Source organism: Rutidosis leptorrhynchoides, unplaced genomic scaffold, assembly GCF_046630445.1.
Source record: "Rutidosis leptorrhynchoides isolate AG116_Rl617_1_P2 unplaced genomic scaffold, CSIRO_AGI_Rlap_v1 contig178, whole genome shotgun sequence".
NCBI lineage: Eukaryota > Viridiplantae > Streptophyta > Magnoliopsida > Asterales > Asteraceae > Rutidosis > Rutidosis leptorrhynchoides.
The window spans coordinates 610-72,385 of record NW_027266427.1 but is presented as its reverse complement, the minus strand read 5'-3'; the positions used below and the strand labels follow the sequence as shown (position 1 = coordinate 72,385).

At 36.3% G+C, this 71,776-nt stretch overlaps 6 protein-coding genes across 6 annotated transcripts; 1 reads left to right on the top strand and 5 right to left on the bottom strand.

The window, feature by feature from the left end:
• Window positions 1-10,316: 10,316 nt before the first annotated feature.
• On the bottom strand, window positions 10,317-10,598 carry LOC139881629 (uncharacterized). Its single transcript, XM_071866074.1, has one exon. The coding sequence runs from the start codon at window positions 10,596-10,598 to the stop codon at window positions 10,317-10,319; it is 282 nt and encodes a 93-aa protein (XP_071722175.1).
• A 3,647-nt stretch (window positions 10,599-14,245) lies between these two features.
• Window positions 14,246-17,203, bottom strand: LOC139881624 (importin subunit alpha-4-like). Its single transcript, XM_071866070.1, has 9 exons — window positions 16,982-17,203; window positions 16,592-16,688; window positions 16,407-16,498; window positions 15,988-16,305; window positions 15,733-15,896; window positions 15,492-15,570; window positions 15,060-15,188; window positions 14,833-14,960; window positions 14,246-14,615 (listed from the first exon to the last, which is right to left on the bottom strand). The coding sequence occupies exons 1-9, from the start codon at window positions 17,201-17,203 to the stop codon at window positions 14,246-14,248; spliced, it is 1,599 nt and encodes a 532-aa protein (XP_071722171.1).
• A 13,688-nt stretch (window positions 17,204-30,891) lies between these two features.
• Window positions 30,892-34,850, top strand: LOC139881628 (protein REDUCED WALL ACETYLATION 2-like). The gene is made up of 17 exons (XM_071866073.1): window positions 30,892-30,924; window positions 31,013-31,090; window positions 31,420-31,433; window positions 31,511-31,651; window positions 31,742-31,798; window positions 31,887-31,959; window positions 32,342-32,500; window positions 32,654-32,803; window positions 32,891-33,146; window positions 33,252-33,367; window positions 33,479-33,565; window positions 33,670-33,758; window positions 33,848-33,910; window positions 33,988-34,044; window positions 34,140-34,236; window positions 34,316-34,474; window positions 34,761-34,850. The coding sequence occupies exons 1-17, from the start codon at window positions 30,892-30,894 to the stop codon at window positions 34,848-34,850; spliced, it is 1,719 nt and encodes a 572-aa protein (XP_071722174.1).
• A 1,772-nt stretch (window positions 34,851-36,622) lies between these two features.
• On the bottom strand, window positions 36,623-37,359 carry LOC139881623 (uncharacterized). Its single transcript, XM_071866069.1, has 4 exons — window positions 37,247-37,359; window positions 36,905-37,100; window positions 36,755-36,774; window positions 36,623-36,653 (listed from the first exon to the last, which is right to left on the bottom strand). The coding sequence occupies exons 1-4, from the start codon at window positions 37,357-37,359 to the stop codon at window positions 36,623-36,625; spliced, it is 360 nt and encodes a 119-aa protein (XP_071722170.1).
• A 1,167-nt stretch (window positions 37,360-38,526) lies between these two features.
• Window positions 38,527-39,797, bottom strand: LOC139881627 (desiccation-related protein PCC13-62-like). The gene is made up of 3 exons (XM_071866072.1): window positions 39,466-39,797; window positions 38,995-39,220; window positions 38,527-38,916 (listed from the first exon to the last, which is right to left on the bottom strand). The coding sequence occupies exons 1-3, from the start codon at window positions 39,795-39,797 to the stop codon at window positions 38,527-38,529; spliced, it is 948 nt and encodes a 315-aa protein (XP_071722173.1).
• A 1,321-nt stretch (window positions 39,798-41,118) lies between these two features.
• Window positions 41,119-44,114, bottom strand: LOC139881625 (uncharacterized). The gene is made up of 9 exons (XM_071866071.1): window positions 43,317-44,114; window positions 43,074-43,203; window positions 42,547-42,989; window positions 42,297-42,377; window positions 42,105-42,203; window positions 41,862-42,020; window positions 41,683-41,769; window positions 41,526-41,597; window positions 41,119-41,448 (listed from the first exon to the last, which is right to left on the bottom strand). The coding sequence occupies exons 1-9, from the start codon at window positions 44,112-44,114 to the stop codon at window positions 41,119-41,121; spliced, it is 2,199 nt and encodes a 732-aa protein (XP_071722172.1).
• Between the last annotated feature and the right edge of the window lie 27,662 nt (window positions 44,115-71,776).

Here is a 71,776-nt window from a genome sequence, read left to right as displayed (position 1 = left end):
ATCCATCTAATCGCGTTTCACAAGTCTGAGCAAATCTGTATTTATTTCGGGATTGTTAACGCATCTGCCAAATCGTAACAACGGGTCGATTTTCTACTCGTTGAGGTGTTCCATCTATTGATAAATCAAACCTGCACGCTTTACTTAATATCGATAGTTTGATTTCGTTATAAGTCTCTAAACCTCGTCACTAGTCTTCAAGAGACTTATTGTTTTATACGTCAGCCAATCAAATCAGTTTAACTCTAATAGTTAGAACTGATTCACTCATAAAGTCTCTAAGCACAAACATGTTAGAGAGATCTTTATCACAAACAGTTTATAGCACAACTGGCCCATTAGATCTTTAGGTCACCAAATCTATAGATCCACATATTGACAACTGTTGCCGACGTGTCTGATTCAGTGATCATTCAACTAGGTCAGATCATAAGGTTCTGGTTCAATATCAACTCAATTGAATCAGATCAAGCGGGCACTAACTCAGTATTCAATTGATTGAGTTGGTTCGACACTTGTAGGGCACTAACTCGGAATCAGTGTGATAGAGTTGGTTTGACACTCAGGAGCGTTGAGTCACGATAATCATCATCATCCAAAGGAAGGACTTAGACGTCATCAGCTTACTCAACTAAGGTGCATCAGATGGAGCTTAGGAGTCCACTGCAAGTTCTAGTTCAGTTCCTACTACTATACACTGTTTACTGCATTTAGTTTATCTATAGGATATAAGCTGATTGTAAGTACTGGTCCAGTAGTTACTGACCCAGTACTAGTTTATCTTTCACAGTTTATTATACTCTGAAGTATCTTTTGATTATTAGTTATAAATCGTGTTAGGATTTGTAGTACTATTGTTTTTACAGTTATAATACTTGGATTGTTTCTTTAGCAGTTTAACTGTTTTGATAGTACTGATTGTTTATCCACTGATGTTTAGTATTAGCTTAAGAATTATTTTATCTTTATTGTATTACGATTAATCTTAAGTAGATCATTTTTACATCTGATTAATCACTTTGCTAAAACTGAGATATAAACAAGTGATTGACATATTAGGTTTGAGTTGTAACTGGTTAAGTTGCCTCGTAGGTGACTTAGTCGAAAAGAGTTAGGGCTATCAAATTTAAAATACTCCTTTGTTCGAGAGAGAATCATTTCGCTTGGAAAAGGTTTAGGAATGCCCCCGACAAAGGGGACCTTTATAAAATCCCCTTCACTTGGGAAGAGTTTAGTGATACCTTTCGCGTGATAAAGGTTTAGGAATGCCCCTGGTAAAAGGGATCTTTATGAAATCCCCTTCACTTGGGAAGGGTTCGATAATGCCTTTTGTTTGGAAAATATTTAGGAATGCCCTGACAAAAAGGTCTTTATAAAATCCCCTTTACTTGGGAAGGGTTTAGTAGTACCTTTCTCTTAGAAAAGGTTTAGGAATTCTCCCGGCAAGGGGTCCTTAGAAAATCCCTTTTACTTGGGAAGGGTTTAGGATATCCTCTGGTCAGGAGGCTTCTCTAATTTTCCTTTACATGGAAAGGTCCTTAGTTTGCGCATCTACCTCGATAGGGGCCGTCCGAAAGAAACTTTGTCCTTCCGGCCGGCTTACCCATTCTAGAAACTTAAGTGCGTCTTTGAGTCTGCGCTTCTGTCTTCTCCTGTAGAGGCCGCTCTTCTGAACGCTTTCCTAGTCCGAAGAGGTCTTATGTAGGAGTTTAGGGTTTGCGCATATGTCCTTTCCGATAGAGGATATTCCCAGTCCGAAGAGGCCTTATCTATGTCTTAAGGGTTTGCGCATCTGTCCTTTCCGGTAGGGGATATCCCCAGTCTGAAGAGGCCTTATGTGCATCTTAAAAAATGAATTGGACCAACCAAGAGGTATGATTGGACCCAGAGGCATTCGTCAATGCTCCCTCGCCTGACTCCTCTTGGTCCGCATCAAAAAATATTTTATATGCATTTTTAAAAAGTATGAGTAAAACACTTTTGAAAAAATACTTTGACGTCAAATTTGGAAAACAACTTTATTTTAATGCATATATGCAAATGATGACAAAAAAAATAATGCTCAACCCAGTCCTCTAGATACTCCGAGGAGGTTGATCTTCTAATGGTAGTGAATTCTCAGGCTGGAGATGTGCCAGCTTCGCGATATAGGTGTTCCATCTAGTGCTTCTAGTCGATAGGATCCTGGCCGGCTAACCCTGACCACTCGATGGGGTCCCTCCCAGTTGAGGCTTAGCTTTCCGACAACCTCCAGAGGCTTTGATGCTTCGATCTTCCTGAGCACAAGGTCTCCGACCTATAGTGCTCTTCCTTTCACCCGACGGTTGTAGAACCTCGTCGTTGCTTGCTTTTGTAGTGTAGGCCAGTAAAAGCTCTCCCAGATTAGTTTGTACCCCAGTGACCGTCCTCATATATGTTGTCCATATATCCCTTCATGGACCTCTCGCAGAGCCCATGTTGCTTCTTCAGGCGTCAGGCACCTGATATAGGTGACAGAAAAGGATCTTTTGTAGAGCTTTCCATATATTTTTGTGAACAGGGCAGCCTAGAGTATTAATGTTTGGGCTTTCGTAGGGTCCTCTGGTATAGTATTGTCTACGAGGTAAGTCTTGATAGGGGTCATTCAGCTGTCTGAGCTCTCTATGGCTACCACAATCCTCTAGGCTATACAAGGGGCTGATAACCACTTAGTGTAGACTGTTCCGGAAAGCTCTTCCAACTCGTCGAAGCTAGTTTAGACGGGATGTCTGCATGCGCGTTCTCCTCTCTTGGGACATGATTCATCTCGTACTCCTTAAAGAGTCCCAGCATATTATGTACCTCTTATAGGTAAGCAATCATTTGCTTTGCTTTAGCAGTGCATTCTCCAATAACCTGTTTGGTGACTAGCTGGGAGTCGCTGAAGATACATATGTTGTCTGCTCGGAGTGCTCGAGCCAGCTGCAGTCCGGCTAACATGGCCTCATATTCGGCTTCATTTTTTGTTGTTAGAAAATCCAAAACGAGCACGTACTCGATGGTGAAGCCATCATGGCTAGTCAAGATGACACATGTGCCACTTCTTTCTGAGCTTGATGCCCCATCGAAGGAAAGGTCCTGCAATTCTGTCGTGGGGGCTTATGTCATTCCTTCCTCGTCTGTCGAGGGTTCATTTGAGCGGATTGGGATGGTGCACTCCACTATTACGTCTGTCGAAGCCTACCCCTTGATGGTCGGCCATGGCTGGTTGTAGATGTCAAACTCTCCAAGCTCAACGACCCAATTGGTCATCCTGCCACTAGACTTATAATCATGCAAGATTTTTCGTAGAGGTTGATCAGTGAGTATCTGGATAGGGTGAGCCTGGAAGTAGGATCGTAGCTTTCGGACAACGATCCTATTAAGTCTATCGAAGCCTGCCCCTTGATGGTCGGCCATGGCTGGTTGTAGATGTCAAACTCTCTAAGCTCAACGGCCCAATTGGTCATCCTGCCACTAGACTTATAATCATGCAAGATTTTTCGTAAAGGTTGATCAGTGAGCATCTAGATAGGGTGAGCCTGGAAGTAGGATCGTAGCTTTCGGGCAGCTACGATTAAAGCCACCGCGAACTTCTCCACGCTGGTGTGCGTGATTTCGGCATTATGGAGAAGCTTGCTGACGTAGTAGACTGGTTGTTGGAGACGACTTTCCTCTAAGATTAGCACAGTGCATACAGCCACGTCGGACACAGCTAGGTAAACAACTTAGCATCCAAGTTTGCTCGATTCTGCCTACGAAATCGTCTAGAAATTGTCCACAAAGTCACGGATTGTTTCTGCTCGAAAGCAAGCTTCCGCATATCTACGTCGCTTCCATCGTCGACGAGGACCCGCTTTACCATGGTGTCGGCTATCTGTGTGGTAATAACCAATGGGTCGTTGTATGGCTTAACAACACTCACGGGGTCCTCGTTCAAAAATCTTATGGAGGATCCCAGACGGGACCTCTTCCTAGATCCCCTTAGTTTGGTTGGTCGGGATAGAACTTTTAGACAAGGTATAAACGACTCGGTGGGGGGATGACAACCGGGCTATCCAAAGGACTTTTGGAAGGTAGCGCTCGAGTGGGTTTGAGTAATTCGCCTCTATGGGCTTGGGGAGTCATCCGAACAGATCTGGATGCCTCCCAACCTGTCTTTTGACAATTCACGCTCATCGCAAGTGTATCCCGACTGTATCGATAGAATAGGGAGTAGAGGGAGCGATTTTCTAGGCGTTCCCACGGTCGGTGCCAATGTTGTGATAAAAAAGATCACAATGACGGAAGGGTCACTATAGAATGTCGGCACAATCGTAACATGCAAAATAAGATAGGAAAATAGGAGGTGCAGCTACGAATAAGCGTCTACAGTATAAATGGGACCAACAAGGCTCACTACAAGGCCTTGGGCGAGTGGTGCGTAGCTGCTGAATAGTTTTGTAGAACTTCTCTCGTACGAGAAACTCTTGTGATCACTTGTTAACTGTGGTCACTTGTGAGTTGTGTATCTCGATGAATGTATGAGTGTCTATCTTTAGGGTTACCTTTAGAGAGATTATATAAGAGAGTGTTTCATTGATTGAGGACTTCATTCTGCATACGTAATCTTCTATTTAAGATAGAACTCTTAATAGAGTATATATCTATGTCCTAAAAATCAACCGAAGTAGTCGTTTTGTTTCGGGATTCTTTATGTAGTCAGCCGAACTTGGCCGGCTGACTGTATGGATCGAGCGTATGATTCGGCTAAGTTACTCGTCATGTCAGACTTAGGTCGGCCGAAGGCTTTTCCACTACAGTTTTTAATTTAATTTGATTACGTGCGACGTTTTATTTCGATCGATCGATTCAATTGTCTAACCATTCTATTTCGTTTCAATTCGTTTAGAGCGTACAATTCAATTTCTATCTCTTACATAATTACGTTCGCTTCTAATTTGTTAATTTATTTGTCAAAGTAAGCCATTTTTTGGCCATCTTTCTCGTTTATTGTTTTCCTATATATATTGATGCAAACGTTAAATATTGTAAATTTTAAAGGGAATGAAATCCTCATGAATCCGATTATGTTTCTACAAGTCTACAACTTGTAATGACTTCGCCTTTTATGGGAAATATTAGGAGATTAAGTCCATAAATTTAGGGAATAACATGTTTAACGGGAAAAAATCTAGCACTTCATCCATTCGAACTAAAAAATGAATAGTAACGATTTGATTTCTTACAAAAGAAATATTACAGCAATTGTAAGGAAAGACATGCATGTGTGATCCTATGCGTGAAATACACACTTAAACTTTTGATCTTGTATGTTGAGGGAGATCATGTTAGAATAAGGGAATATAAATTCACAATGTTGTGAATTGAATTGAAATCAAAAATCGTGTGAGCGCCCCACTTCCGAAAGAGATAAGAGATATTCATAAAACGACAGCTTTCGTCTAAGTTGGCTGCAAACTGACATTGATCGACAAATCGACGATGGCAACAGAAGAGGCTACTCTCGCTTTTCCCATACCAATATCAAAATCGATTCCAATAGAATTGTAATTCGATATAATGAAAAAACTGACGATCAAACTACTTATGAGATTCAAGTGCCTCTCCAAGTGCTACAATAACATGATTGTGAGCTCATCATTCGCAGCCGCACACGAGCCTTCTCATCCTGATAAAAAAAGACTTTTGATCTCTTTTCCGACAAAGCTTCTTTCTGGTCAACAATTCTTCACAACATGCTAGGAAGGTGGATCGTCATCTCATCTCATGACCATGATGTCATCTAATTCTAGGTATGTTGCACCATCAGTTAATGGATTTGTTTGCTTCGATTATGGTATTCGTGCCACCATTTGCAATCCAACCCTAAATAAATCTATCGAGCTCCCATTCATTGCATTACTTTCTACAGTTTCCTTAACTTTTTTGTGTTAACTCTCTTGGATAAGATTCATACACAAATCAGTACAAGATCTTAAATGCTTGGACTTATCCAACTCCCGATGGGGCTGGTCAGATAATGGAATATAGGGTTTGAACATTAGGGGAGACAAACCCTAAATGCAGATTGCTCAAGGGAGACCCAATTCGTTATCCCCAACGCGAAAGCGTAAGTACCTAAAAATCTATGAAGGGCATTCGTGAATTAATTTTAATAGAGTTTCAAATTGAAACTGAGACATTGACTGAAATTGAAGTCCTCGATTGGTCCTCCCCAAAGTATGGTGCATTCTAATTTAATAAACTTCAAAGGAAATCTCGCTATAGCTAATGATGTCTTTAACTATGAGAAGAGTATGACTATTTGGATTTTGTCAGATGCAATTTTAGAGGAGGATGAGAATGATATCTATCCAGCTGATGACTATGAGTGGATTGAAATTCGTAACGATACGCTTCCGGAAGATTGGTTACAAGTAAAAGGAAATGAAACTTATTACATTGTAGGTATTTTTGGGGAGCGTATGTTACTTGCGCCTCACACCTTTTCCAAACCCTTGCATGTTATTTACTTCAACATGGGTGACAACATGAGTACGAAAAAGGTCTCAATCACAGGGCTACCGGATCATTTCTTAACTGATCCGTCTTGTGATGATGTTTGTGTGAGCATGTTCACCCCGAACATTTTTCCTCTAATCAAATGAGTTCTGCCAATAGTACTTGTTGAACGTTACATATTCAAGAAGGTAGTTTTAAGTTGAACATTAATTCTTAGTATATTTTTAAACTTTTCATTCAGTTCAGATGTAATGTGCTTAGTTGTTTAAGGATTGTCATTTGTGATAGTATCAACTATTTGGATAGTTAAAGTTTGCAACAAATTTATGGATGTTGAGTATAACCATGGTTTGTTGTCCTCGGAAGAGAACGAGAGGGTTTTAGTCGATGATTTTTGTATATTTTTCATAATTTTTTCGACTACAGTTAGGATCCCCGGAAGTTCATGTACGATTGTCAAATCTTTCGACCAAATGTTGTTTTCTCCTTTTTTATTATTGAACTAAAACTACTTCCATAAAAAAATGATTTATAGCATTCCTTCTTTCATTTTCTGGGATTGTATAATTGGTTTTATTTTTTTCCAATTAATATGATTTTGATTGTCATGCTGCCAAACGATTATTCTGAACACGTCGCTCATGAGTCACGACCGTCACTCCATGATCTTGTGAAAAAACATATATAGACGATGCCACAATCCAAGGGATTTTACATACTAGAGATATAATGAGCAGGTCTCGCATTCTACCGTTGTTTTTCTTTCTATGAATGTTTTATTTGCAAACTAGTGTGCATTGTAACTTTATATTTTAGTCATTGATTGAAAATGAATCTAACTGTTGTCAAAGATAAAATAGTAAATATGAAATATTATCCGGTAACATCTAGGAGATTTTTGCTTCGAACTCCCTGATTTAGAGGATTAAGTATTAATACAGGACACGATTTCACTCGGCCATATTTAAGTTAATATTAATAAAATTCATCTATTATTATAAAGAAATAAAATTATATCAAGCATTAACCGTTAGTACTTACTTTGGCCTCCCAACCAAGCTCTCTTCTACGTCAATTGGGTCTGATGATGTCAACTACACTGTACAATCAGAATATTATGTGCCAAAAGATTTCCTTACGAGTCATAAATATTGGTCGCTGTGATCAGCTCCATTTTTCATTGGAATAAGCAATGACGTGCTTTAATTAAACCTTTCTCTTAAAATTCGTGGTTTTTTATTGGCGCCTTTGAAAAGGTTTAGCTACCATAGATAACCTAAAATGGACGTGGTTAGAATTTTCCTACACAGTGCCAAGTTTGTACAACAGAAGGGGAAACTATGCTGCATCATTTTCGTATATAGTTGTGGGTCGAAAACAATTTGGTCCTTTCTCAACCTTGATGTTGTGGTTAATGATCTGTCTGGCAATTTATTTGATTAGCTTAATAATATAATTGTAACTTTTTTTGGTGATATGCTCAATTTTTGTTGGCTGCATCGTGGATTTGCTCAAACTGTAATCGGGTTGTTTCTTATCGTGTTTCTGTGCGTCCTTGTGTGCATGTTTTGCAATTAAACAATGGCTTTCTACTTTGAGATCTTTGGAACCAGCTAACAACTCCAGCTTCGGTTACCAGTAATGCCATTGGGGTTGTTTCACGATGGATGCCAGGTGAAGGGGATGTAGTGAAGATTATTTAATTTTGACGTGTCTTTCATCTTTAGCTCGAATAGGAATAATTATGGATTGGTGGCGCCCAACTCTCTTGGTCAGGTGATGTTAGCTGAAATGGGATGACTTGGAGAGGTCGAGGATGCTTACCATGCTGAAATGTGCGGTGCAAGCAAAGCTTTGAACTTGGCGAGAAGGCTGACTAACCACAAGTTTGTAATTGAAGGAGATTGTCAACTCCTTGTACGTGAATTGCAGAAACATGGTCTGAGTACGTAATACTAGGTGCGGTTTGCTCATCAACTACACTAAGGCCACGACCCGCTATTTCTCTTTTATGCTTTTTAATTTTGTTAAACGTAGGAAATAAAGTCGTCAATTGTTCGACGCCTTCGTTTTTAAATGTTGATTCTATTGCCTACTCTTAACTCTCTTCAAGAAAAATTCAGCTTTTGGTTCACGAGGACCTCTCTTCATAATGAAATTGGTTTATTTAGCATAAAAAAGAAAATAAAACATCCATCCAATTCCTACTCTTTCAAATTTCATTTCCAACAGCTAAAAAAGAACACCAGGAAACATGTATTAATAAATGATTAATGGCATGAAGAACAGGTCCAGGAAAAATGATTCATCTAGTAGCTTTAAATAAATAAAACAATATGATGAACATAATTCTTTTTTCAGGTTTCCCTATTCAAGTTAATTTATAATTCTTTTTTCTTCAACTTGTAATGATGAACATATCTTATACATAGAATAGAGAGAATTTTCCAATTTTAAATCATTCGATTGCAAATTTTATTGTCAAATCAACATCCGATACATAGCGTTTTATTAACGAATAGTAATTTGACATATATATTTTAGAATTTTGAGTTTAATTAGGTTTCAAGTTATAATTTTAAGTCAATGATATTATTTTTTTTCCTAATCTAATTAGGAAATCAAAATAGAAAAATAACATAATGATTCCTAATAAAATTCTACTGATTACTTTTTCCTAATATAATAATTTTATTCCTAATCAATTTTCTATCTATTATTTAAAAAATTATCCCTAATAAAATTCATATATTCGTTTCTCATATTTCTAATTAAAACGGACACATCTTTTTTTTCCTATTCAAACCGGCATATTATTTTAAAAATTATTCCTAAATCAGATTACAGTATATATTAATTTTTTCAAATTTTTTTATTAAACTATTATTCGTAATAAAAATCCGTTGTATTTTTTTTCCTATTCCTAACTAAAATGGGGATATCTTATTTTTCAAACAATAGGAATAATTAAATTGATTAGATGCAAATATAAATTTTATTATGAAACAAAATCTTGGTATGTGACTTTTACTTTTTGCTATGTTTATTATTTTTGAATTTTTTTTTTAATTCTAATAGGATTGTAGATTTGGAAATAAAATTAAAATAATTATAATTGATATAAAATTAAAATATTTTTTTTTATGATATTTGACATATATTTAATAATGTTTAATACAAATAATTATTATATAATTTTTTATGATATATTTAAATTATTAATTTTTAATAATATGGATTTTCCGTCCAACGAACGGGACCACTGACTTATATATATATTGCAATTCTAAATTCTGATTCCCGCACACTTTGACATAAAATAGCTTAAGTCCTAATCTTAACATCAAAATAATAACTGGAATTCACCCAAATAGTTGTCAGATTAACAATTACGGTAAAAATGATTTCTTCCGTCTCTCAATACATCCTCGACTATCTTCTCCCAACAAGATGAAAAAAAAATTAACAATTTTAATTTAAATTAAATATGAAAATCTCTTGAGACAAAATGAATAGTCTTATTAAGACAGAGAGAGTAGTACATTAGTATTTCACTATTTTCACTTAAATACACAAAACGGTATTGAATTAATTGAAATTAACACAATTGAGCTCATCTAGATAAATCAATACAAAATTACTTGAAATCAAATCATAGCAGAAAGAAATTTTCCCGGTTCGTTTCTATTTCTATACAATCAATCAAAAGCTCAATATCAGATAAAAAAACAATATATTTGCAGCATGAGATCAAATAATTAATTAACAGCTAACCTAATTAATTTAGTTTTTATGATTACGGCGATTAATTAGGATTAGATGGTACAACCACATGAAACGAAGAAACAACAAAGCATGGTAGCTAGAGCTAAAGACTCCAAAACAGTCACGACAGTCCATAGAGCATCGTCAACTACAGAGAAATCCAAAGACCTCAAGCTCTCCTGAAGATTCCATCCCGATCTCAGATAAGACAAGTCCACTTCAGGCCACCACCACCGGAAACTGATCGCCGGGATCGTAAACACCTCCGTCGTCCACCGGTTGAAACCTGACATGGACCACGTACTCCACCCATCCTGCTCCTGGCGGCTCATAATATAAAAAATAAAAACAGGGGAGTCTTTTTGCTTGTGTTATTTTTCTTTTCTTTTTCTTGGCTGTTTTATCTATAAAATTATTTGCTGTCTCTCTCTCTCTCTTTCTTTCTTATTCTGAAAATATAATTTCTGGAAAGATTGTTTGGTCATTTTGTTGTAGGACCATTTTTAATAAATTAAAATAGGGAGGAAAAATGGAAATTCATTATTAATATTGTTTAAATATTCAATAAACAAAATAAAGGCATCCACATGCTTCAACTTACAGCCCGAAACTAGAGTTGTTAATTAAATTATAGTAGTTGGCTACCTAGCTTGCATTCAAATATGTTTTATTATAGGGATTGACTTGTGTGACAAGTCTCTATGAATAAAATTTAGGACTTGACCTACATTTTTTGTAATAAACCAAGTAAATTTAAAATAAAAATAAAAATGGAAGGAAATAAGGTGCATGATATATACGCAATAAAATTTGGAATTTTATAATTCTATTCTAGGCTACCAGTAACATTAATGAATGTCATTTTCATTAATTTATCTAGATAAGCTACTTTTTGTCTTGGTGTAGATAAATTAATTAAGACAACGGAAGATGCATAACGAATTTCAAGCATACAAGGTTTGATTTTGAAACGTTGAATGTTTGGAAAACGTTAACATCCAATTCAGACTTGGCGATAAATAGAGAATCTTTCATTTTGCCCAATCCGATAAAACAAACGCATGCCTCTATCTTCTCACGTCTTCTATACCCAAATTAAATACAAGTATAAATACAATTTTTTATTTTAAATTAGATATTTTTTCCGTCTTTAAATAATTATCTTTAAATAATTATCTTTAAATAGTTAGCAGGAGGTCACACAACCATCACCCAATGAATAAACAACATATGATATTTATTAAAATCGAAACTTTTATGTCTAAAAACGTGTTTGGTTTGCGATTTTTTTAAAAAATATTTGTCCTCTAAAAATTCACTAATCCATCTTAAAGTATAAAATAATAAAGAAATATAATATAATATATTTTATTATCTTATAATAATATTTTTTTAAATTACTATTAAACATGTAATAAAATGAGAAATCAAATACGCCTTTTAACATAAAAATTGCAGATTTTAATAAATATCACATGTCTATTATTTATTGGATAATGATTGTGTGGCCTATTGCTAATGCACGAGACAAATTTTTTCCTTAATATATTTTTTTTATAATACACATAATTATTTTAAGATTACGTATTTCTTCCTGGAAAAAAAAAAGGAGGAAATATATGGGCAGCATTCAGTTGGCAAGAAAAGATGAAAACATTAGGAACCGATTGGACTTATTATTCCGGTCCAATAAATGAAACATTGGGCCGGCGTGAACCGATGAGCCCATTTTCGTAACTAAGTGAGAAAAGAGAGCCCTAACTAACTAGAATCTCACGTGAGTATAGAGGTCTCGGAAGTAGGGCGCGCCGCAATGAACTCACAAAATTAAAAACAAGGAAATACAAATTCTCTTATGATGACCGTCCGATTGACTGCCACGTCGTCTATTCGCGTGAACCCTCGTTTCAACGGTTAAGATCACAGTTGCAGAAGTAACCTGCTAGAGCGAGCGAACGGAGCAGCTAGGCTCTTCTCTGCTTCGTTTCTCTCTCCCAATCTCTTTTCTCTGCTTCAAAGCTTGTGATTAGTTTACTTGTTTTGTTCACGAGAAAGCATGACAATCATGGAGGAAGAAAGTGAATTCTTAGAGGAGAAGAAGGAAGTTCCTTTTGTTTTTGATGACAAGAGTGAGGTAGATGAAGAAGAAGACAACGACGAGGAAGACGACGGTGAAGACGACGACGAGGATGATGATGAAGAAGATGAGGACGACGAAGAGGCTCAGGTTGTACAGTCCGGCAGTGGTGGACCAGCTGTTCAGTCTGTGGACGACGACGACGAGGAAGACGAAGACGGCGGCGAAGAGGACGGAGAAGGGGGAGACGACGACGACGACGATGACGACGATGACGACGACGAAGAGGACGCTGAAGAGGAGGTAACGAATTTAACTAACTTCGATTTTATGCTTATTTCAGCTTAAAATTGTTTGGATCTGCTAATTTCATAGCTTAAGATTGCTTAATTAATTGTTCTTCATCGACTCCAAAGCTGTCTCATAGTCATACTGATTTGATTAATTGGCATAGATCTGTACATTAATGTCCAAGCAGATCCGAAAGAAGATTTTGAATTCGAATTCTACAATTTGATTTGGTCTGATTCCATATTATATTGTAAGAGATAGTGTAATGTAGTGTAATGTCTTATTGATTTAAGTTACTCCAAGTGTCTATATAAACTGACTGTTAGCCAAATGTGGAATTTTGACCGATTCCTTGTAATACTTCTTTTGACTTCACCAGGATCTTGTCATGAGTATGGAAATTGGAAAAGAAAAAAAGTTAGTTATGGTCGTTATCTGATCTGGCAATCTTTGTTTCCATGTGCAGGAGGATATGGGTACAGAGTACCTAGTCCACCCATTACCTCAGGCTGAGGATGAGGAGGATGCTAGTGATTTCGAGCCGGATGAGAACGGAGAAGACGAAGATGATGACGTGGAAGATGAGGATGATGATAAAGTTGAAGCCCCCTCTAAGAGGAAGAGATCCGACAAAGACGACTCTTCTGATGACGGCGATGATGATGACGGTGGAGAGGATGATGTTAGACCATCTAAACGATGATTCAAGGGTGAATTGAAGATTGCACTGTTCAATCTCTCTTCTTCCCTCTTTATCTTTGTAGCAAAAATGGGATTTATGGAATCGGGTGTTTAGTTTAGTTGGAGATGTATTACTCATTAGAAGGCAACTTGTTTTTATTTTTAAAGAGATGACTCCTTTTAGATTAATGTGTAGACATGATTAACATTTGATAATCTAAGTTTGAATATGCATTTCTTGTTTTATGTTGTGGGGTTCGATGTTTTATGTTTTAGTGTCTGTGTGAAGAATAAAGTTGAGTTGAGTGACCGACTCCACAATTTCAAGACATGGTTACCTTGAAAGAGTTTGGATCAAAATGAAGTTCGACAAAACATACTGTCCCTAATTGCATTATCGGAAATCGTTAAAGGACTTCTGTAGTATGTATAAACATTAAGAAAAATTAGTTGGTGTATATCAACATCTAATCTTATGACATACAAACAGAACAGATGCGCCAAACATGAAAAAAGAAAGAAAACAGATACGCCAAACTCATCTACCGAAGACACGTGGCGCCCATACAGATGCATGTTTAGCATTCGGCAGTGACTAGAAGCTGTCCGACCAGTCACACTACGATGAGTACAACCGCTCCAATGGCTTCTCTATCGTCAAAGGAATCTTGTCTAGAGGATAATTCTTGTGACGATATGTTTTAAATATAGTTTTCTCATTATAGCAAAGAAAAATTCCTCAGATGACAAAGCAAAATTTGTCACCTTGTTTCAGGAATGTAGTATCCGTTCCAAGCACAAAACTAGTCGATCAAACAATAAAAATTATATTCGTCTGCCCAAGTAAAAGAGAAAAACGATAACAACAACAAGAAGAAAAATAAAATTCTTGGGAAACAAACAACTCCCTCTCTCTCAACAAATAAGTCTTCAACCGAAACTGAATCCTCCTTGTGGAGGCTTAGACTGATCACTCCCAAAATTGAAATCTCCATTATTCCCGTCTTGAATATCGTGCTCTTCATCCTCTTCTTCAACCCAATACCTCTCCAGAATCTTAACCGCCTTTTCATAGATATCATTATTGTCATGACTCTGCAAGTTCTCAATTTTGTCCAATCCATCGCACTCGTCGATCATTTCCGTGAATACATTAGCAACCGTATTGCCTGCCTCCTTCTCGGCTTCACCAATCTTGAGTATATTCTCTAGACCTTCTAGGCACACCGTTACTATTCTTGGATCAGCACAGACTAGAAGATCACAAAGTGGCTTGATACATCCTTGGCTCACCATGAATCTGTACAAACCAAACCGAATCAAATATCTAACCTACTGAACTAAGCGGACCAATCGAATGGGTGCAATTATTAAAATGACTATATAGTACATAAACGAACCAACGGACAATCCTAATCATGGATTGTGAATGATTATAGTTCGGTAAGAGCGTTGAGATCAAACCAAAAACACCCTAGCTAGCATAGAGAAAAGAGATAAAATTAAATCCTACTTACTGAATCTGTTCTTTTGAGCCTCCAGATGTGGCATTGGAAAGTGCCCAAGCAGCTTCCTTCTTGATTTCGAATTCAGCATTTTGAAGCAGGCTTACAAGAGGTGCAATCAAATTCGCTTCAATAACAGCCTGTTGCAGAAAATAAATGAATAATGCTCGTTAGAAAAGCTCATTTGATGATATTCAAATGCATAGCGGAATCGTTTAAGTCGGAGTATGTCACCTCACCTGTATCTGACCTTTATTGCCAGCAGTGACATTCGAAATTGTCCAGCATGCTTCTTTCTTGATGCTATTTTTGTAGTTTTGTGTCAGGAGTTGAAACAGACAAGGGAGAGCTCGGCTCTCGATCACACACTGAAAACAAAGATTTGTGAATTAGCCTTAATCACAATAATAGTGAAAAGAACCCGCCACAGTTATCATTTAAACTGTGAAATGAGCTTACAAAAGCTAAAAAAAGAAGGATTATCTTCAAGCAAAAGCCTGACAAATTTGAAAGCCAAGTAAAAGGATCAAGAAGGTATTTTGCTAAGCAAGAAGACAAGGATAATATGCGAAGATAAATTTTGCATCAGGAGCAGTTTTAGAATTTGTAAATTTTCTTCTCTCTTAAACTCTAAAGATTAAGCCATTGTTGCAGTCAACAGTGACAAATACCTGGGTCTGAGCATCATCGCCTGTCACAATATTCCCAATGCTACGAAGGGCGGGTACAAGAACAGTTGGTGATGGATGACTGCGATAGTAGAGCTCAAATTAGTAATGATGACTAGAAAAAATGTCACTATTTCTAAGTATAGAAGAAAACTATGATTTCCCGCTGAATTGTTTCTGTTTTTAAAGGTGGGAAAGAAGGGGAATAGGAAGACATGAAAAAAGAATTGTGTTACAATCTTACAGGAGAAGCTCGATGAGACGAGGACAAACACCAGCTTCAATGACAGCCTGGATTTTGTCATTGGTGCCATCAGATAAATATGAGAGGGCCCAACAAGCATCAGTTAAAACTTCTTCATCAGCTGAATAAATGAGACGCTGGAGAGCTGGCAATGCTGGCTTCACCTGAAAAATAGAAAAGAAAAAAAAAATGATTGCACTCTTATTTCTAAATACATATATGCATATATACAAAAAAATAAAAAAAGAATGTTACCTGCTCAAAGGGCGCTGGAGGTTTTCCTCTACAAAAGTTCGATAAAGTCCAAGTAGCATTTCTTATCATGGAAAGTTTCGAGTGTTCATTCAACTGAGCGAGCAATGGCATAAGGGCACCATTACTAAGAACAAGATCCCGACAATTCGGAGAATCGCCAGCAACATTTCCCAGAGCCCATACAGCCTGTTCTCGAACATCCTCGCTGGCAGACCCGAGAAGCTGCACAAACTTAGGCACAGCCCCATGCTCGATAACAACTCGTGTATGCTCAGATGTCCCAGATGCAATATTAGTCAATGCCCATGCAGCCTCAAACTGGAGAAGAAAAGCGTAAAAAGGTCAAACCTTCATGTGTAACTATGGGACATAAATAAACAAACAGAATAACAGATAGCTCCAAAAGAACCAATGCGTACTTGCAATTGAGGCAGATCGTGCCTATCGAGAAACTCTACGAATCGAGGGACCACGCCGGCTTTGATCACCTCCTCGATTGGAGGAGACCTCTCTACTCAAATACACACCAATCCAAAACATAACTAACAAATTTGAGATGAACAAATTAAGATTTTATATCATGATTTATGATTCATCCACATACCTATAGATAGCAGTTTTCGAAATTGAGTGGTTGCTTCCAATTGCAATGTGGGATCTTCAGATTGCACTCCTTGTACCATCACAGGCAAACTTTCCAACTACCGTCAATAAATCACAAAGTTAAATTTCTCCTCGATCTACTACACAAATGCAAAAATTACTAATTCATTGATTACGGAAATCGGAATTTGCAAAAAGTAAATAGAATTTCGATTTAAATTTATTCAGTATACCACATGATCTAATTCTAAATTGAAGCGACCCAGATCAGCAGCAGCCAAATGCTATTACTTGAACGAACTTTCCCAGATCAATGATACAGTTAATCCAGGTCAAGACCCGAATTAACAGAAAATTAAAGAACCCATTTAGCTTAAACGAGAGAGCAGACCTTCTTTTCGATCAAGGCATTGGTAGATGAAGCATCATTTAAAGGCTGCGACTGAAGAAGTTGCAGACCTTCTCTTCTCTTCTTCAAAAGGCTGTCTTCTCTCTTGTTCTTCCTGATCTCCACCAAATTGTCCTCCCTCCGCCGCCGTGCCTCCTCCGCGTCCACCCCCGTCTTGTACCCTTTTTTCCTCACATCCGTTCGTGAACTGGGTCTCAGAGACATCTCTCTTTTTTCGTTTCTTTCTCGTTTGTTCAGTAAGTGTTCGACCAAAATCCTCAGTGTGTATTATATTATCACCACCATCACCAAAGAACAGTCACTTGCTTGCTTCTCTACTTTATGTGGGCGTGTTTTTCGGTTTTTTTTCAAGGAAAAGTGAGTTTGGTTTTGCTTGCGTCAAATGTGATGGAACAAAAAAGTTGCCCCTTCAACTCTTTGTATTTAGGCTAGTTGGTCCCTTACATCTAATCTAGATCAATTGAGTACCTGATTCGACAGCACTAGTCATGTCAACCTTTTTCCATTTACATGACTCATATTCCCCCCAAAGAAACACTAATTTTGGGGGTGTACTATCTACAGTTTAGGAACAGTGTTCCGTTCTGAGCCGTCCGATCTCTTCAACATGTAATTTGGACCATCAAATCGTTAGATGAACAGTCTAAAAACAGTGTATTAATCTCACCCGTCCGATCTGTTTCTTTGACTCATCTGGACCGTCCGTTTATGGATCTATCTGTCTTATTGTGTACTCATCCGCACACGATAAATTCTACGTACAGATAGAAATCGAGACTCTTCATTTTTCCTTCCGAATGCACTCCTCCCTTCAATTTCCGGACTCTTCAAACCGCAACAACGCCGATCCCGCCGATCTCTACAACACCGGCAACGTTTGGTCGTCCTTCTACGAGCCGTCGACCTCCACAACGTTGGCGACGCTTTCTCCATCTTTGTTGTGAGCCGTCGACCTCTACAGCGCCGGCCACGATATCCTCTATTCTCTTTCGGTCCGCCGACCTTTAGGTGCATAATAATTATATATATGATAGTGCAAAAGTGGAGATTCAGAGGAAAAAAGCATGTCTCTTCATATCGACCCTGATGGATATGTTTTCTTTTGTCTCTGTACACCCCCCAAAGAAACACTAATTTTGGGGGTGTACTATCTACAGTTTAGGAACAGTGTTCCGTTCTGAGCCGTCCGATCTCTTCAACATGTAATTTGGACCATCAGATCGTTAGATGAACAGTCTAAAAACAGTGTATTAATCTCACCCGTCCGATCTGTTTCTTTGACTCATATGGACCGTCCGTTTATGGATCTATCTGTCTTATTGTGTACTCATCCGCACACGATAAATTCTACGTACAGATAGAAATCGAGACTCTTCATTTTCGAGACTCTTCATTTTTCCTTCCGAATGCACTCCTCCTTCAATTTCCGGACTCTTCAAACCGCAACAACGCCGATCCCGCCGATCTCTACAACACCGGCAACGTTTGGTCGTCCTTCTACGAGCCGTCGACCTCCACAACGTTGGCGACGCTTTCTCCATCTTTGTTGTGAGCCGTCGACCTCTACAGCGCCGGCCACGATATCCTCTATTCTCTTTCGGTCCGCCGACCTTTAGGTGCATAATAATTATATATATGATAGTGGCAAAAGTGGAGATTCAGAGGAAAAAAACCTGTCTCTTCATATCGACCCTGATGGATATGTTTTCTTTCGTCTCTGTAGTTTCTCTTTTCCTTCTCAGCAGCATTTTAGAGATATTCACTTTTGGGGCTTGCAGGAGTTCAGCTCAATGGCTGTGTCATCGTGCAAAATGTGGATGGAGTGGTGTCAGAAGAGTAAGATTATCCTCTTCCATAGTGTGCAAATATGTTTTTTTTTCCTAATCTTAACTCAAATCCCACCCATTTTCTTCTAGGCTGGGGCGATTCAGAGGAAAAGTGTTACCGTCTCAGAACGCAAGACCAAGAGAGAAATTACAATTGAAAGCCTGGAATTAGAGCCACTTTGTGACGAGGTTTGTGCTTCATGTTTATTTTTCGCGTGCTTCTCATCTTTTCGTTGTGTTTTTTAATTTCATTTCTTTGTGCTTATTAATGGAATAGAACATTATCGGTTTAAAAAGCCCAATTTACCTTCTCTTACTGTCCATGTCAAAATTTTGTTTTGAACAAGTTAGCTATACATAATTCTGCACTCAAGCATATTTCATTCATGAAAATGTAGCGAGGCCAACTTCTGGCACTCCCTGATATTTGTTATGTCATTCCTTTACTATAGCTAACACAGTCACTTCCCTTCTTTCAGATTTTGGTTTATTTCAGAGAGAGGATGATATCAGCACAAACATTGAGGAGAAATGGTTATCAGGTGCATAACTGTCTATAGATTATCAAGATTTTTTTTCCCTTTGGCCTATGTGATCGCAAATGTGTTATTTAATTTGTATGTTACTCATGCTGAATTTGATCTTTATTGAAACGTTTGTGGGAAAATGCCATAAAATTGAACCATTGATATAGAAGAAATGAATGCAATGAGTTTTATCTGCAACCAAATTTTTGAAAATGTCTGACTTTGATCTGTGCTGTTACCCAAATAGGACTTCATGGAAAATGGGGCAGTTAGAATATTTAATGTTCTCATATTGCACTTCCATTTAGATATTATAAACTTTGCCAGCATTGCCAAGGCTGCAAATTCCTGTTACTTCTTTATCTGAGATAGTATTACGCAATCCGGAACCGTTGGCAGTGGCCAAAATCGAAAGCTCCGGTGACAAGTTCAGAGAGGAAGTCGTCACATGAATGAACCGAACCCATCTCAACTATAACACACCCCGTGGCTTCAGCCACGGGCCTCCATCTAGTTGTTATTATTCGGGGGGTGGAGATCCGCTTGAACCAAACTTTAAGAAAATACTATTTGAGCTTAATTAATTAGTAGTGGTTGGATTTTGAACTACTCTAAATCAAAGAGGAAAGCCTTGATCGATCAAAGATGATAACCTAAAGACTAAATGAAGATTTACACCTTTTCCTATTTGTAAGTAGTATGGTTTGTTTAGTTAAGTTTTGGGTAAAATCGTAAATACATGAGAAAGAAAAAGGGCAATCAAAAGCATGCGTTGTTGGTTGAGTGGAGAAGAAGATGATTGTGAAGACAGACGAACAAAGAGCATTTAGTATTTCTTTCTTTCTTGGTTGTCTATTTTCCAGCTCTTGTTTTCAAACCAAATCATAAAGAGTTCAAAACATCTTTTAAGATTTAATTTTTGCTTTTATCCTTAAAAAAGTAGTATATATATTTTTCTTTTGTTGGTAGACGGCCACTTCCAGATTTATTTATACTTGTATATATTTTTTTAGTTTCTAAATTTCATTTTAACTTAATTAGCAGCTCAGAAACATCCAAAGTATTTACGACGTGATCTCTTTTAGATACGAAATAACAAATACATACATCATTTTCTAGAAATATAATTAATCCCCAATGAACTCATCATTCAAGAATAAACTAGGTTGATAAAACTTGGTGAGGAATCGTATATACTATTGCATGGGACAATGGAAAGAAAACAAACTCGTTTCCTATTGTTCAGTTCTATCTAAACCCTTGTAAAGGCAGCCAAGTGGCCAACCCTGCAACCGACAGAACCATTCAAGGAATACAATTTCCTATTCCATTTGGGGACATGTCTTGTAAAAAAATGGATATTACTCGTTCCGTCTCAAATTAAATGTTAATTTAAGAGATTTCGTATAAATAAAAAAAAGTATATTTATAAGCTCCTTTTACCATATATTGTAATTATGATTGTATAGATTAAAAATCTCTCATGGATGTGATGAAAGGGGTGAAGTTGGTGAGAGTATAATGAAAAAACATAATTAATATTCCTTAAATTTGTCAAAAAAATTACATTTAATTTGAGACAAAAAATTATGTTTATATTAGCATCTAATTTAAGACGAAAGGAGTATTTTATTTTATACACGGAGAGCTAAATTATCAAAAATAAAATATAATGGGCCATTATTTATTATTATAGAGAACTTCTACATGATTACACTAATAAATTAACATGAAGTATGGAGTTGAGAAAAAGTAAGGAAGGTGATGTGATGCCATAGAGTTTATTTAATTATCAGTGTCAAACTACACAACCGTGGATATATGAGTAAATTTTACAAAGATATATAATTTTAAGTAATATTTAAGTTTCAGATTCCTGTATTGGTAAAAATAGGTCTGTAAGTTTCTGTGTCCGAAAAAAAGGATTGAGGTCTCCGTGTTAAAAAAAGTTGAATCAGAGATTTCTATGTTATTTTAAAGTTAATTTTTGTTGAGTTGTCATTCATGTGGCTGACACGTGTCATCATGACCTATAAAACGATGACACATGTCGTCTTATGTGTAAAAAATGCCACATGGATAATTTGATTTTAACTTTTTATAAATATTTTTTTAAATATTTTCCAAAAAAAATTATTATTTATTTAAAGTAAATTTTGTATTAACTAAATTTTAAAATTAAATTATTATTAATAATAATTTTTTTAAGAAATGCAACCTATTTTTTTATTTTTTTATTTTTGAAGAAAGAAATACAACCTATATATTTGAATAGTTGTCACTTTCGAATTTTTCATACCAATATCATTAACTTCAATATATAAATTATCCTTATTTGATAATTTTATCATTTTTATTTCAAATAAATTATTAATTGTACGTGGGTTTAAAGTTAGTGAGGGTAAAAATAGAAAAATACATTTTTTTTTTAAAACGATAACTATTTAGAGCCAAAAAATACTCATAAAAAAATGTCATCTATTTATATACAGAAGGAGTAGTTTTTATATAAAATAATTTTATTTATGAATTTATCATTTCAATATTTTTATAAATTTTCTTTAATTATGGTTTTAAAGAAATTAATTCCATTTGAAAATATAATTAAAATATGATAAAAATTAAATTAATTAATTAGAAAATATTTTCTTCATATTGCAGTATATGTAATTTAAAAAAATATGAGAAAAGCAAAATATTTTAATCTCGACAAAATGCATGTATTGCTATATAGGGGAAAAAATTTATAAAAATAATTAAAATTTTAAAAATATATATTTTCTAAATAATTTTAGAAAATTTATAAAAAAAACTAAAATTTCATTGTTGAATAAAAAATTTAATTTGAAAAATTAATTAATAAAAAGCATACTGTAAATAAAAAAATTATTAAAAATATTTTTTTTAGAAATTATTTAAAATAATTAATTTTTAAAATGATTTAAAACCAATTTGACCACGTGACAATTTTACACATAAGATGACATGTATCATTATTTTATTGGTCATGAAAACACGTGTCAACCACATAGATGATACCTAAGCAAATATTAAGTTTAAAACAACAAAGGGACCTTCTTCTTTTTTAACACAAGGACCTTCAACCTTTTTTTCTGGACATATGAACTTAATGATCTATTTTTCACCAACACATAAATTTGAAACTTAAATATACCTAATTTTAAATGTCAATAGATTTTTTGTTCTAGTGATATATCAAAGTATCAAAATATTCCCTATATTCTTGACATTAATATATCCGATTATTCCATGTATTAACTTATAGATTTTCTTTTCTGAAAAAAAAAAAGGTTGCAAAACTTCTAGGAAGAGCCCATATCTCGCACTTTTCTTTTTGGATGATAGTGTCTTTTTCATCAAGGTTGTTTTGGAGGAAGTTGTAGTTTTGAAATCAATTAACAGTGACAAATCGAGTATTTATTTAAGTCCCAGATATAGGAGAGAGGTATATTCATTGGATATTAAAACATGTTTTAGGGCTACAAGAAATTCTTCGGCATGAGCGTTATCTTTGGGTTCTAGTTCTGTTTGGCACACTACACGAGAACTCGCGGCACAGAATGTATTTTGCGATATAATTGTGACAGATTTGCGATATATAATACATTTTGCAACACAATTACGATACATGTAAGTGTGTCGCTGACTTTTTTCGACACATTTTGCGACAAACGACACCAACATCTGTCGCAAATATTAGCGACACAATCGCGAGACCTTTTTGGGTCCCAAAATTGGTCCAATCAGTGAGTGACATGTGTCACGCATTTTGCTTTGCTAACCTAGATGTGTGATAAAATTATTTTCTTTCTTATTTTTTTTCAAATCGTGTCGCGCTCTTGCTCTCTTTTTCTTCCCCCAACGCAACGGCAGAAGGGACGAGCCTGACGAGGGAACTGGCGGCGCCGACTTCGCCTCCAGCGACGCGTTCAAAGACGTCGACGACTTGGGATGGGTCGAATTTTGGAGACATTGCGGGGGCTGAGTGAAGATTGTAAGAGAAAAAATGGTTGGGAAATTAGACTGAGAGAAGCTTCCTCTCTCTCTCATGTTATCCGACGCCTTCAACGACAACTAAGCTACCTACTTTTCGTTCCTTTGTTTCGATTTGTTGTCGCCGGAAGATTTATTTTGCTTTGTTTTTCGATAAGGTATTGCAAATTCCTCATCCCAGTTTAGCCAGGATACCATGTTAGTATCTTCTATCTGACTGATTCCTCCACTAAGAGTAAACTTATATACTCTTTTAGTTATATGCCTTTTTTTGTGATTATAATCTAACAAAGTTTGTTGTTTTGGTGGCAGAGATTAGTTCAACATCAACCTACGCAACACCCAACTTCAGAGGAGTTGAGTTTTGGGAAAATCAAGATTAAGGCTTTTGATTTGGGTGGGCATCAGATTGCTCGTAGAGTTTGGAAAGATTACTATGCCAAGGTATTTTGATTATTTCATGGTTATACGTTGTGGTGAAGTGTCTTGGTATTTGCCTATTGGACATTATAGTTTACTACTTGTGAGTAGTTGCAAGCTTATACTTATTTGTTGATGTTATCGATTTATGAACCTATCAACTGGTTCCCACTCAAAAAAGGGGATTCCTACTTGAAGAGGAAAATTAAAATGCTTCAGGTTTACCTTACGATCTCCAAGTGTTTATTTTTGTTCACTCATGTTCTCTCTTGTTTCATACTCAAAAAGTACTGAAGTGTGTAGTTTTTTTAACAGGATGTTGCTGGCATGAATTTGACTCTCGATGAAACATTAAGCGATACAAATCAACAGTATTCAAGAGTGTTCAGAGAAAATATGGCAGCAAAAGAAGCTGCACACAAAGCAATGGAAGTTCGTAAAGCTGCATTAGTTGAAGCATCTTGGTGCCGAATTCCTCATGCTGCTAGGTAAGTTTACTATATACAATAGTTCTTCAATGTTGTTTCTGTCCTTATCATTCTGTCCTTATCGCTATCCGTAGTCACCAGGATTCAAATTTCAATGGAATTGGACATTTCTGAGTTGCATGCTGATGTAATTTGGGTATATACATAGGCTAAATGCAGTCAGGCTGCAATAACATGTTGCTTCTATTGCGAGTCCAAGGTTGTGCTAACAAGTGTGGCCTTATGCTTTGAAGATTGGCAATTAGACATATATCTAGGTGGAGAGTTTTATTTGGTTATTAAGATAAGCTGATTGTTGAGTGTAAAATCTACGTCATATTGCAATATGTAAAATCTATGTTGTTATGATTATGCAAATGGATAGATGACCAGGCAAGCGTCTATGAATTACGTTGGTATCTGCATGATAGAATTACATGTCAAAGTAACATCTCAAAGCATTTGCTGTGACCATCTGCTAATCTGTGTTACTCTTCTTTTACAAGTTGACTAGAAGATGTTGAAAGATACCTATTTTGGATAAATGATTCTTGTTATTGATTTTCTTTTTCTAATCACATGTCCATATAGAATAGCTAAATGACTCGTTTTTTGGTGTCGCTCGATCAATGACTAATGATGCTATCCACTTACTAGTTCGTATTCTTTTGCAGATCAATGACCAAGCTCTTTTACTGGAACAACACTGTCATTCTCTTTGACACTTTTCAATGCTGCAGTTGACCTGATTTCATTCAGTAACATCTTGTTTGGTATCTATTCAAATTTTCATTTGTTTTAAGGTCTTGGCAATCAACGGCTGTGTCTGGTGGCTTATATGACAATATTATGCTATATTTCGATTAGTTAAGAAGTTTGTTATATTTACTGATGATTATTTTGTGTGAAGGTGGATGCTGTTGTTTACCTGGTAGATTCTTTGACAAGGAAAGATTTACTGAGTCTAAAAGGGAGCTAGACTGTCTCCTATCCGATGAGGGATTAGCCAGTGTTCCTTTTCTTGTTTTGGGCAACAAAATCGATATGCCATATGCTGCATCAGAGGATGATCTTCAGTTGAGTCAGAATCACTTCCTCATCCCAGTTATTTAAATTTATCTTCTATTTTGCCTGTTACTGAATTTCAATTGAATATATATATGGTTGTTGATATTCATCTATGCAATTAAAAAGAAAGACAAGATTGAGAGAGTTGCTAAAGCCAATTGTTGATCAGGGAATGGGAATGCTGGAACTATGGGAATGCTTGAAAGTGTATGGATGGAAGATATTTTACGTCACAAAAACTTTTGTATCCTGCTACTAATATATATATATATATATATATATTTAAAATCTGAATGAATTCTGCGACACAAGCTGTGTAGCATTTGTGTAGCAATTTTTTATTTTTTATTTTTATATATATATTCTGCAACACAACTTTTGCGACACAATTTTTTTTGTGTCGCTGATCAATGAGCGACAAGCGAATCTGCGACACATTTGCTATGCAAAGCCTGTGTCGCAAAATTCAATCCGCGACACATTTTTGACTGTCTCTGTGTCTCAGATTCGTGAAACGCATTCTGTTTTCGAGACCTAGTAGATAAAGTATGGAAGAAACTGCACTTTAGATCGACTCATTAAATCTATTATATAGTCCATATCGACATACGTTAGGGCCTGTTTCTGTATTCCTCAGAGCATCATTTCAGAAATTGAAAAAGCCATCAAAGTTTTATTTTTATTTTTTATAAATGTTCGTAATGGGATTCGAACTTTCAATCTCAAGGATGGAGGCAGATGCCTTAACCATTCGAAAATATCGTGGTTGGCCTATCACGTGTTTTTGGTGGAACACGTAAAGTTTTGGTGGGTTGGTTGGTTGGCCAACCATGTCCGCAGTCAAAAAGCAAGGAGTTCTTGGTTTCACAACCTCGGCTTACTTGCCAAATAAGGTTGGAGGCCCTCTCAAGAATTGAACTCTCTTCTTGCCATAGTACCGGAATCCAAATATTATATCCTTATAGTTCATTCCGAGAAGCGGAGTTAGGTAATAATCCTTCACTCACTTGGCGAAGTATCTTGGAGGGAAGTGACACATTAATCGCTGGTAGTATTTGGAGAATCGGTAATGGATGCAAGACAAGAGTTTATAAAGATAGATAGCTTCCAAATCATACTTTCAAGGAGGCTGAATCAGACATGATGTGGAAGAGGGGCATTTATATGATTTTCCATTTGTTAGATCGTAGGAGGCTAGAATTCCGCTCTTTTATCTGAGCTCTTCTGTAACCATGTAGCAAGTTGCTCTTCTCACTTGTTCACGTCGTGTGATTGGTCAATGCGAGTTTGGAAGTCCTTGTTTTCGGATTTGGATGTCAATAATGGGGTAAATGAGAATTTTTTTTCTCAGGATTTATTCGTTCTCACAATCTGCTAGATCCTTCGAAATGGACTACGGTTTGTATTGCGTTATGGCAGATATGAATTATAGAAACCGCTCTTGAGGCGATTCGACTTGTGGGATCCCTTGGTCGACAGTGTTAGCTGCTAAGCATAATTTAGGGCACTTTTTGGCTGCTAAACCACAACAGGCAGTGATACACACGGATACAACATTTTTGGCAAGCTCCTCCTCGAGGCTTTTTCAAAATTAACTGTAATGCGACTTTCTACGGTCACATTGGCATGAGAGGTTTAGGTGTTGTTGCCTGGGATTATCTTGGAAAGGTCCTAATCTGTCAATCGCCTTTTGAGGAAGGCATCTCGAAGATCATTCTCGCTGAAGCTAAGACCATTCAAAGGGGGTTCTATTTGCTCTTTAACTTTGGTTTCTCAAGTGTCATTTTCGAATCGGATGTTATCAAAACGCTCAATTCATCAGACATTTATTTTTTGTCTCTAGCCGCAATTATTATTTCACATTCTTTTGTATACACTCTCGATGTAATAAATGACTCGCGCATTCCGTTACTAATCTTATGATAATTGGGCGATGTGGATTATCACCATCATTTGAGAACATTGCCATTCTTGGCGAGTAATGAAAATTCCCCGGTTAAATATCAGGAAAAAAAGAACGTATAGATTGAACTAGAATACTAGCTAGACGGATTGATTAATGAAAAATAGAAATAAATATCAAGTACGTGATAACTTTGGGACAAGCAGTAAGTGTGAAGGTCAGAAGGTGTGGGATGGTGGTCCATACATGACAAGTCATCTAACTTGACTACTTGAGTTAGGACGAGGTTTGAGTGTTTAGAGCATCCATACTGCAAGTCATGGTCTCGATTTACGTCATATTAGTAGCATTAAAGTAGTGAGAGAAAAAAATTAGAATTTACATAAAATTGAGAGTTTTCACTCCACTATATAGTCTCAAATCTTATAATCTCAATATTAATATAAAATATATAAATATATTGATGAAATAAAAAACATATTTTGATGGAACAAAATTGATTTTTATTCATCCTTTTTGTAAAATAATTTAGTACATAAAAGTTAAACTAGATTTATAAAAAAAAAGGGCGTAAAATAGAAAAAAAAAATTAAATAACGAAAATAGAAAGATATATTTTGATTTCTTATATAATATGAGATTATGTGAACAATACGGGAGAGAATTTTTTTGAAGTTGAATACAGGAGAGAATTGAGAACATACTCCCATCTCATTTTTACAAATTGTTTTGGTATTATACGTTTTTTTTTTTATTTACTAAGTTGAGTTTTACAGTAAATAAATGGAATTTTTTTAAAGTGGAAGTCTGGAAGGTGTGTGTGGAGTGGCGTGTTTTTGTCTTAAATGAAGTCTGGAATGGTGATTTTGATTGGCTGAAAAAGTAATTAAATATTACTCCCTCCGTCCTAAAATAGATACAAATTTTTCAATGTAAATTGTATGTAAAAATTTGCATCTATTTTAGGACGAAAATAGTAAAAGGTAATTTTTGGGACGGTTCTTGAAAGAGAAAATTTTGAGATTTTATGTACCACGTCAGAATTCTGAAAATAGCGGATAAATGTATATTTTTTTGACTAATTTATTTTTAATCATTAATTTTATAATTTCTAAATTTTAAGTCGTCATATACATAAAATAAAAAAAAAATGATAAAATTTTACATTAATTTTATAAATAGATAAATATATTAGAATTTTTTAAAAAATATTTTGGACAAATAAAATGAGCCGGAAGAAGTATTTTTTAAAAAAGGAATACATTTATAGGTGGGCTCGTACGTTGTAAATGTAACCAAGACCGGAGTCCAACACCTTGAACATGGGCCTTGATCAGCCTTCCGATATTTAAAAATTAACAAAATAATGTCACGTGTCAATATGAAATCGTAGTCGTGTCGGTGTGACTGTGAGATTGATCATCTGCATAGTCCTTTAAATGTGCCGACAGCTTTACTATTGATAGATTCTCGTTTCCACCGTGGTCTTGCACACACTCTACATTTACTCACTCGCGCGCCATGCTGCCTAATGCGATCTCCTTTGGCAATTGTGCTTCCAAAGAAAAGAACAAAACTATCGATTAGTATTTTGATTTAGTTAATCCTTACCCATAAAAAAAAAACTTTAACTAATCCTTTATTATGAATAATATCACTACCTTATAATAATATACTTTAAATATACTGTATATATTATCAAATAAAAAAAATCTAAGAAATTCTTCTTCTTTTTTATCCTTTTTCACCAAAATCCATTGAACTTTGTAGAACGTGTTGTGATAAAAAAGATTACGGTGGAAGGGTTACTATAGTGCGTCGGTACGATTGGAACCTATAAAATAAGATAAGGAAATAGGGAGTGCAGCTACATATAGGCGTCTACGGCCTGAACGGGACCAACTAGCCTCACCACAAAGCCTTGACCGAGTGGTGCGTAGTTGCCAGATAGTTTTCTAAAACTCCTCTCGTACGACAAGCTCTTGTAATCACTTGTGAACAATGTTCACTTGTGTGTTGTGTATCTCGTTGATATGAGAGACTCTTCTCTTAGGATTTTCCCTTAGAGAAGTTATAGGAGGGTATCCCATTGATTAAAGAGATTTTACTCTCCGTGATCTTCTATTTAAGGTTGATTTCTTAATGGAGAATATCTCTTGATCCACAAAATCAGCCGAAGAAGCGGCTCTGTTTTCGAGACTCTTTGATAGTCAACCAAACTTGGCCGACTGACTGTATGGGCCACGGATGTATGGTTCGGCCAAGTCGCTCATCTGGCCGGAGGCCGAAGGCTTTTCCACTACACTTGCCCCCTTGTTCGTATCATGGTTTTACCTTATGGGAGCAAATAAACTTTCGAAGGAAAGATGAGACATTTTGCTTCGGTGGGATATTTTAAATTTGCCAGACGTGTCCAACTCAGTTTTTGGCCGTATAGCTCGCTACTGACAACTTTTCGGCCGTGTCCATCGTCCAACTCAGCGTTTGACTACATCAGACTGAAGGTACTGTTCATTACTTTATTCAGACGGAAGATTATGGTGGGTTAGTCTAGTTAAATTCCATGTGCTTGTAGTTGTAAATAGTGAAGTAGTTTCACTTAGAGTTTACGTAAGAGTCTTAGTGAGGTGAGTTAGACGCTAGCCTAGGAAAATTCATTTTACTTATAAATCTTATTATAATGAAATAGTCTCAGGGCTAGGTCTTTTGGATGTAGAAACTGCGTTGATTTCGAACCACGTAAAAATCGATAATTTACACTGCTTATTATTCTTAATGCTCGCATAAATACACGATTTGCCTTAATCTATCTAATTACGACAAAAAAACAATTAACTTGAGTAATTTTGCTAAAAATATTTTAATTTTTTTGATCATATTTTATTATGAAACTACTTTTTATACATATATTTTATAGGTCTCGCTGGGCATCTCACAGCCGACAACCGTGAAACTAATCCCTCCTTTACGAACCACAAAATCTTTTCATTCGCAGAAATTGAGGATTAAACTCCCAGACCTACTGGTTAAGAGACGAACCACCACGCCAACCTTAGTGGTTACTAATTTTTATATATATAATACTATTGTTAAAAAGAGTAATTTAGTTAATCTTTTGCTCATAAGTGTAATTTCTCCATTTTTGAAGGTAACATTATTAATTTCACATGGTTACCATCGGACACCCGTATAGGCCGTATTCTCGAGTGATTCCGTGTACCACAACCCACAAGACTCTCATATAGATCAAACCGTTCATTCAGCATCAAACGGAAAATGAAACATGGACCCACATCAACTTAGTACTATATTTTTCGGTAAATAAATAAAAAATTGGAAAGAATTTAAACTCTGCCGCTTTCCTCATCCATAAACGCTCTCTCCTTTCCGTCCCTCTCTCCCTCTCCCTCTGTTCACAATAAATGTTACCGCGCCCAGATATTTACGACGCCGCTTCTTAATCTACACAGATAGTAGCAATAGATTTCGCGCGAATCTAGAGCTTCCTGATTGTTATTCGTCGAAGCTAGCGGGAGTAGGTGACCAGATTCGGATCAGATCTGATCTCCAAGCACTCAAGTACACTATAATGCGGGCTTGTTTTGAAGCTTAATTTGGCTAAAACCAAGCAATTCTGCTCTTTCGTCTTGCATTTTGATTAGAAATTATGAAGATCGTAGGTCCCGTCACACCTGGTCAGGTGCGTGCTTTGATTTGATCTTAATTAAGTAAGTAAGTACTCACTGTTTGGCTGCTGATGCTAATGATTCCGTAATTCTCAACTACAGGTGTCGTTCTTTCTCGGAATCATACCGGTGATTGCTTCGTGGTTTTATGCCGAGATTCTGGAGTACAGAAAAAATACGGTCACCAAATCGTAAAATTCTATCATCTCTATTCTATTTTTCGTCTCTGTGCATTAGTGTGTGCTTTCGATGTTAAATATGTAATGTGTTTGTCCTGATGTAGTTTGGTGAACGTTAACTGGTGAGGAGATTTTTTTGGTTACTTCTGTAGTTTGATGTTCTACTCGTTTCGTGTGTGTTTGCTTGTGATAAACGTATGTGCAAAGCATTGGTTTGGAATTGGTTTTGGACGATTAAATAAATCGACAGAGGTTATTTTACTGATCAATGGAGTTATGTCACACAGCGTGAAGATTTGTATCTTCCTCTTAATGTTAATACATAAATAGTCTGCTAGCAAGCAGTGCTCTTAATCATATGGCAAGAGAAATTGTATGGGTCTTCATTTTTTGACTCGAGCTTTGGTCTTTGTTCTAGAAGGCACTCGGACATCGCTTTAGCTGAGATAGGAAAAGAGACAGTTCAAGAAGAAGACAGGGCTATTTTGTTAGAGGGAGGAGGTCTTCAATCAGCTTCTCCTCGTGCTCGGGTTTCATCGTCAGCCTGGTCTCCTATTGTCAGGTTTGTGGATGACATGTTCAAGTCTTGGGTTTTTACCTTGTCTCGTTCAGTATGTTAAATTACCATCTTCTCTATTTATTTAATGTCCAGATTCTTGACAATGGATGAGGCTTTCTTGATTGATAATCGGCTGACTCTCAAAGCCATGTGAGTGAGTCATTTTCCTGGTTGAAATTATATTTTTCCTTAATAGATTGTGTCGGTGAAATTGAATGACAAACTTCTGCTATTGCAGGTCTGAATTCGGAGTGCTTTTAACATACTATTACTTGTGTGACCGTACAGATTTCTTTGCCTCATCGACTAAGGTGACGCTATTTGATTCTTCTTAGACTTGAAGCTTCAACTTTTCTGTTTTTGGTCTTTATTTATTCCTGGTGAAGACTGTGGTAATTTTTAATGTTGGTCTAGTGGTGCCCTGTACATGACAATACACTTTTTTATGTGCTTTTCCAGATACTCATAATGAATCCTTAAATAGTTTCTTAACACTGAACACTGAATAATATGCTTATTACTTTAAGCTAAGTTGTGGCGTGTTGATTTTCTAATATAATTTCCTGGATATAATCTTTTATCATTATGGATTCATTGCTCGTGAAAGATGCACTTTTCACCAACCTTTTGGTGTCGCTTGTTCAGCCTTTTCTTATATGGCCTGATTTTTGTTTGCTTCACCTATCTGTGCAGAGTTACAACCGAGACCTTTTCTGGTTTCTGTACTTCCTTCTCATCATAGTTTGTGCAGTGACTTCATTCAAGATACATAGCGATCGGTCACCATTCTCAGGAAAAGCCATAATGTATCTAAATAGGCATCAAACTGAGGAGTGGAAAGGTTGGATGCAGGTTTGTCAATATTTCTGACTGTTAAATTCACTTTCCTTTTCTTTTGGGCTGTGTAAACATGGGCATCCTTACCAAACATACACCTTAAATGGCAGGAAAACTCCTAGAGGATATTTACATGTATGTCTTTTTTCACTTCTATTTATTTTACAGGTACTATTTTTGATGTACCATTACTTCGCTGCAACTGAAATCTACAATGCCATTCGCATCTTTATTGCTGCATATGTGTGGATGACTGGGTTTGGGAACTTCTCATATTATTATATTCGAAAAGATTTCAGTCTCGCTAGGTTTGCACAGGTATCTAGCCCATTTATGCCAATTTTTGCATCTCTTAGCCATTTCTATGAAACTTGATTTGACACATAATTTTTTCTTGTTGAGCAGATGATGTGGAGGCTTAACTTCATGGTGATATTTTGTTGCATCATACTCAACAACAGCTACATGCTGTACTACATTTGCCCTATGCACACACTCTTCACTCTCATGGTTTATGGAGCCCTTGGCATTCTAAATAAGCATAATGAGAGTGGTTCAGTGATAGCGGCTAAGATTGTTGCCTGTTTCTTGGTCGTTATTGTTGTATGGGAAATACCTGGTGTGTTTGAATTTCTCTGGGGGCCATTCACTTTCTTTCTAGGTCGGTCTAATTTTAAAGCTTAATTAGTATTCATTATGCATGTATTTGTTAGCCCTTTAAGAAAGGATCCCGTGTTACTCTTCTTGACTTCTTAAAGCATTGCAGGTTATACTGATCCTGCCAAACCAAATCTTTCACGCTTGCATGAGTGGCATTTCCGTTCTGGCCTTGATCGCTATATATGGATAGTCGGAATGATATATGCATACTACCATCCTACTGTATGTTTGATTTATACTCCATGTCCTTATTTAATCGTGAAATACTGCTTGCATTGTTTTGTGCGATTTCAGTGAGATGAAGGATTGCCATTTTGCATTTTCATTCTGTAGGTTGAAAGATGGATGGAGAAACTGGAGGAGGCAGAAGTGAAGCTCAGAATTTCAATCAAGTCTGCCGTGGCACTGATAGCCCTTGTGGTAAAACTAGATTTTTTAATTAATTTTTATCTGAGGAATAAGAAAAGTTTAATTATAACTTGCTAATGATTTGTTAATGATAAATGATCCTGTGCAATTTCTAGGTTGGATATTTGTGGTTTGAGTATATATACAAGCTTGACAAGATTACATACAATAAGTATCATCCTTATACGTCATGGATTCCAATAACGTAAGCATCAAGTCTGCTTAAGTGTATTTCTTACTCATGTAACTTTTTCTAGTTTGTGCTAAAAGCGCCGATCTGTTGATTGTGAACAGTGTGTACATCTGTTTGAGAAATGTCACGCAGCAGTTCAGGGGTTACAGCTTGACGCTCTTTGCGTAAGTGACTTTCCTAAATATTTGGAATTTGAATAAATACATACGTAAGTTTTAACTTGATTTTGATAATGCTGTAGATGGCTTGGGAAAATAACACTGGAGACCTACATCTCACAATTTCATATCTGGTTAAGGTATGTCGTTATTTGACTGGTGATTCAACCATGTTTGTGAGTGGTTCGAGGAATGTGTGTTTCATTGACAAAATTGTATTTTGTTGAACTTGCAGATCGTCTGTCCCGGATGGTCAACCCAAACTCCTCCTGTCCCTGATCCCAGACTACCCATTATTGAATTTCATGCTCACTACAGCCATATATGTTGCAGTAAGTAGTGAACCATCATTTTTTGTATCACCGAGCATGGTAAAATGCCTGGTAAAAACTCACTTCCACGCCATTGCAGGTTTCATACAGACTCTTTGAACTTACAAACACGTTGAAAACAGCATTTGTGCCTACGAAAGACGATAAGCGTCTTATGCACAATGCGATTGTGGGGTTTGCAGCATTTAGTGTTCTGTATAGTCTGGCTTTTGCTTTCGTCAACTTCCCTAGAATGCTTGTAAGAGCCACTCCATTATTATTTATTTTAATCTATCAGCGCACAGTTTCACAAATCATACTAACTTCCATTGTTCCATTGTTTTCCATAGGCATGAGATTAGAGTTGGAAGATTCGTATGTTAATGGCACACTTCTCCAGGGTTTCAAACGCTAAATGTGCACCTTTCCATGGAAGATCACTCCCATCATCAACCACAGTCATCCTAGTTGTGAGGTTGATATAATATTGTGATACCGGAAAGTGATATAGTACTAGATTTTTTGGAACTTCGATAATTGTATAGAAAAAGAAAGATGGAGGTAACTCCAATTCAATTGCTATACTCTGTTCTTTAAATTTGCCAGAATTGGTTATGGTAGCTTGTACGAACTAAAGCATTCACTTTCAGTCGCACGTATTTGATTCATTGATCAGGGAAAGCATATGACTGTATTTATTTTTAACCAGCAGAGTTGAACACTTGCGATTTAATTAGTGCACTCATCCGATTTATTTACTTTCGGAATATGAATCGCCTCAGTACCTCGAAGGTAGAGCTGTCGGTTGTTAACTACAGGTCGTAGGTTCTAATCCTAAAGGTATTATTACTTAATGGGTGCATGAAAATTTGTATCAAACGAGTAATATATAATCGACACGTGAAGATTAGTATCAAAGGCATAATCACAATGGACGCATGAAATTATGACTTGACATCCAAACATTTTCCATTTCCATTCCCTTGATATTTTTAACATCCAAACACTATTTTTTATGTTGGTTTTCTTCCATTCTTTTCCTTCCAGCCATTGACCTCTTCCAAACACAACCTAAATTCACGGTAGAAAAAAAAATGTAAATAATTTGAGAAATGTATTGTGATGAGATAAGTAGGGTGGCGCTACTGCCACGAACATTTTGGCTAATGCCGAAAACTTAAACTTAATGATCATTTTACCCCATTTAACATTTAACGTTACTTTGTTATGTAATTAATTACATCTATTTTCTTTTAATTCTAAAAAACGCGCTACTCATCCCATGTTCTCCACTTCTTCAACTTTCCATCTCTTGCAACAAGGATTGAGAAGCTCATACCAAGTTAAAATCAAAGCTTAACATAACAAAGGCAGAAGATTTTTTCATTCACATAAACCAAAAAAACAAAATTTTTGGTGTAAATTATGAAAACACAAACTCACTTCTTGCCCTTATTTGTTAATCTCTTTTACTCCCTTTCAGTGGTTTAATTTGCTTTTCCTATAATTGGATCATCATCGTTTTTCTCAACATTTTCTCCACAATTCTCATCGTTGAAAATTGAAGCTTCCTCGGCTATAAACTTAACCTCCTCCGATTCACGGAAAATCAGCCCACCCACCTATCAATACTCAAAATTTTGTAAAACCCACCTAAAAATTCTCAACCCATGAACGAAACATAATTCATACATCATCTTGTAATTTGCTTGTAAATCCAAACCTTTATCCCTACGAACAAGATTTGGTCGACCCAGTAATCAAAGTTTTAAGTAGTGAGATTGAAACTGTTTTGTATGAAGTGATGAGATTAGAGAGGAAGAGCTGGTAGTATAAGAGAGCGAGAGTGTGCCGAAGATAGAGAGACGGAATAGGAAAGAGAATTAGAAAACTTAACAAAAGAAAGGGTAAATATGTCACAAAAATAAATAAATTCAAAATGTTCATGACATTAGTCAAAAAATTCATGGCAACGACACCACCCAAATAAGTATAGGCAGACTAGGCGAAGCAGAGACAGAGGGACGAATATTGTTTTTAAACATGGATTAATTCTTGCTTCAATTGAGAGCAAAGTGGATCAGACATGGTTTATACCTCCTGGCCATGTAAACCACGTGACCAAAAAATTTACACTTCATCATTCTCAATTCTTATGAAGTAAAAGAGAATCAAAATTGACACATCTTGCATATCAGTATAATTTCAGAACAATTAGAAGCTGCATACTGTTTCCAACGAATAGAATACCAAATACAAGAAATTCTGAAAGTTTCGATATGAAATAATAAACTTTCATGTTAAAATAGAGATGCACGATCACTGAAGCTAGATAGCTGCTCTCCAATCTCAGGGCAGCAAAAACAGAACTCCGAACTTTTTGTTCTGTAATTTCACGGCTATGTCTTCAGAATATATGCACAATATCGTACGCAAATCTGTTCTCATGTCAAGGAAACACAAACTCGGAGCAGCCACATACACAAATAATAAAATTAATATAAAGGCAAAATAAAATCAGATTCACGGGAAAGGATACGTCCAGAATAGCACAAACGACTGCACAAAAGCATGACAAAGTTAGTCAATAGAACATCAAGAAGAAAACTTCATCAACTCGGTATTATTAAACCGATGAAGGTAACGACTAAAACACTTGAACTTTCTTTCACAGAAGCAAGTCACTTACCATGAGACCGCCCAAAAAGCCATCAAATATGACGCGGTTTGAAGAATCAAAGTATGAATGGATTGAAAACTTTGCCTTGGCCATGAGTCCAACTGAAGTAATAGCCATTATGAGGAAATAAAAGACAAAGCCAGTCAAGCCAGTGAATCCCAATATTCCTGCAATAGCCCCACCGATGATGGACAAGAATGTCCGGCTGCAGGGGAAAAAGTGCATTAGATTCAGAGAAGTATGGACAATTCATGAATTAATTTAGTTTGTATGTTATACCACTTAATATATAATAGTGGTATTTCCAGTGAAATATTGAAGTAAAAAGAAGATGAGAGTGTTGAAAAGCACCTGTAATATATGACTTTCATGTTACTTTGCATATTCTCAGCACTGAAAGTTGGCACCTGACTGGCTTCATTTGATTTCTTTTCGGACGCACCAGAATCGTTATGTCCAGCCATGCTTCTACTCTTGTCCGACTATATCTTCAATTCCTGAAACGAAACACAGAAAAGATGGTGTTTGAATTAGACATAAATCTCGAAGCGTTCCTAAACACATTGCAATGAATCCAAAAACAGTAGAAATCGTTATGTACAACCATGGTTCAACACTTGTCAGCCTAATCAACATATGAAATCGGGAGCACAAATTAAGAGCTGAAAACAACAGATACAATTAAATAAAAAAAAAACTTATCATAACAATGAACACAAATCTCTTATCGTCTTTTACTCTTGAATTGAAGTTTGTTAATTAATTTTCAGCTGAAGAATGAGGTTAAGCACAGAAAGAACATAGAGCAAACAAGAAATTCGAGATTGAAAGAGAGAAAGAAACTCGAGATTCAGCTAGCAGATCTATGAACAAGCTATTGATGTAATTAAGAAGAGCAATGAAAACTACACAGAAGAGAGAGAGAGAGAGAGAGAGAGAGAGAGAGAGAGAGAGAGAGAGAGAGTACCCAAAAGCAACGAGAGAGATCGGAGAAGACGAGAAGTGCTTGGTCTATGTCAATGTTACTCACTGCTGAATTGAATCGTAAGTGGACTGGATGTGTTTCTCTTTTACTTTCCAGTTTTCATTTCTGTCGCTAATTCAATTATTGTTTAAAACATACACTAGCATCCTCAATTTTTTATTTGAAGCTTATTTTGGTCCTATAACTTCTAACTAATACAATACAAGATCGTCATTCGTTTTTATCCGTTCCATAATACATTAGTACAGTACAATCCTTTAACGTAAGCATTTTTTTAGTTTGCTCTTGGACTCTTGCTGGTGGACTGGGTACTTGGATCGGTCCACTTCAAATTTCGAAATTGCAAAAGATATTGGAGGACGACCCCCATTCACCATTCTCTAGTATAAAACCGTTCTTTTGAAAGATGAAATGGAGAATCGAGCTGGGATTGTCCCGCAACACATAGAGACGTTATTAAATTATTCTTTTTTTTTATTTATTTACTCGTAAAACAAAGAAATATTACTCCATTTGATGAACAAGAATTAATTATAGGATGGCTACCGATCATCTTAACCTTCAAGTAATTAACTTTGGAAATTTATTTACCATCACAGACACAGACACTTACACTAAATTAATAGTATTACACAAAACAAAGAAATTAATTGTGTGTTGCATTGGTCTTCAAGTGGGATTGTGCAATATGACCATTAGCTCCTTTAGGAAAGAAGCCTCCAGGAGTTGTTTCATTGCCACTTCCATAGACAATCCTAAGGATCTCCTCGGGAGTTCTTCCATACGAGAGCGAGTCTTTGTCTCCGGCCAGCACATTCCCTCTCGATTTCCCTTCAGGTCCCTGTTCTTTTCGAACAAACAGGCCTTCGTCCTTGACTCCTTCACCTCCAAGCTTGTTCCTTAATTCTGAAATCTTGTTAGTGAACACCCCAACACGGATTCCATAAGGAACCACTGTCAATGCAGCTCTCTCGTAAAGCATTCCTCTGATGATTGCATCTTGGCCTGATTCCACTCCTAGAAGTCCTCCAACAAGCTGAAAAACAAATTAACAAATTCGGCCAATGATATATGAACGAGTAAAAAAATTTCCAATTTTGATAGATTAAGTTACCTTTCTCGAATCGGGGGCATTGAGTTTAGGAAGGGCGCCAACATATCCGGTGAGGCCAACATAAGGGATCAAGTAAGAGGCAATAAGATAGTTGATTGAATTTGCATAAGGGTCAAATCTTGGATACAATTTCCTTCCAAATGCTTTGTCTACAACTTGTGCAAATGTCTTCTTACTCAAATCCAACTGTGGCCTTGCAATTCCTTTCACTGTCTTCTGGATTGCCCTGTTAGTATATATATGTATATATATACACATATTTAATTTAATCATCCCATACGAAAAAAGAAATAGTAGTAGAAAATTAATTAAAACAAAGCATCATGGCATGCTGCTCAATTTGATTAATCGATTATGGATTAAGAGAATTGCGACCAAATCGATATGTTCGGTCTGATTTAAATCGAACCTTGCATGATAAGTAATTAATGATCATAAATTAAAGCTAGATGAGGGAAAAAATTGATGAACCTTAAGTGACCAACTTCTTGGAATGCAAATTGAGAGATAATATCTTGAGTTACAGGGTCGAGACGAGCCAATTTAGCTCCTTTTGGTGGGGGACCTCCATTAGTCAGATTCGGATTAACTTTATCCAAACCGTAACCCAATGAACCAAACAAGAAGAATTCAGCTTCCAAGAACTCCAAATTCAAGGGGAACTCCAACAAATCCACGTCAGATTGTGAAAGGTGATGATCATCGTCGGGGTGGGTATTTTCATCTATTGAGTAGGAGAAAGAAGAAGATTGAGGAAGCAAGAGGAGGAGGAGGAGGAGGACGGCGATCGGGATCGGCGGCATGATTGACTGGTGTGTGGTGGCAGCTGATTATATATTAGCAATGTGGTTGTGTGTGTATTTATATGGTTTAGAGTTGACAAGTGTGCATGAAGCGGTGGAAGAAGGACGTGCCACGTAGGACCATGCAGCAGGAATAGTACAACAAGTTTGGCGTAGGGAAGACATTTTAGTTCGGAATTCATGGAAGATAAGATGGGTTGAAAAGTTTGAATGTCCTTTAGTTACTTAAAAACCGGAGTCGGTATATGTTGCCAAGATTATGTTGCGTTCATTTATGTAGGCTGAAACATACACACACACACAGAGTCTTTGTATGAATGAAACAAAGGCTAAATTGCAGAGTGAGTGATCTCTACTTTTCACTTGACTTCTTTCGTGTCATCAGACGAACAAAATGCAAAACATAAAATAAACAAATACTACCCGTCTCAAAATACATAATGTTTTTCATATGTATTTCCGATTGCCATGAAGATTATGGTTAATGCCATGAAAATTTCAATTTCAATGACAATTTTACCCAATTTTTTTCCGCAAGGCAATCTTATTATGTTCAAGTTTAAAATTCAACATATACAATATACATAGTGACTAGGATCTTAATTTGAAAGCTGATATATAATAATTCAACCAATAAAGCAACAAAGTAACGCAAGATTACTAAGGAGAACATGTTTATTGGCTTCAACTCAGCATTTAGTAATCTTGAGTTGTTTGAATTCTTGTGAAGTCGATGAAAGCAGGAGAGGAGAGGAGAGGAACGTAAGAAATAACAGAAAAAAGAAAACTTCACAGGGAAGGTAAAATTGTCATTCAATTTAAAATTTTCATGACATTAACTATAATCTTCATGGTAATAGAACCACACTATAAAAGAACATCATGTGTTTTGAAATGGAGACGGAAAAAACCTCACGTGTTTTGAGATGGAGACGGAAAGAGTAGGATGAATCTCTCTCTCTTCGGGAATTGCAATAAGATTTCATTTCATTCTGGAACAAAAGCAAAAGTTTGGACTTCCATTTCTCTACCACATCACATGAACCTTAGTATTCCGTGCACTATTCTATTCTTTGATTGGACCTGCAATGTACAAGCTCTTAGACGATCTCTTACCTTTAAATGTGAAAATGCTAATTAAAAAAAAAAAGAAAAAAGAAAAAAGAGGAGCTCTGATATGAATGATAGAATCCATTTTTTACTCATGTCCGGACACAACACAAGTTTCAACTTTTTCATGTTAAAATCCTTTTTGTATAGCCTTTTCCAAAAAACATACAACAGGTCTCTCTCACAGCACTCTTGAATCTCAATTCTCACATCACTTGCTTCTGCCTTTCTTCTTCTTCTTGCTGCTGCTGCCATTGTTAGGTCTGGCTGAAGATGGTGGGGTCTCGCTGGAGGGAGGGTGGTCCCCAGGGAAGTTGTTTTCAAACATGCCAGATTGCATTGCATTCTGAATCCACCCGAAGAATTCTTCCTCAGTCATCGTCTCTTCCAAGTTCGGTGGTACACGACCTCTTTGTCCGGAACCTGGTCCTCCCTTGCCGCCACCACCAGGGTGATTATTATGCTTTGAAGAGGATGATGATGATATAGCCGTGTTCACATGAAAACTTGGCTTGTGACTGTTCACTGGGCATCTCATTCCCTAATAAACATATAAAATTATTCAACTATCATAATCATTCACATTCATCGAACATCACCGATTCATTTCAGGCATACCTGGCAAATGTACCATTCTGTGGCATTATATATCTTGCTATCTGCACACACAAAAGCAGTTGGAGCATCTACCTGCACAACGAGACTTCATTGTAAGCGATACAATCTTTGCTAAAATTTGTAAAAGAGATATTTAACCATGCAACAACATACATACCTTCCGCAACATTCCAAAAAGGAACGGTTGAGACGATTGTTCCACCCATCCATCTCCATCTTTTGCTTGATGAAAATCTTGGCATTCCTTCACAACCCAAATCCAACATTAACAAATAAGCAAGAGGAACAAATTAGAAAGGAAGTCTATAATTAAATGTTAAGAGAGATGGGGAAAACCTGACACCATCTTGCTTGTAACTTTGATTTCTTTGTGAGTATCCAAATATGAAAGTTGCCACATCTCTTGCAGGCGATTCGTCGTGAACCCCCAACAGGATCCTCTCCATCAGCCTCAGGATGTGAAAATACCGATGAAAAGAAGCCATGTTGTCCATTCTACACAAATTGAGACTCAGAGGATAAGAAAAAGCCAAATTGATCAACAGTAAAGAGACAAACCAGAATGCTAGTTGATCGAACCTTCCGAAGGCCATTTTGAAACTGATGGAAATACATTAGCAACTCCTCCCTCCTTAACTTGTCGTCATATTCCTTTCGCTTCAAGGAATCTAATAATACCTAGAAACAAAAAACCATTTAATCAGACGAGGGAATTCAAGATACCATACAAAACCAATATGAAACAGCATACCATTTAAAACAAAGATTTACCTCGTATGCATTTTGTAGCTTCTTAAAAGCTTCAACGGCCCTTTCATTACCCATGTTCTTATCAGGATGGACTAGCATCGCCTATAAACAATTTGGGAAGACCAATCATCAAAATTAAGCATTTTTACGCCTCTCCCAGAATATAGTAGGTTAGCTACAGACAAAATTATAAAGTAATCCATGGAAAATTTATTATATATATGCTTTTCTTTTCCACAGATTTCAAATATAAAAGTGATTACGAAGGCACCTTTTTTCGATATTCTTTCTTGAGGAGAGCAACATCGACATCTCCATACCGTGAGCATCCCAGTGCTGAATAGTGATCGGTACAGCTCAACAGGCGTGCTACTTCATCTTCTGAAGTAGTCTCACCGTCGACCCCACTAGTGGAAGGCACTCCTGGGCCCCGGTCAGCAGATATTCCTGGCCCATTTTCAAAAGTAGAGTATGTTTGCTCTCCATTAAAATAGCCAGGTTGGCCTTCCATTCCAGATGTTTGCTCGGGTCCTCTATGGGGATTCTGGCTCATGTTATTCTTTAGGAAGTATAACAGAGCATCACTTGAAATGAAAGACAAATTTAGAGCAAAAAGCAATCCAAGCCATCCAACATATCCCCACGCACAGTACACTGAGTATACAGTAGTAATTAATAATGCAAGGCGCTCATGACTCAACATGAATGCCAACCCTGAAATTTAAGAAACATAAAACTTTAATGAGCTCTGAAAAGCAAAACGAAACACATAAATACATGTTATTAAGTGTATAGTACCTCCAAGAAGAATGATGAATGCTGTAGTCCAAAAGCTTCCATAAAACCACAGGAGAGTAACTCCGGAAATGGCAATTACCAGAACTGCAAGGGTGAATCCGAGGAAAAGCACTACTAAAGCAGCTATTGCCTATAAAACCAAAAAGAATCAATCATAATGCTGGTAGGAAAATGACTTTAATTCAGTAACCAAACTATCAACTGTTGTTTAAAGAACAAAATATAAAACTAGCAGATATTTACCAATATGATAAGACACTTGAACAGTCCAGCCATAGCAAATACGGAAAAAATGCTGCACCAAAGAACGGAGAAGAAGGATGTAGTCCCCATGCGCAGAAATGAATCGATGCCTCTAAGGGCACAATCCAACCAAATCATGGATAAAAGAAGAATTACGTTCACAAGATGCATAAGCCATGTCAATACTACGGGGTACACTTGTTCGAACTTTGTTTTGGTAAAGTCGTGAGCCTTCTGCACTCTGGTTGTTATAGAATCAAACATTGGACTATACTTCTCTAGCCACCCACCCACTATCTTTAAGATTGGTGCAGCTAATTCCCTCAACCTCATAACTGCTACGTTATCTAGAAACTTGAAATTTCCTGTTAAAACACTATTTTGAAATCTATTCAGCAACCCATGTATAGCACTCCTTCCCTGTCTTGCTCCACGGTTTCTACGAGGAATTCTCCCATGTCTTTCTCTTACACCAGAAGCATCCCTTGAAGACACATTTTCAGGAGACTCACTTGCACTGACACCAAAAGGCACTGAATTCTCAACACTCTCAGTTGTATGAACTCCATGACTATCTGACCTCAAAGATTCCCTGGCACTTTCCATTTTAGTACCATGGGCTTTACTCTTACTCGTACAAGAAGTATTACAAGGAAGGTTTCCAGTCGGTATTTCCTCTTCATGGAAAACTTTCTCTTCATTCTCTTTTCCCGCATTTCCTGATTCTGAACCCTTTGCTCTCTTTTTTGGCATATGCCGCTCAACCCCATTCCTATTCTGACTACTTTTTCGAGCCATGGAAATAGAATTATGTCAAGTTCTCTGAAGAGGGAAGCAAAGTCAAACCATTTCTATTCCATCAATTCAACAATACTTCCAAACAAAAATTTGCAGCTTCTCTTGGATAAAAGAAACTGCAAACTGAAAATCATAAGCTCAAATGATCAGTCCAAAGTGGCAGTAAAATTAACTGAAACGAATCTAACTGTAAGCTCAAATACGCCAGAGAAATACTCAAAGTAGCAAATCAAATTAGAACCCCCAGCATAATCAAAATGCACCCATGTCAGGGGCTATAACCCCAAAGAAAATTCAACGAAAATAGTCTATAAATAATGAAAGTGAAAGCTTTTATGAGACAATTGGAAAAAATCGCGTACCCAGATGATGATATGTAGCAGGATTAGACCAAGTAGAGTCAGAAATCGGCAGTTTAAAGAAAATCCCAAAAAATTCTTCACGAGGTTCTTGGGAAAGAACCCTTTTGTACTAAAGAGTTTACTTTTCGTTTTCCCCGAATTGGATTTCTTTTTCGCGAATTCAGTACATACAGCTATCGATTTGAAGGTTTTTGGCTTTGGGGAAAAGCTTTTTTGTATCAAAAACACTCGGTGGGTATATTATATATATGAGAGAAAGAAAGAGATAGTCCCGAAGCTATTTTAACACAGACTTGTTCTCATCTTCCAGGGTGGCTGGGAGGATTTGTTGTCATTTAGAATCTGTTTGGGTTTTGGGCTAATGCTGTTCTCCCAATTTGAGGATTATCATATCCCTAACCTCGTACTTTGTTAACGTTCTTTGTAATTTTTTTTTTGGCAAGGCTCTTCTTTTTTTTTCGTTTAGCTTGCATTCGGTTCGACTCGATTATGTTTGATTATGATTTTAAATATTTGAATATAATTTTAATTGATTGGATGCATTGGTGAATGGTTGATGTATGATTAAATATATACTCACTCTATTCCACCATGATCGTTCAAAATCACTTTTGAAAAATTCAAGAATGTTCGTCCATTTACAAGAAGTAGTATAAGTTTTTACTATATTACCTTTTATTTTACAGTTTTCAATGGGACTAAAAGACTACAAGTAATTATATTAAATATAGGGATAAATTAGTTAAAACTTATAAATCCAATCATTTCTTAATTAGTGGCAAAATGACTTTTGGACGACAATTATGGAATGGGGAAGTATTATAATAAGAGTGAAATATTTTAATTCCCTAAGATATGATTTAATATACTATCAACCCCAATTTCATAATTAATTTAATCTTCTTATTTTTATAAAATAATATATTATTACTTTTTTTCGTCAAATTTATCGTTAGTTGACGATAATTTTGATCGTTAATTTTGAAAAAATATTGTTTTACCCTCATAATTTACCCATTATTTATCATTTTATTCTTAATAATAATAATAATTAACAACATAATTTTTTTTAAATAATTATAATTTACAGTTAAGTAATAATTAAAATGCTACATTGATGTTAATTTTAAAAATTTATAATTGATTAATAATTATATTATAACTTTATATTGAAAGTAAAATTTAATTAGTAAATGATTTTAGTACATTATATTTTTATTGAGTATAATTTTATGTTAAATTAATGCGAATTATATAACTACATATTCCAATATGCAAAAAATATAGGCTAATAAATAGCTATATATTTTAAAGTCAAAATTATAAATAAATTTATATTTAAAAGGATAAAATTGGGATTTTAAAAACAGTTAACAGTCAAAATATTAGTCAATTAACGGAAAATTTGACAGAGAAGGATAATCATATAATATTTTATAAAATTAGAGAGTTAAATTAACTGTGGAACTAAGAGGGGGCGATAATATATTAAGTCATATTTCAAGAGGATTAAAATATTTCACCCTTATAATAAATAGTTAGAGATCCGTCTGTTAGACAAAAAATGTGTTTTTATAACTAGTATAGTATCCGGACGTTGCCCCAAAATTTAAAATATAAATCTCTATTATTTCATTTTTTAAATAACAAATCATATATTTTCATCAAGTATGTAACATCAATTGTTACACATCAAAAGTTGAAGGTTTATCTTCTTTGAGTCTTTGTGCATCTTGTTTGAGGGGTGCACAACTTTTATGAACAATAGACGGAGGAGGTGAACATCATGTAGTCCGACCGGCTATGGGATGGCCGGTCTTACTAATCATATTTTGGGGAGTTAATTACATAGCTATGACCGGCTTTGTCAAAGCCGGTCAAAGCTTTTTTTTTTTTACACCACACAACACATATATAATAGAAAGTAAAAGAGAAGGGAAAAAAAGAAGAAGGTTTGACCGGCTTTGTCAAAGCCGGTTGTAGAAGGAAAAAAAAAGCTTTGACCCGCTTTATCAAAGCCGGTTGTAGAGTGATTAATGTTAATTAATCAGTCCGATCGGCTATGGGAAAACAGGTCGGACTACAAATGTTCACCTTCAGCCCATTCCGTTCCAAAATGTTGACGTATATTTTTTAAAATATACATTTATAATTTACTCCATGGGATATCAGTACCAGAATGAAGCAGAAGTAGTGTATTAAGCAAGCACACAAGCAGCCTTCCGCCTGTAACCGATGCCAAGCCTGAGGTGAGTTAACTTCATTTCCTCACAACCTCTATGGTATTTGAAATATGCAGGAGGATCAGCTAAACTTCGGGACAAATATTCCATAACAATAACGAAAAGCAGTGGAGATAATGATCTCTGTTTGAGCCATGTTGTGATAAAACAATTTAAAGATTCATTATAGTAATAAATATACTTATTTCCACACTATATATATAGCACGTTCCCACAAAATTTATTCAGAGTAAAATAAAATAATATATATAATGATGTAACGATTCGGCTCCTCCTGATGCGGTGACCATTCTTATCGGACACGAGAACCGGTGGCACGGCGTCGCCACAAAATCGACAAAACTATCTTCACATACCAACGCACGCCTTTACAAGCGTGGTTTGTCCTCACTCGCATGCTCCATGAGAAAACTTTCCAGGAGTCACCCATCTTCAAAGTACTCCAAGTTGAACGCTCAATTTGGAATTTCTGTCGATAAACTTCCGAAAATAAGTAGCAACTTGTTGATATGAATAGTACAAATCAATTATTTTAGCACATCGACTTTACGAAATTTTACAATATGGATTTGTCATATATCATTTAGTACTACCTCTTAGGAGTCACTTTTAAAGTCTTATCTAAACTCTTCCACATCTACTACAAGGGTGGTCAACCGGGAAAGCTTGGGAAAAAACAATCTGGCTTCGACTCTTGCAATACATTAACTGATCCCTAAAATCCGATGTCAGTGATGACAGAGAAAGGCTAAGTGGTATTAGCAGATGACAGTACTCCGCATGTAACACACTCCATTGGTTGTCATAATCCCACTAAGGAACTTTTTGAGCTTTCTGAAACTTAAGCAACATCATTGCTTTCCCAACACTTTATTTTCTCATAGATCCCACTGCTGCTTCTATGTCTCTCCAGGTGTTTGTAATTTGTAAGGATATTCTTGAGCTTAGCTTTTACTCCGTTGACCTATACTTAAAAGCACTACAAATTCCATAGAAACTACAGCATAAAACGCCAAATGAAAATTTTATGAACAACATAGAAATTATTATTTTATTTAAAGAGACGCGAATACATTTGCTGACACTGCGCCCAACTGTGTTAAACGTATTCAATGGATCAATTATATTCAGATACTTCTGGGATAATGCTTTTGAGTTGTCTCGAGCCCGTTGATGCAATTGAGAACATGTCAACACACATTTTGAGTTTTTCCCACTTAGAAATGGTTTATCTCACCATATTCTGCGAGTCAGCTGCACAACGAGCAGGTTAACCGGAGCATGTATATACCCACAAATCATCAGAACGAAAATGGAGATTACTTACAAACAGTATCTGGCAGACATGCGGAGAAGATCTACAAATTGGTCCATTCAAAGTAAAACAATATTTCTCCAATCAAATTTGCCGAAGTAATCTAAATATCTGTGGAGGTCCTTCAAGAAATCACAGATTCTTTAGGGACACAAAGATACATAGTTAACATGTAGTAGGAAAAATTGAGCACAGATTAATAGATACTTACCTGAAGAGGCACATTTAAAGAGACGATGTCGTTTGATTGACGAGAACAGAGAGGGAGTAAATGAGAAGTTAGAGCTATGGAGGGAGACTTAGAGTCGAAAGGTCTCAAGTTGAGTCGCAGTAATACGGAATATGTGCATTGTAATTTCATTGGAGCAATCTAAAAGTTTCACCTATAGACGACTACAAATTTGATTATTATTGTGTTCCTAATGTGTAATTGTTTCCTAATTAAAATAGGAAAAAAATAATACCACTTATTAAAAATTATAATTTGATCCCTAATCAAACTCAATGTATTAAAATTTACGTGCAAAATTTTAATTCGTCAATAAAAAATCATGTGTCGAAATTTGATTTGACAATAAAATTTGTAATTGGAACAAATATAAAAGTTGATCTTATTGTCTATAAGATATGAAAAAGTGTAGTTGTCAAGATCAGAAAACCACCCTCATCGTGACCGACGTCTTAACCTCCTCATGTGAGATTAAGACCAGCCTAAATATTGTTCCATCCAGATAACAGATATAATAATCACGTCCAACCCAAACTCCACACACTAGTAGAAAATATCGAAAAGGCCACGACCTGATAAGCGTGGCCTAATGTCAAAAACCGTGGCAGAAAGAATAGGCCACGATTTTTTGAATTTACGCCACGGGTTTTGGACCGTGAAATTTGCTGTTGTGGGCTTAGTTATACGACTCGGATTTCTACCCTTTCCGCCACAGTTATAAGAAACCGTGGTGTATAAAAATCCATCCAGTTAACTTCATATCCCCTTTTATGTCACGATTTTTTAGCTTTGGCCTTAAATAACGGCACCGTTCTACAGAAATAATTGGCACGATTTTAAAACTGTGGCATTCTAATATAGTACTTCAGCCACACAATTATGGTCCCGACTCCGATGCCACCTTCATTTTAAATTTTTCCATCGATCGATTCTATAAAAAATAAATTCATCTATAAATCCAAAACACAATGTAATACGAATAATAAAAACATAAATAAAAATAAATAATTTACACATCATTAATTCTGTTAATGTAAAGCTTATCACAAAAGGTTAATCACATGGAGTACAAGTAAAGCTTATGATATACAAAAGGTTAATCCATGCATATAAAGTAAGTTGTATTTTCAATATGATTTCGGACTGTATATAAAGTAATCATATTTCTAATACTCACCGAATGAGAATTAGAATCTTCTCTCCTGATCATCTTGAATATTGACTTCATGTGAGAATTACTCGTACCAGCTCCATTCCCTCCCTTTTTCATCAGGTGCCAAACTACATAGTTATTCTATAGAGCATATATATTTACATGTGTATATACTAGTCAGCGGGCCTGTCCGTTGGGCAGAAAGTCCGTACCTTCAAAAAATAAATAATTTAAATATATATTATAAAAAATTGTATAATAATTATTTGCATTGAACATTATTAAATCTATGTCAAATATTATATCAAAAGGAAATTATTTTAACTTTAAATCAATTAGAGATTTTGATTTTATTTCAAAATCTACGATCTATTAGAATTAAAAATTTATTTTGTTTGAAAAATAAGATATGTCCGTTTTAATTAATAATAGGAAAAAATATAGCAGATTTTTATTAGGAATAATAGTTTAATAAAAAAATTTGAAAAAAATAATATATATTTTAATTTGATTAGGAATAATTTTTTTTAGCAATATACCCGTTTGAATTAGCAAAAAAAAGATGCTGCCCCGTTTTAGTTAGAAAGAGAAAAAAAGAATATAATGGATTTTAATTAGGAAAAATTATTAAATAAGAAAATAAAAAAAATAATAGTGTATTATAATTTTATTAGGAATATGTTTCTATTTCCTAATTAGAATAGGAAAAATCATAGACTTAAAATTGTAATTTAAAACTTAATTAAATTTAAATTTTTGAATGAGGAAATATAGTTTAATAAAAATAATATATATTATTATTTTATTATGAATAATTTTTTTAACAATATGCCTGTTTGAATAAGAAAAAAAAAGATGTGTCTATTTTAATTAGGAATAAGAAAAAAGAATATAACAATTTTTATTAGGAAAAATTGTTAAATAAAAAAATAGAAAAAAATATAGTGTCTTATCATTTTATTAGGATTTTTTAAAATAATGGATCGGAAATTGATTAGGAATAAAACTATTATATTAAGAAAAAATAATTGGTAGAATTTTATGAGGAATCATTATGTTTTTATTGTATTTTGATTTCTTAATTAGAGAAGGAAAAAAAATTAATATCATTGACTTAAAATTGTAACTTGAAATCTAATTAAACTCAAATTTCTTACATACATGTGTCAAATTAATTATTCTTTAATAAAACGCCATGTGTTGGATGTTGATTTGACAATAAAATTTGCAATTGAATTGAAATTGGGACAAATTAAAAATCCTCTATTGGCTATAAGATTAAGCAGAATTCAGAATATAATTAATATATATAGCCATGCATCACCATACATACCAGGTTTGGATTGTCGAAGTCTGTTGTGTACTCGTGAACGATCCATGGGGATTCAGTCTCCGATTTGGGTTTGGATTTGGAGACACAGTTGGTCTTGTTAGCAATTCTAGCTTACTGGTAAGACAATATCCTCCTTATAACTTTAACACCTTCTCGAGTTAAGAAATTTTTAACTCTACCAGTGACTTTCCAATAACCTTTAAGGGTAGTCCTTTTATTTCCGTCACGTTTTACATCTTTTGCAGCTCACAAAAGAAGAATCATTTGTTATCCAACGATATTTCAACGGAAAGACTTGAATATACATACATATTTAAGAAAAAAATAATTAATGCAAAACTAATCCAAAAATGATCACCAAATACATATATAGAACAAAATTAAAGTCATTAACCAGGTAACTCCCACGGTTCAAGCTTGTTACAATCATCAATGGTGATGATTTTTCCGTTGAGCTCATTTAAATGGTTTCCGGTGACTCTGTTTCTCAGGTAGTAATCTATCAACTCGTCGTGGTTTGGAAAAAATCTTAGGCCAACTTTGCGCTCCATATTAATTAACGAGAAGAGTATTGAGGCCTAAGAGAGAGAGGCAAGAAGTAATAAGAGCCTAACACAGAGAGAATAACATATCAAATGTTCAGTACATATATAGTTGAAAAAATACCATACCAAAATGGCATAAATCATGATGTGCAAATTTTCATTGCTAGTTTAAAGAAAAAAATGGTCATTCTTCATAGGAACATTTGTCACCAACAATTAAAAGTCGATGCTTTTTCATCAAATCGCAAATTATATTCTTCTATATATTTTAACATCAAGGCACCATGAGATTTTGCTTAATTGCGCTAAACCAACTACATATAAATTTGACATTGCCAATGAATCTAAATTCACTACTTAGTTCAAGTTGTGAATTAAACATCGATACTCCAAACAAAGAAAGAAAATAATTGAAATATATACACAAATCTTTAAAGATCGATTATAACTGAAGATTACAATCAAAATCAGCAAAGTATCCAATTCTTAGTATCAACTCAAAGATAAGCTATGCAAAATCCAAAAGTAGTTCTAAGACGAACTCAAAAACCCTAAAGTTACGAAGACCTTCAATAATAACTTACAAATGGTTACTTTTGTATAACTTCAACTGAGATTGTTGAGTTTTGAACCTTAATGTAGAGCTTGGCGATCGATTGTCGAGCGTCGATCGGCGATAATTTTTTTGAAAGTCGAGTACTTGATGATTGTTGAGCTTCGGAGAGAGGGTTTGTCCAACTTAACAGAGAGGGTTTGTCTGCTCAGAGAGAAGAAAATTATTTTTTGAATAACAAGAGAAGTGAATTAATATTGAAATCGATATGTTGATTGGCGCGTGTGTCCCATTTTAACTTAGCATTTTTTTTGAAAATACCCGCCACCAAATGACGACGTTTTAATAACAAGGCATAAGCCACATTTTTTAAGTATAAGACGCCACAATTTTTATTATAATACGTAAGGGTTTTATGTTGTCTTATACCGGTGCCAAATACTATGCTTCACAACAAAAATTGATCCAGTTTCTATCTCGAAGCCACCTACATTAGATTATCCTTCACATGCATAGACAAATCAATTTCAATTCCAATAATAAATATCTTAAAGGAACATTATATCAAAGGAAAATTAAATTACATAAGAAGTTTATTTAGTATTGGATCCAGAACAACAAATCCGAGATGATCGATAAAGGTTACATAAACTACTTTCTCGTGCACATCCATAAGAAGACTGAGAATCTAGCTAGCTAACGTGTATAATGACCCATAGGAAGACTGATTAGGGTTCTTCACATTCCTCCCATTCCTTCCTTTGTTGGTTGACGGAGTTCATATAGTTCATCACTATATTTCTTCATCGTTTCTTCGATAATTCTGGGATCTTCCTTCATTTATATTTCTACCTCTTCAATTTTTCATATTAGTACTTAAAGCTGACTCCAACTGATCTTCCCTAGTGGTTGAAAAAAGTGAAGTCTTTTTAGAAACTTCCGATACATCTTCATCAGACCAAGTCTTGCATTGCCTTGGTGGAAAAATTTCAGTTTGCTTTCTCTCAGAATTTGGGTTGTTTCCTTCAGAATCTGGATTGCTTCCTACACATTCCTCCCATTCATCCCTTTGTTGGACGGAGTATAAGAATTCAAATCGAGCCTCTAGAAGAACAAATAAAGGATACTGAAAATCACATGTAGGCATCAAGAGGTGTACTTAATGTTGTCTCTAGCTGATCTTCCCTAATGATCATTCCTTCCATCCATCCCATTCATTCCTTTGTTGGAAGACGGAGTAGTGGATCTCATTGGTCTTAACAAGAAAATGACCAATGTGTATAATTGACCCGTACTTGTTTCTGAGAACCTGCACACTGGCGTACAAGAAGACCTACGAATTGCATGGGGCAGTTACAATCGAGTTCAGTATTGGCATACATTTGGATAGCGGCAAAGAAGAAATTGATGATATAGGATGCAAACTTTCTCGATTAGGCCAATTACGGAAGGAAGATATTGAGATGAGTAGTAATGCACACAGGGATCGAGATGGAGTATTAGCGTACATTTGAAAACATCATAGAGTTTATTGACTCAAAATGTGAACTACCGTTAATTGGGATGATGTCTCCAAATGTTCTTCAATATTGCACTCGACCTTTGGCCTACATTTCTACCCATTGCCATACATTCTCTTAGCATAATTGACCTATTCGGTCTGATACCCATGTCACTATTGCTTTCTCATGATAACCTCTGTCACTCAGTGACTATTTGGGGTGACAGGGAAGGAGTTGGTGATTATTGATCCAACCTTTGGATCAATGTTTTGAGGAACTCTATGTCGATCTCTTTTAACCTACTTTATCCTACCCTAATGCCTCTACACTCAAAAGGAATTGATGTAGATGTTGTTGGCTCGATTAAAAAAAAGGTACTGTTCTTGTCGGGTATACTCGAAGATGGCCTACTGACTCAAAACCTTTGTGAGGAAGATCATGTATGGCTATGAGGTCATTCCAACCCATAGCAGCCTAAATCTATCCCCTACCACTATTTCCTCGTCCTTATAAAATAATCCCTACTCATGACCAGATATATTGCTGGAATGTTTTTCCTCCATGATGATCTTCTATAAACCCTCGACCAGGAAAGAAGTTAAACTGGAAAGACCTGATCAACAACATGTCCTAACGTTGGAGCACTCTAAGTCGTAGATCCTGAAAAGAAAAACAAATAAAGATATTAAACAAATATCTATGGTATATATATGTAACAAATCAATTAATAACAAATGCACGCTCAAGTACATACCAATGGTGCTTCTTTTGTAACATGTTCGAGTGTCACATCCCAATCGAAGAAGAGTTTCTTCAAAGCCTCTTCTAAAAACCTTGACGCATTATCGTCGAGATCTCTCGTAATAAAGTTCAGGTCAAAATCATTTCAGGTACGGATGACCCATTCGCCAGGAAGTCCCCATGAATTTATAATACCTGTCTCAATTATTGTTACACGAGCAGTGAGATTGTCACCCTCCACATTAAAATAATCGAACCGAAGACTGAAACCCGCCTTCAAGCCATGTCCATTGATGAATTCTGAGAATTCTGTAGTGGATAATCTGGTACTGATGTCTTCAGTGCTTTGAAGAGGACATAAACGGATAGGATATGGTTCTCGACCTGGCAAACTGAGGAGAATATGTGTTCCAGCTTTACTGCCTAGAATTTCAGTCAGCCAAGCCCTTGGCAATACCTGAAATGCAATGAGGTAATACAAAACATAAGTAAAAGGTTCTAGAATATATATATATATATATATAACAATTGAAATGGTCATGAAATTATATTCATCTTACCACTGCTTCTTTGGTATATCATATGTTTTCTTAGAAATGTGAAATAGTCATCTCAAAGTGGTGCACCATTTTATGGGTTGAAAAGAGAGTAAACCAAAGGATCATAAAGTTTTTTACAATCCATACATAGCAACTACAACTACCAACTATCACAAGCGATGACACAAAATTATGAAATCATTCATGAATAATAGACCATAACGGATAGCAACAAAGTGATTGAGAGTAAATGTAGAGGAATTAAACCAACAACAACTAATCATAGAGTAATCAACGGAGTTAAAGATTTCCGTCGAGTTCATTGATCCAAATCAAACAACATGAGAGTAAATCTGAATACTTTCGAAAATGTCAATTACACTAACGGAAATAGATCTTTTCCATTCCTTAAATAGAAACTACAAGCAAAGTTCTATTTACTCATTAAAACAACACAAAAGAATAAACTAGCATCAAATCATTCATCCACAACACAGTAAATAACCTGAAATTAACAGACAAGTTCAGAGGCAAATCGTACATTTTAATGAAAATCAAAGATTCGTGGAAGAAAAACGTAATTTTAAGAGAGAATAAGAGATTTTCAGTGGATTTGAGAGAATTAGGGCCTGTTCGGTAGAGGGTATTTTTGGAAAATTCTAATTTTTTTTTGAAAATTTTCCAAAAAATGGAGATTATGTTCGGTACATGCATTTTTTGGAAAATTTTCACAAAATTTTCAAAAACTTTTGTGAAACCGGAGAGACTCTAAATTGGAGTTGGTGTGATTTTAGAGAGAGTAGCATGATATGGTGGTGTTGGGACCAAAGTCGGCCGAATTTTGAGAGCGGCAACAAGAACTGGTAGCGATGGTGGCGGAATCTCGAATTTGGTCGTACGTGAAGGGGGATCTGAAAAAGTTAATTAATTGTGTTCATCCCTATTGCCACAGTTTGTTAACCGTGGAAATCAAAATACTCTCTGCACGGTTTACAAACCGTGGTGTATTATCCTTTTACACCACGTCTTTATCGTTGTCAAAAAATCGTGGCTTAAATTATCTTACGCCATGGTTTTTTACTCGTGGATGGAAAATATTACCACGCTTAAACAACTGTGGCCATAGACAGCCTTACGCCACATTTTTTTTGGCGGGGAATACATGTGGCGTGGCGCTAGCCCTATATTCTACTAGTGACATGTCCATGATTCTTTACATCATCCACTAACCAACGCAGAGTTTATACATTACTAAATTAGAAATCAATATTTACCAAATATTTACAAAGGCTTTGACAAAGGAAAAAAAAAGAGTTTTATCTATACCGAAAAGAACTCCGAGAGATAAGATGGACTCATCAAAACTCGAGCGCCTAGGTCCATGCTTCTACGAAAGTCCACACCTAGAACCACAAAATCATCAGAAGAAAAATAAATATCTTTGGATTGTTACAATGTATATTAGTATGACGGTTTTTTAATAAACCGTAAATCCTCGATTGGTATATAAAGTTATTTGATTAAGTATGTATATATATATATTGATTCGTCCACGGATGGAGTGTAGAGAGTGGTGAGGAGCACGCGCTTCTTGTATGGTTGTAGTCGTACTTGATCTTTTGAGGAGTCGGACTCTAATCGGAGTGGTTGAGCATCTACGGCCTACCCGGGCCAACAAGGCTGATCTAGAGGCCGATGGCTATGCGTGGACACTAGTCTCGGAGCCGAGAGGTGTCGATTTGATGTATGCGTGTGTAATGTGTCTCTAGTGATAGAGAGAGATTGTACGGAACCGAGCTAGTGAGCTAGGGTTGCGGACAATCAAATTATGTGACAAATGTCATGTCATGAGCTATTTGTAGGGAGTTACTAGGATTTCTCCGGAACTGACCGTTTTACCCCCGAGTGTAAGTCAGGATAACTGGAGAGGGAGCCCGAGAGACCCATGCCGAGAGGGGTCTTCTATCAGTTTCTGTTTAAGGGTCTCAGGGCTGACCAGGACGGTCAGGCTCTATCCTCAGATGAGCCTTTCCATGCCGGTCTGTGTGACTCACTCTCGGGCTAAGTCTTTCCGAAAGTCCTTTCCCTATCATTTGCCCTCTTTCTTGTATGAAGAGTTATTTTGGTCTAAGAAATGAGTTTATGCAGGGCCTTTCAGAATGTTTCGGTTCGATCGGGGCCTAGAGAGTCGGCGCTACTAGAGAATTTATCGGCATGCTCTAAGCTTTTTGGCTCATCGTACCGTGTGTACTTCATAACGCGGGCTTATCGTCATGAACACTTTCATGAAGTGCTTTGATGGATGCGTAAGTATCCGTCATGCTTCGATTTATAGTTGGTCCGATAAAGATCGGTGTTATGTCTAGCTGATTTCGTCTTGTATTGATCCACGTGATGGCGAATCAATCAAATTCGAGGGGAGGAAGGCATGGATTAACTTGATTTGGGATGAACCCAATAGAACCGAACTGAATCGAATTGGGGAAACGCACCTGTCGGATGGAAGCGGCCGGGTCGTGCCTTGTGATTGGGGAAGGCGAACCGACTGGTCGCCGGTCGACCTGGGCACGGAACCGAGATTGTAATAATGGCTATTGAGTCCCTCCGTCCTCCACTTTGTGTACAAGTTATTTCATCACGCCTTTCGACCACCCTAAAAATAGAGCCTCCTCCTCTTTCACTTTTTCACTTTTTAGAAAATTAGAGAGAATTTTACTTCCTTGAGAGAGACAGAACCCGATAATCAAGCAAGGAACCGAGAGAGCCTACTTCTTTAAAACTTTTAGCTAATCCTTTCGGATTCTTTCCTCGATTCGACTTCTTCCTTTGACCAAATGTCAATCAGATTCAAGATGTCTTCCAAACCTTCCAATAAAAACAACAAGAACACCGAGACTCCTTTCCTCCCAATCGTGCTTGTCCCCAAGCAGTAAAGTAAAAGTGCCAGGCAAGAGGAAGGAAATCGCCAAGAAGCCAAGTGCAGCCATTCCCTCGGCCTCAGTCCAATACACTGTTGAGGACATGGTGGCTTTACAAGCACCCCACCCGACTTCCGATCAACTAAGGCTTCCAAAAGCCTTCGGCACTCGAGAACGAGCACCCTACGACTGCGGGAAAATCGCTCAAGACATCGCTTAAGCATTCGCTTCTAGCAGACGGTAATTTTCTCTAACTCTTTCTCTCTTTTGTAATTGAAGTAATTAGGGGCCTATCGACTCTTGTCTTTCTTTTGTCAAAAATCAGTATTGTTTTGGTTTCACTTGGTGGCTTCTTTAGGACGTCGAGAGGCGAATTACTTTGACGAGGATGATAGTGAGCAGACCATGAGTGAATCCGATCACAGGTCGGATAACAATGCCGGAAGACTGATCTTCAGTGGAAGAAAATTATGATCAATACGAAGGTTATGAGAGATAGCCCGATAACGATCCTGAGTGCTATGAGTCAGAGACTGATGGTCCAGTGAGGATGAAGATGAATCGTCGTATGAACAAGATGTTGAGGAGGAAGTGGTGATCCTTCCAAAGAGTGAGCCGATATGAGCTTCACCGAGATGAGTGTTATAAGCTCAACAATCACCGATTAGAGCCAATTGGACGGATGTCTTGATCTCTTTGGCTTTCCAGATGAATCATACTACTTCGAGGTAATGGGAGAAGAATGATGTTTTTCAATCACCAAGTCTACAAAATGGCGATTTCACTTGGGAATATCGGGCTTACCTAGGAAAATGCCGACATTGATATAATGGTCGGACTTCCTCAACCTATATCCATCGGATTGGGGAGTTCTTCAAGGGTGATAGGCACGAAGGTTGGTGGCATGCCAACTTCTTGGAATCTCCTTGCCATCTAGCTCCTCCAAGCAATAAGAACCAGGCTGAGAGACACGTACGAGTCAGTATGGGCCTTCCTAGTTTGGACTCAGCTTGCTGACTGCTTCCTTCGGCTTGGACGCTTCCATTTTTTTAAGCACAAGATCTCCCACCTTAAAGGCTCGGCCATGAACCCGTATGTTGTAGATTTAGCGGTTAAGGAGGAGTAATTCTTCGTTGGGAGTTAGATCGTAGTGCTGAATTCGATAAGAGCGGAGCCGAACGTCGATGGGAACCACAACATCGTTCTGTATGCCAACTCGAAGGGAGTCTCACCGGTCGCGACCTTGGCAGTGGTCTGATAAGCCCATAACCCCTTGGACAATGGTTGACCCACTCTTTCTCTAGCAAGTCTTTGAGCTTTTTCTTAAGTCTATCTAGAATTGATCGGTTCATCACCTCAACTTCGTCGTTGGCTGACGGGTGTGCAACGGATGTGAACATCTGCTCGATTTCGTACGTCTTGAGGAAGTTTCAGAATGTTTCGCTGTCAAACTGCTTCCCATTGTCTGAAATCATAAAGCGAGGGAGCCGAATCAACATATGATCGATTCCCAAACGAACTTTTCGTTTCTCTTCTCAGTGATGTTGGGTAGTGCTTCGGCCTCTACCCACTTCGTGAAGTAGTCGATTGCAACGACTACCCACTTCTTTTGGCTCGATCCGAGAAGGAAAGGGCCGAGAATATCGATTACCCATATGGCAAATGGGATTGGAGACATAATCGGGGCATTCTCCTCAGGTGGCTGCCTCGGTATGGAAGCGAACCTTTAGCATGGGTCACATCTTTTTATGATTCGAGAGAGTCCTTGTGGATGGTAGGTCAATAGAAGCATTGACTGAGATTTTGTAAGCCATGGATCGGCCTCCCAGGTGTTGTCCACAGATGCCTTCATGGGTTACCCGAAGAGCGTAGTCGGCATCCTCGGGGGATAAGCACTTGAGGAAGGGACCCGAGGCTGACCTCTTTAGAGGGAATTGTCGATGATCGTGTACTTTGCTGCTCTGCGAGCCAACTTCTGAGCTTCGGCCTTGTCATCGGGCAAGGTTCCATCTAGGATATAGGCTCGAATCGGCATCATCCAGTCTGGCGGACACATGATCAGCGCTAGTAAATGGACGTCAATCAATGGTGTTTTGTAATATCTTTATATAGACTGGTCGGTTTATGTCCTCTAAGTAGCCGAAGCCAACTTAGAGAGGATATGGCCTGCATGTTCTGTTCTATGCGAACATGAATGACTTCCAAGTGATCGAACTGCCCGAGCAAAGCCTTGACCATTTTGAGACACTTCTCTATTCTTTCATTCCTGGCCACATAATCTTCTATTACCTAATTTTCCACGAGCTGGAATCAGTATGTATCCGTATAATCTTAGCTCGGAGATTCTGTGCTAGACCGAGCCCGGTGAGCATGGCTTCATATTCTACCTCGTTGTTCGTGGAGTTGAAATCGAGGTCAAGAGCGTATTTGACAGGGAACCCATCGAGACTTGTAAGCATAATACCGACTTCACTGCCTGACTTGATGTCTGATTTGTTCGATTTGATAGCTTGGGCGGGATTCTCGGGCTGGGTGCTCTCCTTCACGGCTTCGATCTTCTCGATCCACTTATCTGGAATGGTGCATTCAAGTATGAGGTCTGCCAAAGCCTGACCTTTCACCGAAGACCGAGGGAGATACGAGATATCAAATTCTCTCAACTGTACATCCCAATTGATCATTCGGCCCACTGGACTTGATATCGTGTAAGATCTTTCGAAGGGGTTGTTCAGTTAGGACTCGGATCGAGTGCGCTTGAAAGTAGGGTCTGGGCTTCCTCGCGACCATCACTAGTGTTAAGGTGAATTTTTCAACCTTTGAGTGTCTGGTCTCGGCTCCTTGGAGGACTTTGCTACATAATAGATTGGTTTATGGCATCGCCTTCTTCCTTTACGAGCACAACGTTGACTATCACTTCGGACACGGCAAGATACATGAAGAGGGGCTCGCCATCAGTCGGCTTGGCTAAAAGTGGAGGCGATGCTAAGTAGCATTTCAGCTCTTGGAATGCCTCTCGGCATTCAGAAGTCCACTCGAAAGCCTTCTTTAAAGCATTGAAGAACGGCAAGCATTTGTTTCCGAATCACAACATAACATGAACCGGCCGAGAGCAGCAATCTGACTCGTTAGGCGTTGCACGCCTTTAGTGTTGGTCGGCTCGGCCATGTCGATTATGGCTCGAATTTTGTCGAGGTTCGTCTCGATTCCACATTGAGAAACCATCAGGCCGAGAAACTTGCCTGACCTGACTCTAAAAGCACACTTGGAGGGGTTTAGCTTCATGCGGTACTCATAGAGCACCGAGAAGGATTCGGCTAGGTTGGCTATATGATCTTCCTTCCTTGTACTTGCAACATAGTCATGTAGACTCTCATTTTATCGGACTAGGAAGAGTGATGCCGAGTTCCTTCCTTGTACTTGCCCCCCAACAAATTGGTGCAAGAAATGGTTCGCTAGATCATAGAAATTATCGATAGATCCAGGTGGAAGCATGCGGAACCATATCTAGACTGCTTCTTCCAAAGTTGTAGGGAAGGCACGGCACTGAATAGCGTCCGAGAATCCGTAAAGGGTCATGGAGGACTCGAAAACCAAGAGGTGGCTCCTCGAGTCCCCGATGCCGGTAAACTTCTTCATATTCGAGTATCAACTCACTGAGCACCCTTTGTGAAATTTGATAGCCCTAACTCTTTTCGACTAAGTCACCTAAGAGGCAACTTAACCACTTACATCTCAAACCTAATTTGACAACCACTTGTATATATCTCGATTTTATCTAAGTGATTAATCATATGCACAATGATCTACTTAAGAATAATCTCAATACAATGAAGACAAACCTATTCTTATGCTAGATGCTAAACAACATCGAATAAACTATCAGTACTATCCAAATAGTTAAACAACTAGATAACAATCTAAGTATTATAACTGTAAAGTAATAGTACGATACAACCTAACACAGTTTATATCTAATAATCAAAAGACAATACAGAGTATAATAAACTACATAAGATAAATCAATACCTGGTCTGTAGCAACTGAACCAGTACTTACAAATCAACTACAACTTACAAACAAAATAATTGCGATATAAAACAAGTGATAGTTCAGTTCCTACCGAACTAGACTTATAGTGGACTCCTAAGCTCCTGCTGATGCATCTTAGTCGAGTAAGTTGATGACCCCTAAGTCATTCTTCTGAAAGACAATGTAGATCGTGACTTAACGTTCCAAGTGCCGAACTAACTCAATCAATCTGATCTTGAGTTAGTGCTCTTCAATTGTCGAACCAACTCAATCAAGTGGATACTGAGTTAGTGCCTGTCTGATATGATCTAGTTGAGTTGATACTGAACTAGAACCTTTAGATCTGACTCAGTTAAATGATCACTAAAGTAGACACATCAGAACCAGTTGTTGATAAGTGAATCTGTAGATTTGGTGATCTAAAGATCCGATGGATCGCTTGTGCTACGAACTGTCTCGATTGAAAGTCTCTCTTAATAAATGTGTTTGTGCTTAGAGACTTTAACCGAATGGATCAGTTTTAACTATGGGATTTAAACTGATTTAAATAACTAACGTATAAAAGATAAGTCTCTCGAAGACTGGTGTCGAGGTTTGGAGACTTATAAACAAATCAAACAAATAATAATGAGTTAAGCGAGTTAAGCGTGCTGGTTTGATTTAAGTAATGTAACACCTCAACGAGTAGGAGCTCGACTAGTTGTTACGATTGGCGGATACATATACACTCCTGAAAAAATAGAGATTTGCTCAGACTTGTAAAACATGATTTGATGGATATAACAGTTCTCACTTAGAATAGATCGAACTGTTGGAGCATATAAACATTATAAGGTTTTGGCTCAAGATAGATTAAACAAAAACAAGAATAGTAGAGATTAAACGCGAGAGATTCAATACGAAACAAATAACAACTTTGTTTAAATTTATTAAATAAAAGATATATCGTGGTTCGGCGTTAAATAGCCAATACCTACGTCTGCGGACCAAAAGGGTCGGGTAGAAGTTGCTTACAATGGGAAAGTAATATTCCCAAATTACTCAGATACGTGTACAAGCTACACGTCAAGACTATTGTTCGTAATTCGATTAACTCCTATGTAAATTCTAGACCTAGGACCAACCTATTCTAGGTACCTACCAAACTAAGCCACGACTGGTTAGTACTCTCGATCACTACACACCACTCTTTGAATCTAGATAACCTATGGTAACAAACAAAGGGTAGAGTGGAATGGACGTCACTCTATCTTCTTCCTTGAGCACTGTTTGTGCAAAAAGGTATGACAAGAAGTCCTCTTCCTTTTATAGCTGCTCCTTATCTTGCTCATCGCTCATCTTCTAGAAGAATGAATCAATCATGATCTGTTCTATTAATTTCTCGATTTGATCTCATTTTACTTGATCCTGATTTGATCCTTGATTCTGATGTAGAGTTTCCATATATGTACTTCTATTATCAGCTTAAGATAATCGAGATGACTTCTGTTTCCTTTTATAATGCTGATCCGGTTCTTTATCCTCGTTGATTCGCTCAGATCTTTTCCTTAGGATTAAAGTGTTAAATTAAATACTAGCCTTTGATCGTGCAACGTCAGCAATCCATTCTTCCCATATAATATGATCTCCACCGTTGGATTATATCCATCTTGGCAATCCTTATGATCATGTATTTGCCATTGTATCGTATCAGATTATTCGTAGGTCTACAATTGATGACTCTTTATATTATTTTTTAAGACACTACAATACTAAGGTCAATATTTTCTAATTTAAACAAGACATATCATAAGGTCAAAAAGTGACAATCCATATGATCAAGAATGTCTATAATCGAGTCAAAATGTCTTGATATAGTGTGCAATTATACTTTGTGTGAAAGGGGACGTAGTCATCATGTACCTATTGTTGCCATTCGCTCCCATGATGGGAGCTGGCATATTCCCATAAGCAATTGGGTTTTGATATGCTACCAAAGGCTGGTACGCTGGAGGAGGCATGTTTTGGTTGTACTAGTATTGTGCAATCGACGCTTGTCCATTTTGGGCTTCTTGGGCTGGGAGGGAGCCTGCTGACGTACATCATTTCGACCTCGGAGACGTCTTTGGATCTCATCCTTTATCAGTCTGTTTAGAGTGGCCGATCGATAGGAGCGAGCGGGTGCGACACGTGGGAGACCGTGTCGTCCTCTCCTCAAGCTCCAACGTAAGTCTCGAGAGTGGGGAGATCGATTCTCGACAGTACCCTCAGGCAAGTCCCCATAATTCCTTAGGTCATTGAGAATGCTATTCTGATGAGATCTAGACAAGAGCTCATTTCAAAGATCCTCTCTTGTCCTACCTCGGGCGTCGTGATTGGTTGGAAGTCGGCCATCTCCTTCACGTCTTCAGGTCAAGGAGTCGCGTAGATCATCCCTCGAGTTGGCCTGACGCCGAGTATTCAATTCATCACAAAGGTCTCCGCCGGCGCGTGGAGCCGCCGGGGGTCTTCTAAAAGATTGTCCGGTCAAGATAGGCCTTCTAGCGTATATCTGGGTGGGGCGAGTGTTCTGGTCGTTCGGTTTGGGAGAAGGACCGACTCGACCTTCAAGAGAGGCCGATCTTTCGAGAGGAGACCAGACTCGGTCCTTAGTAGGGCGGGTGACATTGTTAGCAGCAACAGTGTTGTGAGAGAACACTTGGGGTTCTTCATCGGCGACATTACGTATCCCAGATGCAAAAATGCTAGCTTGACTAAGAAAGCAACTTGAAAGAACAAGAAATCTTGTATACGTATCCCCATGGTCGGCGCCAAATGATTCATCCATGGATGGAGTGTAGAGAGTGGCGAGGAGCACTTGCTTCTTGTATGGTTGTAGTCGTACGTGATATTTTGAGGAGTCGGACTCTATTCAGAGTGGTTGAGCATCTATGGCCTACCCGGGCCAACAAGGCTCACCTAGAGGTCGATAGCTATGCTATGTCTCTAGGCGTGGACACTAGTCTCGGAGCCGTGAGTGTCGATTGATGTCTGTGTGTGTAATGTGTCTCTAGTGATAGAGAAAGATTGTACGGAACCGAGCTAGAGAGCTAGGGTTGCGGACAATCAGATTATGTGACAAATTTCATGTCACGAGATATTTATAGGGAGTTACTAGGGTTTATCCGGAAGTGACCATTTTGTCCCCGAGTGTATGTCAGGATAACCTAGAGAGGGAGCCCGAGAGACCCATGCCTAGAGGGGTCTTCTATCGGTCTCTGTCTAAGGGTCTCAAGGCCGACCAAGATGGTCAGGCTCTATCCTCAGACGAGCCTCTCCATGCCAGTCTGTGTTACTCACTCTTGGGCTCGGTCTTTCCGAAAGTCCTTTCCCAATAAATCAAACATTGCAAAAGAGAAAAGGACAATGGTGCAAATGATGTTGCAAAATACGAACCTTAACTTTTCCAATATGTTCTTTGAGAGTTACTTGAAGGGCTCAACATAATCTGGTTCCTAAATTAACTGTTTCGACACCCAAATCAGAAAACTAAATTAGACTAATAGATCATAACACGACAAAAAAATGGATTAGACATGGGAACCTCAAAATCCATTAAAATAAATAGTACCTTTGTTTGGTTACAGAGAATCGGAGGGAAAGCAAAGTTAATTGGAGAAGGTTAATGGGGTCGTGGGGAGGAGATCGTGGGGAGGAATGGTTAGTAGCAGTTGAAGGTTCGAAATCGTCGTGGGTGTGAAGGGGAAGAGATTCGAAGGAGGAGATGGCTTGTCCAAAAATGCGTCATTCTGAATGTTGACATAATGTCTATACAAGATGACGGTAGTCTTCACGGTAGTGTGATATGTAACGGTAGTTTTAACGGTAGTGTGATATCACCTCAACAAAGCCAAGTGCATATGGGCCGCATGATGGTCACGAATAGCCCAAGAAATAGGTGTAATTCAGGCGCGAGTTATGAACAAACGGAGGAAAATTTTGTATGTTGAATTAAGTAATTGTTTAGTTGATTTCATAAATAAAACATCAGTTTATACATAGTTTAGCTTATGATCACTAGCCATTGTATTATTCTATGCAACATGGAGTGATTTTATACGCATTTAGTTATATTAATTTGTACACACGTAGTTCGTTCGTTCTTCACTTACTTTTTCACACTACTACTATTATACATTATTATTAGGCATTGTTCCCATATTTCGATACTCAATGAAATATGTCTGTATTTCAGTTTAGACTATCATGCCGGGTGAGTTACATCCATCGTGAAAGAGGCGGTGCAACAAAGAGTGCTCAATTGCCAGAATTTAAGTGTTGTTCCTTCCCTTACACATTGCTCAGTTAAGAAACGGATCCACTCTTCGTTGCATACATAGATGTCAGGAACTAGTCCTTCCATCACTACAGTTGCAGGATCATTCATAAATGGTTGACATCAACAAAGTGTACACCTATAGGTGGTATATCCATTCTTGAGCAGTTGTATTGAATGAACAGTATGATTCAATGGGGGAAAACCTGCTTGACTTTCACGTATAAAAAGATAGATTGATATCTTAGTATCTAATGTATATGGTTCTTACTAAGATTTAGTTCCCATATTAGTCACTTACCACTACGATATTTACACCCGTCATTTGTTTCTCTTGATTCTTATTTTATGGCCAGTCGAACATGACATCTAATGCTTTTTGTATATGTGTTGTTCTCAACCATTGAATCAAACACTTTTGATGAATTGGTGGATGAAGCGATACTCCTAGAAGATGTATTTGACTCATTGGAGCTTATGGGTTCTTCATGACTCTCATCATTGGATGAGATTACAATGACTTCTTTCTCTATATTGTCGGTCAAGATGTTATGCATAGAACCCACGGGTTGACATAGATCGATTATTTCCCTTCTCTTCAGGATTGTAATCTTTTTCATCCTGTAATATAAACATGTGGTTATTCATCAGTTGGTCTGCTTTCCGTGAGAGGAAGTGCATATATCGTTAACATATGGAAAAAATTATGACAAAAATAACAAAAAGAAAAAAGAATTTTCCATACTTTCCCAAAAGGAATAAAGTTTTTAAAGCATATAAACAAATGAAGGTTCTACAATGTAAAGCTTAAACTAATAGTTAATACTATCTGCAGACTTACTTTGAGATGATTTATCAGCTGAGCCTTCTAGACAGTTTGGAAACTGATTCTTTTGCCTCGTATTTATAGATGTGATGTGAGTTTACTTTAAGTTTGTGAAATAGCTATCTTGAAGATAGTTATCATTTATTAGTGTGATATATAATGTTACTTGATATTCATGAAAAAAAATGTATTACGTGATGAGAAGGAAAAAAGTTGACTAGGCACAGTTTTTAAGATCAAATTCTTTATCTTCAAGAAAAAAATATACCTACTGGCTTATTATTGTTTAATTGTGGAAAAAATATTTACTTATTAGATGTACCTATTTGCATAGTATTAATGTTTTTTCTTTATACTTCGCACGATGACTATACGAACGGGTGGAAATTATTTTAGATGATGAATGCTTTTATAACATAGATTATTCTTTTTTAAACTGCAACTTCATATTCGTACATTTATTAAAGACAATATTTGTGTCTGAAATATTTGTGAGTTTATTGAAGAGATCAAAGTGCATCATGTCATTTGATTTTTATTTATTTTATGTTAGTGTGGTAGATTTATATTTAACTCACCTATATTAATAATTTAATCATCCTCATTGCTCTCACATTTTTTATACACCTTAAGTTGTGCCGTTCAAATGAATTGTTCTCTCTTAGACCACAAAATATAGTTTTCACTTATATTAAAGTAGACCTTCAAATCACTGGTAAACTATTAACCTTTAGACAATTGTTCTTAAGTATTGATTCAGGTTTGAGTTTGTGCAAATTTAATTTTAAGTGGATAACATTTGTATACTAATATAGGTATGAAAATATTAGAATATGATGCATAATTTGTAATCTACGTCATCTATAGTAATGACTACATTTGGTGTTAACATGGTTACTTGACGATTATTTATTTATAGAGATAAGTACATCTACACAGGCTACTTACTTACTAATACATTATTAGAAATGTAGCACGCTAAGTGATTATTTAATTACAGTATCTTCATCTAACATAAGCTATTGAGTTTGTTAGGTAACTACTTATTTATTTACAACACTCGCATCGCTATAGTATGTATACATACACACTAGGACATGATAATTGATGATATTTATATGGTGATTAGTCAGACAAGTTGAACTTCTTTTTCGCATTAGTTAGCTTAAATTACTTCGTGATGAAAACTGCAGAGTAACGTCCCACCATAGAAATTTTATTTTGTCTCGTACAACTACCTAGTAATTATGAGAAAATACAAACCATTATTTTCCAGTTATGCGGTTGGAGTTGTTGCGATAGGATATGAATTCACAGTTGTAAACTTCGTTGTCTCTAATTATCCTAACGCTTGTGACGAAATGAGTGTTAATTTCGCATCGTCTTACAAAGTTGGTATGCAGATATTGGAAAATTAAAAGATATTATTTTTAGTTCATGAGTTGAGAGATTCTTTATTAATTGTGCTTCAAGAATGTTAGGAAAAGATACAATAACAAAAAAGAAATGCATATGAGAAATTAAAAAATTTACCATAAAATAAGCATGATGGTTGTTATTTCCTAACACCAAGAGCTCATCGGTTATGGACTTTGCGATTCGATTTCCTGATTAGATGGGCTACCTTGCCCATCATAAATGATTTGTCTGGCAACTCCTCTAAAAAGGTTTTGATTTATTACCCACTCCGTATCGTTGACATCCACATTGATGGAAGGTAATGGGACGTCAACGAATTCGTAAGTAAGGTATAGTGAATTGAAGTCGACGTCCCAAAAGAAAAAGCGGAGAACTATTTCAGGAAGTATAAAGTTTTGTATATAAAATTGACAAAAGTCCTATGGATTGATCACAATTCCTTTCAGTTCTTGATGCGTTCATCCAATTTAAACGTGCATGGTTGAAATTGGGTTCTCCGAGGAGACGTATTTCGACCATTGATATACCTGACACATTGCCCATGTGTACCTAAGAATGGAAGATGGAATCACCATCATTAAAGGTTTTATTTAGCATATGCTTATAATTTGGAGTAAACAATTTTTTTACAATTGATTCATATTTAAAATATGCTTTTACTTAAACTTACAACTCCTTCAAAATGTATTTTCGATATGGTGACCTTGAAAAATGGCACATGAAGGTCATTAGGCATTTTCATGAAATAGAGTCTTCAACCACAAAAGAATATTTATTAAAATTAGAATAGGTATATGTAGTTATATAATCAACTTCAATTAATAATACGATGGTATGAATGAGTTAAAACAAAGTAAGCCAAACTTATAAAATTAAAAAATCACTTAACATAATTGAAGAAGGATATAATGAAAAGTGAAAGTGTATAATACACTTTAACATGCATTATTTCTTTATGACATATTTTAAAATGATAAGTTGTGATAACTAATAAAGTGAGAATCTCTAACACTACTTGACCTATGAAAGTTAGTATGAATGGTTCTCTTTTTATAGGTGTGCTTCACTTCCTAATATGTACATTACATCAGAATACTTTAAGTGTTAAAAAAAATTATAAGTCTTAACTCATAAGTAAATTGATTTGACTTATTTCCATGAGAGTAAAAGTGAGAAATATTTAGGTGCTGAGGATATCTGCAAGATTCATTGAATTGAAATTACAATTGCATTGTAATTGGATGTACAGAAGAAATAATTTTTGTTTCTTTCCTTCTATAATGCCATTGAAATTTATATATTTATAAAAAAGTGTATATAATATTTATTTTTGACTACTCATATTATAATGTCAGGAAAGTTTTGGCATTTTCTCTCTCACAATGTCAGAAAAATTAAATTAATGCCTGTTAGCCGAAAAAAGGCGACCCGCCTAGGGCCCTAAAAATTTTTTACTATACACACATTAAAAAAGGGGCTAAAATAAAAATAAAAAACTATATATATACATTAAAAGGGCCTCAAAAAAATTTATATATCATCTAATAAAATAAATATTAAATAAACCCCAAGACTATATTATATAATGGATACTTGAGGCCCAATTTTATTAATAATATAAGTTTATATAAATAAAATTTGTCCACATATATATTCCAGTCCAATTTTAACACATTTAGAGGTCCATTTTAATTTAAAAAACTCCTACTAGAATAGTAATAAAATATGACTTGGCCACTTCAACACTTTACTTTTTTTTTTTTCTGTCCATTGCAACGTTATCCGTAATTTACATCAGCTCTCTCTCTCACTTTCAATCTTCCACACTCAAAATTGATCAATTTCCATAAAGTCAAAGTTTAATTGGTTGAGGCTCTTTGCAATCCACCTCGCTTGGACCACTTCCACCACACCGGTTCGATTCTTTCAATTTGATTTCAATTCGATTCTCTCAATTTGATTTCAATTCGATTCTTTCAAGTTGAGGCTCGTTGTTTATTTGTGCCTTTATACCCAGGTTCTATAGTTTCTTTTTACAATTATTAATTGAGATTTTTAATTACTTCTTAATTTATTGATAATAGTTTATGGATAAGTGTTTTTTGGAAATATAATAATATGCCTTCTAGAAAACAAGAAAGTGGTCATGATAAACGTTTGAAAAAGAGAAGACTTGATACTTTAACACAATCACAAGTAGGAGCTCTTGATAAATTTTTACAAAATACGAAAAATGATAGAAATGAAGTAGAAAATTTAGTGAATGAAGTAGATCAAAATAATGTTCAAGAAGAATTAACAAGTGAAAATCGTAACATAGAAATTGACACAAATCAACTTGAAGAAAATCCTAATGACCATGAACTTAGAAATATATATGAGCCAAGTCAATAGATTAATACTGATACAAACTTAAGAGATTTTTTAATTGAAAAGGGACATTTAAAATTATTGACATAGAATTTCCTACGGACAAATTTAATAGATATTTTTCTACTACATATTATATTAGAAAGATGCCAAATGGAGAAAAACATGAAAGAAAATGGTTGATTTATTCTAAAGATTTGGATAGAGTATTTTGATTTTGTTGTAAATTGTTTAGTTCTACTATAAATTCTATTCAACTAGTAAATGAGGGCACTAATGATTGGAAAAACCTTAGTAATAAAATTAAAGAACATGAAACAAGCAATGAACATATTACTAACATGAGCTCTTGGATAGATTTAGAAATTAGATTGCTAAAAGATAAAACAATTGATAAGGATGTTCAAGAACAAATTAATAGGGAAAGAGAACATCGGAAAAAGGTACTATCAAGAATTAAAAATGTGGTGAAAACTCTTAGTAAAAATAACTTAGCATTTAGGGGGTAAAATGGAAAACTTTATGAGAAAAATAATGGAAATTTTTTAGCTCTAATTGAAATGATTGCCGAGTTTAATCCGGTTATGCAAGAACACCTGCGACGCGTCAAAGACAATGAAATTCATAATCACTACCTTGGACATAATATCCAAAATAAACTAATAAATTTGTTACGGAGTGAAATAAGAGGTAAAATTATTAATAAAGTTAAAGAAGCAAAATATTTTTCCATTATACTCGATTGTATACCGGATTGAAGTCGTCAAGAACAAATGTCTTTTGTATTGAGAACTGTAGATATTTTCTTCCAACCCAATAAAAATTACCGAACATTTTTTCAACTTTTTAAAAGTGGATGATACAAGTGGAAAATGTATTTTTGAAGTTATTCTAGATGAAGTGAAAACTATTAGACTTGATATAGATAACTTAAGAGGACAAGGATACGATAATGGGTCAAATATGAAAGGTAAACATCAAGGAGTGCAAAAAAAGATTTCTAAATTTAAATCCAAGATCATTTTACACATCGTGTGGTGCTCATAATCTTAATTTGTTAATAATTGACATGGCTAATTCTTGTACTAAAGCGATATCATTTTTTTGGAGTTGTACAATGTATCTATACTTTATTCGTTTCTTCTTCTAAAATATGGAAAATTTTAAAAGATCACTTACCTTCATTAACATTGAAACCGTTATCACAAACATGTTGGGAAAGTCGTATTGAAAGTGTTAAAGCTATAAAATTTCAAACCCCACAAATAAGAGAAGCTGTTGGAACTAGTAG

Bases quoted from the DNA above. Each gene is read 5' to 3' on its own strand.
- LOC139881629 (XM_071866074.1), bottom strand. From the start codon at position 10,598: ATGAGCCGCCAGGAGCAGGATGGGTGGAGTACGTGGTCCATGTCAGGT.
- LOC139881624 (XM_071866070.1), bottom strand. From the start codon at position 17,203: ATGTCTCTGAGACCCAGTTCACGAACGGATGTGAGGAAAAAAGGGTAC. The intron at 15,189-15,491 runs GTATTTGTCACT...CTTTGTTTTCAG, and splicing joins GCGATGATGCTCAGACCCAG to TGTGTGATCGAGAGCCGAGC. The intron at 14,961-15,059 runs GTGAGGTGACAT...TTTCTGCAACAG, and splicing joins GCAATAAAGGTCAGATACAG to GCTGTTATTGAAGCGAATTT.
- LOC139881628 (XM_071866073.1), top strand. From the start codon at position 30,892: ATGAAGATCGTAGGTCCCGTCACACCTGGTCAG. The intron at 31,799-31,886 runs GTGAGTGAGTCA...CTGCTATTGCAG, and splicing joins CGGCTGACTCTCAAAGCCAT to GTCTGAATTCGGAGTGCTTT. The intron at 34,237-34,315 runs GTAAGTAGTGAA...ACGCCATTGCAG, and splicing joins CTACAGCCATATATGTTGCA to GTTTCATACAGACTCTTTGA.
- LOC139881623 (XM_071866069.1), bottom strand. From the start codon at position 37,359: ATGGCTGGACATAACGATTCTGGTGCGTCCGAAAAGAAATCAAATGAA. The intron at 37,101-37,246 runs GTGCTTTTCAAC...TTTCCCCTGCAG, and splicing joins ATGAAAGTCATATATTACAG to CCGGACATTCTTGTCCATCA. The intron at 36,654-36,754 runs GTATCCTTTCCC...ACATGAGAACAG, and splicing joins TCGTTTGTGCTATTCTGGAC to ATTTGCGTACGATATTGTGC.
- LOC139881627 (XM_071866072.1), bottom strand. From the start codon at position 39,797: ATGCCGCCGATCCCGATCGCCGTCCTCCTCCTCCTCCTCCTCTTGCTT. The intron at 39,221-39,465 runs GTTCATCAATTT...ATATACTAACAG, and splicing joins CAAGAAGTTGGTCACTTAAG to GGCAATCCAGAAGACAGTGA. The intron at 38,917-38,994 runs GTAACTTAATCT...TTTGTTTTTCAG, and splicing joins ATGCCCCCGATTCGAGAAAG to CTTGTTGGAGGACTTCTAGG.
- LOC139881625 (XM_071866071.1), bottom strand. From the start codon at position 44,114: ATGGCTCGAAAAAGTAGTCAGAATAGGAATGGGGTTGAGCGGCATATG. The intron at 42,378-42,546 runs GTGCCTTCGTAA...AATTGTTTATAG, and splicing joins AGAAAGAATATCGAAAAAAG to GCGATGCTAGTCCATCCTGA. The intron at 41,449-41,525 runs GTATGCCTGAAA...TATGTTTATTAG, and splicing joins CAGAATGGTACATTTGCCAG to GGAATGAGATGCCCAGTGAA.